Below are 72,089 nucleotides of genomic sequence, written 5' to 3'. Positions count from 1 at the left end.
AGGGGATGTGTGAATGGTAGTGGGGGTGGTGAGTGCACGTGAGCGGTGTGTGGTGATGGGTGTGCTGGTGATGGAGGTAGTGGCTGAGGATGTAGTGCATGCAGGTGTGAGTGGAGACAAGACAGGGAGGGAGGAGGAGGACACAGTGGAGGCAGTGGATGTTGGCGTGTCTGCATGGGGATGGTGCTTGTGTGAGTGCCTGTGGGATGTGTGGTGCTTATGTTTGCCATGTCCACTCTTGTGTGTGCATGCTGGTCTGATGGTGTGCTTGGGATAGGCTGAGTTACAGGGGATTGGGTCTGGGTGGAGGAAGTTGGAGGGGGGAGGCTGGACACATGGACAATGGCTGCCATCAGTGCTGAGGCCTGAGCCTGAAATGCTCTCTGTTGGGCCGCCTGCTCAGAATGAATGCCCTCCAGGTATGCATTTGTTTGCTGCAAATGCCTCTCAACACCCTGGATGGCATTCAAAATAGTAGATTGCCCAACAGTGATGGATCTCAGGAGGTCAATATCCTCGTCTCTGAGGGCAGCAGGGCTGACTGGGGCAGGGCCTGAGTTGCCTGGAGTGAAGGAGATACCCACCATCCTGGATGAGCGGGCACGGGACACATGCTGAGGGGCTGCTCGGAGGGCGGTGCTGTTAGGGGGGGTGGCAGCTGTACCTGTTGATGCGGTGGGCACAGAGGTGCCCGCCACCGCAAGGGAGCTCCCATCAGAGGAGGAGTCGCTGTCGCTGGTGTATGCTCCTGTCCCTGTCATGGAGCTCCCCTCGCCCTCTGTCCCACTGGTGCCTTCAGACTCCGTTACTTCCCCCTCCAGGGCCATGTGGGATGCAGCTCCCTCCTGCTCCGGTGCCACTGCTCCTCCACCAGATGATGCTAATGCACGCAAGAACAGAGTGACAAAACAAAAAAGGGGGGGTAGACAGAAGATACACATGGTCAGTGCATGCAACACCACTACCGTTGGCGGACACAACACACAGGGAGCAGCCCTATGCACTAAGCCATGCACTAACAGTTGCCAAAGAGGGTTGCTGTCTAGACCCATTTCATGCACAGCTGGCACCCAAGGGAGCCTGACTAGGTGTAGAGGACAAATACCACCTTTGGGGTTTGACGGGGAATGAGGCTGCAAAACAATGGATCTACCTTTGTGCATATGCCCTTGCCTAGGGGAACCCACAGCCCACCACCCCCACCCAGACACCTCGTCAAGCATGCAGAGTCAGCTGAATGAGAGTGTACTCACCCCCTTGTGGCTGCTGTGATGCCCTCAAGCACCAATCCAACTCCGGATATGCCACCCCCAGGATCCGGTATATCAGGGGGTTCATGGTGCGATGGGCACCCCTTCCACGTTGGAAGGCCATCCCCAGCTGGGCCTCCACCATCTTCTTGCTCCAGCGGTGCAGGTCCTCCCATCCTTTCCGGCAGTGGGTGCTCCGTCTATGGTAGACCCCCAGGGTCTGCACTTCCTTGGCGATGGCACGCCAAATCCCCTTCTTCTGGTGGGCGCTGACCTAGTGGAAAAGTGAAGTAAGAATGGATGTTACTATCCCGTACAGTTCTTCTCACACATTGCCTAAAAACCTCCCACCCTGGCCCAGACATACATTCACACACACTATCCTCACATGCTGGCCTGTCCCCCTCCCCTCCCTCTTCCATCCACGACACTCCATACAATCATGTGCCATCCACCATGCTCACAGTGTACTCACCTGTTTGTCTGGAGGACCGTACAGTTGTGTGTACTGGGGAGGACCCCATCCACTAGTTTCTCCAACTCCTCCGAAGTGAAGGCAAGGGTCCTTTCCCCAGACACTGTAACCATCGTCGCTTCCAGACACAGCTCACAGCAGCACTTGCAGTGTAGGTCCTCTCCTGTTGAAGGTCAGGTATTAAGTGAGTGAACAGTTAGAAAATGGCAGCCACATCCTCGGCGGTGCGTACTGTCACCGCCTGGCGTACATCGCCATTGGCTCCTGGAATCCAGAGGGCCCAATGTTAACCAATGCTGAATTGCGCTGCGGTCTTCTATCGCCTACCGCGACGGTGTACAACACCAGCGCAGTTACCTTATTTCCCCTTGTCCCGCCTTACAGGTCAGGCAGCTGCCATTTCAGGGGGCCACATGGCAGGCCAAATAACTCTGTCACACCTATTTAGGCCAGGAATACGGACAGACAAAGGCACATGGAGAAATTGTAACGTTTTTGCAAAAAAACATTGTGATACCTAAGTGTTGTATGACCCTCTGCTCACTGTTCTCCTCCATAGGACACGTCCGATGGGGCAGGTGATGAGATGGCGGCATCCTCCAGTGTACAGACCCCTGGTGAACCTGTCGACAATGGAAGAGAGACACATTATTAACACTTACAGACTTGATCGTGCAACAATCCAGGAACTGTGTGCCCAGTTGGAGCCAGACCTGATTTCAGCTATCCGGCATCCCAGTGGAATACCCCCTCTAGTGCAGGTCCTGTCTGTACTCCATTTCCTGGCCAGTGGGTCTTTTCAAACAGTTGCCATGGCACCAGGGATGTCGCAGCCAATGTTCTCTAACGTGTTGTCCAGAGTGTTGTCTGCCCTGCTGAAACACATGCACAGCTACATGGTTTTCCCTCAAGTGGAGGATTTGCCCACAGTGAAAGGTGACTTCTATGCCCTGGGACATATCCCGAACATCATTGGTGCCATTGATGGGACACATGTGGCATTTGTCCCCCCCGCAGGAATGAATAGGTGTACAGAAACCGGAAAAGCTACCATTCAATGAATGGGAAGATATTGTGTTTGGCAGACCAGTACATCTCGCATGTGAATGGCAAGTATCCTGGCTCAGTGCATGACACTTACAGTTTGAGGAATAGCAGCATCCCTTATCTGATGGGACAACTCCAGAGGCACTGTGTGTGGCTAATAGGTGAACCTAAAGTCCCCACACAGTTTAAGTAGGTGTCTGGGTATGGGAGATTCCCTAATTTTTGGTGTATGTCTAACAGTTGTCCATCGATATTTGCAGGTGACTCAGGTTACCCCAACCTGTCATGGCTACTGACCCTAGTGAGGAATCCCAGGACAAAGGCAGAGGAACGCTAAAATGAGGCACATGGGCGAACTAGGAGGATAATAGAGCGCACCTTTGGCCTCCTGAAGGGCATCTGATAGGTGGATCCCTCTACTAATCACTGAAGAAGGTGTGTCAGAACATCCTGCCCTGCTGTATCTTGCACAACCTGGCTTTGCAACACCAGGTGCCTTTTCTGCAGGAAGATGGGCCTGATGGTGGTCTTGCGGCAGCTGTGGAGCCTCTGGACAGTGAAGAAGAGGAGGCAGAAGAAGAAGATGTAGACAACCGAAAGAACATCATCATGCAATACTTCCAGTGAGACACAGGAAAGAAGATGGAACTGCTTCCCACATCTCATACTATTGTAGGACCTAGCATAAGTCTGCCTTTTTCACTCTGTGTATGGACCCTGACTTGTCACTTTGGCTTTCCATTTCACAGATCTGGGTGCCAATTTGTGCCCTCTGCTATGTTTACTCCTGGCCTACAGCTGTGTAACATTGGTATGTGAACAAGTACATTGACATTGCTATATACCCGAAATTTTGCAATTACACATTTTTGAAAACACAGACTGACTCCAGATTGTTTTGTGATTCAAGGGTGTTTATTTTTATGCAAATAAGTGGACGGGGTGTGAAATGGGCTGGGGTGATGGTGGAGGAATGTTCATGGCAGAGTCCAGTCTCTTGGTCTCACAGGTGCATTGTCCAGTGGGGCATAGGAAGTGGAGATCTGGCAATTTAAGGTGGACAGGGTGACAAAGTGGGACAGAAGGGTGACATTCAGGAAGGTCTTATTTCCTGGCTGGGGTCTTGGCAATGTTCTCTGTTTTGTTCCTGGATCTCAGGGACCATTTGCAGGGTGATTCTCCTTCTGCAGGGGGTGGGGTGCTGGTGGCCTATTGGTCCTGTGGCGGTGCCTCTTGTCCACTAGCGCTGACGGTGGTGGAGGGCTGTTCAAAGTCCAGGCTAGTGTCAGGGGCCCGTTTGTGTGCCACTGGGTCCCTTATGGTGTTGACAAGTTCTGCCAGCACCCCTGCAGCGGTGACCAGGGTGGTGTTAATGGACTTCAAGTCCTCCCTGATCCCCAGGTAGTGTTCCTCCTGCAGCCGCTGAGTCTCCTGAAACTTGCCCAGTACCGTGCCCATGGTCTCCTGGGAATGGTGGTATGCTCCCATGATGTTGGAGAGTGCCTCGTGGAGTGTCGGTTCCCTGGGCCTGTTCTCGCCCGTCGCACAGCAGTCCTCCCAGCTTCCCTGTTATCCTGTGCCTCTGTCCCCTGAACCGTGTGCCAACTGCCACTAACCCTAGGTCCCTGATTGTCTTGGGTTGGTGGATTTGGCTGGGGTCCCTGTAGTGGTGGACACACTGCTGATTGACGTGTCCTGGGGACAGAGGGATGGGTGCTGTGGCAGTGTTTCCGGAGGGGGGAGGTTCAGTGGTGGTTTGAGACTGTGTCAGGGGAACCAACTATCCCGAGGTCCCTGATGGGCTTGGCTGGTCATCTTGATCCAGACGTGCAGAGCTGCTGTCATCACTGTGGGCCTCTTCTGTGGGGGAACTGGATATGTCTGACACCTCCTGTCTGGTGACATTGAGTAGGGGTCCTGTTGGGGTGTAAATACATAGTTTTAGTATCTTTGTGTGGCATCTTGTGCATTGGGTGAGGTACCCTCTATTCCTGTGCTTGCGTCATTGTGTTAACCCTTTTGTGATAGTTGGTTTGGGGTCTGTGTGGGTTTCTGTACTGGACATGCTTTGGTGACGGTGGTCCATGTATAGGTGTTGCATGCAGGGCCTTGGTATTGGGATGTGTGGGTTGTGATAGTGGGACATATGGAGTTGATGGTGTGATGGGGGTGAGGGTAAGAGTGGGAGTATGTGATGGCATGCAGGAGGGGTGGGGGGATGAAGTAGTAAAGATTTGACTAACCAGAGTCCAGTCCTCCTGCTACTCCTGTGAGGCCCTCAGGATGCATTATTGCCAATACTTTCTCCTCCCATGTTGTTAGTTGTCGGGGAGGAGGTGGGGTCCACCGCCAGTCCTCTGTACAGCAATCTGGTGTCTGGATATCATGGAACGTACCTTCCCCCATAGGTCGTTCCACCTCTTCCCGATGTCATCCCGTGTTCTTGGATGCTGTCCCACTGCTTTGACCCTGTCTACAATTCTCCGCCATAGCTCCATCTTCCTTGCAATGGATGTCTGCTGCACCTGTGATCCGAATAGCTGTGGCTCTACCCGGATGATTTCCTTCACCATGACCCTGACCTCCTCCTCAGAAAACCTGAGATGTGTTGGTGTTTGTTGTTTGAGGTGTGTGGATGTTGTATAAGTGATGGTGCTGTGTGTCTGTGGAGGCTGGTGTTGTGTTAACTAATCTGTCTCTCTGGCCTTCTTCCAAATGTTTGGTTATAAGGGTTTGTGGGTAATATGGGTGTGTGCTTTATATTGGATTGGGTGTGTTGGTGTGGTGTGTGTATGTGTATCAGGTGTGTGTATTTAGAATTGTCCAATGTGGTTGTGTTTTGTAAGTGTGTGTGTATGTTGCGCGCGGCGGTGTGTACCGCCAATGGATTACCGCGGTTGAAAGACCACCACGTTGATTCGTGGGTCGTGATAGTGTGGGCGTATTCTTGTTGGCGTGACGGTGTAGGTTTTGGTATCGCCCGTTTATCACTGATCTTTGGCGTGGCGGACTTGTGTGGGTGTCTGTATTGTGGAGGATTACAAGCTGTGGGTCGTAATTCCTGTAGCGGATTTCCACCGCTGCAACGGTATGTTGGCGGTCTTCAGCACGGCGTAAAGCGGGATTTACTGCCAGGGTTGTAATGAGGGCCAATGTGTTTTAAATTCTATGATAAAATTAATGGTGAGGTTTTAAAATGACTCTGACCACACATTGGATCTTCTGACATTACTTTTGAGGTTGTTAATTAGGAATTACCCAAGCAAAGAAGATAAGGCTACTGAAACAGAATAATATATTTAGTGGCTAGAAATAGATATCAGTGGAAATAATATTAATACTAATGAGGCAGAGCCAACAAAGAGACATGGATTAATGATATAAATAGAAATAATAGGACCTCTTTTGAAACCAATTATGAAAACAAAAGCATGTTAAATTGGGAGGTTATGAATGTATGCACTGAAGGAATATGGCAACAGAGAGAAAATAATTTTGCACATTTTCTACCCAATCTTCACTAATAATGAGGACACTCAAACTAATTAGAAGAAATGTAGAAGAAACCAACAAAAAAGAAAAAAGAACAAGGAAAGGAGAAGAAAAATAACAAAAAAGACCCCGTACAGTCTGGATTGACTTTCTGCTGAGGTGCCCACATCTGAAGTTTTATGTGCTGAGCCCTTGCCTGCTCCTTCTGTACTAGTGATGCCCTAATTGACTTGAACAATGATACTCTCCAGGGGCTTGATCCAGATACCATTTTGGATGTCCTAGGAAATCAGCAATTGATAGCCTTGTAGAATGTGGCTAGCCTGTCTAGCATACTGGACAATGCGGACAGGAACAAATTGATTGATGCTACTCGATCATTTGTCTTCAGGGGAACTGTTTGAATGACAACGTGGTTCTTGATGGTTTTGTCTCCTTTTTAACCCCAGCAGTCCCAAGCTCCATGTGTAGGGCTCAGGGAGGCCTTGTTACATTTACCCCCCTTAAATTGCCAGCTCAAGTTATATGGTCAAGCCTGGGTTCCGCCCACTATCAATTGATTGAGATGCAATGTCTAAATAAGCAGGTGATAATAGTAAACATCTAGAATAATGTTTTTGATTTAAATAATGTGACTTTGGCTAGAACTCTTAAGACGTAGGCCTGGTTTAGAACTTGGCGGACATGTTACTCTATCAAAAATGTGATGGATATCCCATCCATGGTATTACAATCTCCATAAATTAATATGGGATCGTAAAATGGCAATCTGGATATTTGTCCCATTTATGATGGAGTAACCCCCACCACCAAACTCTAATCAGGCCCATTGACAGTTGAAGTAGAACACATTTAAAGGGTAGTTATGAGATTGTATGTGTGAGGGATTTTAATATGAGGCACTATCCACTTTCTTCCTTTTAAGTCCTGTGGGTTGGTGGCTGAAATTGGGAATCCTATTATACATTTTGCCCATAGTCTGCTTGGAGATGAATTTTACATGGTACTTCTTAAGTACAATGTATTATTTGCTGCTGATACTTCGAGCCATGATATTGTTAATTCTCCCTCTTTTATTGTAAGGGGCAGCAAGAGTCAACTTGATTTTATCTTATTTTGAAAGTGGATTAGGGACTAGGGTCTCAGATTATTCCCTACTATAATTTTCTGCCTATCTCACTTTGTAACTCTCTTTTTGCTAGTAGACAGCCTGAATTTATTGATTTGCCATTGAGCTACTTGAAGAATAAAGGGGAGACCAGGAGCTGGCTAAATTTGGACCAGGACTCCTTTTTATCTGCTCTATTGTGTGCATCACTATCTGATTTTAAAATCTGTTCGAGTGACAATATGCCTCTTCGGGGAGAGGCTCAGAGCGCTTATCGGGGTTTCACAGACTTTGTAACATGGCTTGTGAGTTGCTTACAGTTCCCTCAGCCTCCACTTTTAGAAAGCCACCCAAATGGTTTGACACCAACTTCTCCAAGGCTCGCAAAAAGTTAATAGCAACACTCAAAGTAACTCCAATGGTGCCAGATCGTAGCCATATGTTCAGGTCTCTAGAGAAGAGGGCCTTAAAGATCCCTGACACTTTCTCACCTCGACTGTCTCTAGCTCTTGCTTCTCCTTCTCAGCACTCAAATATACCCAAGCAAAAACTGAAGTTCAAATTGAGTGAGGTCATTGTAGCAATTGACAGATGTCCATTGCTGAAAGCCCCCTGACTAGATGGGATTCCTGTTGACCTCTTTAAGGCCAATTCTCCGCTGTGGGCACCACTTTTGACTAATGTGTTCAATTCTCTTTCTTCAAGTCATCCACCCAAAACCTGATCCCATGCAATCGTTATTCTGATCTCTAAAAAGGGATCTAAGGCTAACCCGCAGTGTAACAGCACAGCGATTAATTAATCAGCTCGATCGCCAAAACTATGGGAATAATTCTGCTGGAATGCTTACAATCCGGGCTAGATGAGCACAAGGTGCTTAAATTTGGTTTCCGCCTTGGCTTAGGCACAGTTGATCAGTGTCTCAACTTGTACCTCATGATTGTCAAATATCCAATGGGCAAGAAAGGCAAGCTGTACCTAGCCTTTATGGATCTAAGCACAGCCTTTGATTCTGTAAGCAGACCAAAACTGTGGGACATTACGTCAGACCTAAGGGTGGTGGAGGGTATTGTTAGTTTTCTGAGTTATGTCCCCCCCCTTCCAACAGGAATGGATATACCAAATGGGGCAAGGTTGCATTTTAGCCACACAATTGTTTTCCATCTACATAGCTGATGTTCTACTATATCTCCAAATAAAAAAAAAAATCCCATGCTAAATTGGGAAACACACATATTCAAAACATATTTTATGCTGAGGACACACTACATTTAGATGTGCCTTCAATAGGATTGCAAAGATCATTAGAGGCTTTCTCAAAATATTATGAGAAACATCACTTGAAAATACATTTAACAAAATCTAAAATCATGGGGGCGTGGCCTGGCCTTCGGCAAGATGGCCATCACTGAGTGAGGCTCTGCCAGGGCTTTGGGCCTAACTTCAATATTTTTCCTGCTGGAGCGGCCGCTTTTATTTAAATCTAGCCGGGGAGCCCTTCGGGGACCCACGCGCCGCCTCTGATTTGGGCGGCGGTCCCTGTGCAGGCTGTCTGCGGTGGGCTCGGGCCGGCTCGGGGGAGTCTGGTACTGTTGCCCGGGTGCCGCCCCAGGTGCTGGCAGTCACGCTGCCTTCCGGCCTCGCGGCTCTGGCGTGCAGTCCCTGTGGAGTGGTGCTGCATCCGCGGCGCTTTTGAGAGTTTGAGGGGGGCGCTTGATGCCTCCCCTCCCAAGGCCTGATCGGCAGTCGGGTCAGACCGCGGCCTCGGCGCGGTGAGTGCACTGGTGCGCCGTGGCTTTGGCCCGGGGGCAATGCGGGGTCTGCAGGAGCGGCACCCCACTGGGCTGACACGTGGGCGGCGGGGGCGCCGCAGCACGGTCCAGGGCCTATGAGTTTCAGGCTGCCCCGGGGCCGGTTGCACTTCTGGAGACTTGTCGGGCCTCTGCCTCCCTGAGTGGTTGGAACGGGAAGAGGCGGCACGCGAGGTGGGTGCTTTGGGATGGTCTGCGGCTCCGGGGCTTGCAGCTCTGTGGGCTAGGCGCCAATTTTCCTGGCCTGGGTGCCATCGCCGGTCGGATCAGGCCGGTGGCACACAGCGGGCTGCTGGGACTGCGTCCCCCCCCCCGGCAGTTGGATTCGTCAGCTTGTGGCTGGTTCCTTGGTGTACTGTTTGATGGTGCAAGGTGTGGTCTGCATTAGTTAGACCCCTGACTTGCGGACGACGGGCTGCCCACCGGTATTTCCCATCCATTGATTTTGGGTATGCACTGGCTGGAGGTGCTGGAGGGGGATTTGATTTTCCTGGCGGGCGTGCCTGGTGCGCCGGTGCTGCCAGCCAGTGACCTGTCCTGACTTTGAAGTAACTGCGTTGCCCGGTTCTCGGGGGCATTGTTACGGCTCCTTGGTTGAGGATCTTTCAGGCTGTCCCCTTGGAGAACTGTCCGGGACTGGATGGTCTATTGAGCCCCTGGTGCCTGTTGAGTATGGGTAAAGCTGAGCAAAGACATTTGAAGCTCACCTTTGATGGTGGGATAAAACGAGGTGGCTCCTCTGTTTCTCAGTCTGGAGATGGACCTGCAGCGGAGGGGGGCCCAGACACCTCGGTAAGGGCAATGTTTCTAAACCTTAAGAACAGTCTTGCAGGCATTGATGCAAAGTTAGACTGTGTGACTGAGCAGTTGGACCATATTAGGGCCAGGGTAGACGGTAACGACACCAGATTTGCACCTGGAGTCGCGGACATCTGATCTGGAGGACCAACGCAATGGCGAGAGGGAGAAATTACTGCAAACGGAGCGAGTATTGGACATTATTCGCAATAAAAATGAAGATTTGGAGGTGCAATCCCGTTGCAACAATATCCGTATAATTGGTCTGCCGGAGTCCACAGATATGGGCTGAATGGAAGATTTTGTGGAGGGCATGTTCTCTGATATTTTCCCTGGAGAACTTTCTCGATTGATGGTGGTGGAGAGAGCTCATAGATTCGTGGGGCCTCGGCCCCCACCTGGCACTCCTCTGCGTCCCATAATTGCTTGCCTGCTGAATTACTGCGATAGAGATACGGTCCTCAGGATGGCCAGGGAGCGGCGGCCAGTGGTCTACAAAAATAACAAACTTAGCTTCTTTCCGGATTACACCCCTGGTGTGCAGGCGGCGCGTCGTGCCTTTTTGCCAATGAAACGCATGCTGAGCCAGACAGGCGCTAGCTTCTCCCTCATTTACCCCGCCAAATTAAGGGCACAGCACAGGGGTAAGCTGTTCTTCTCTACAGATCCAAAGCTATCGGCAAAATTTACTAAGACAGTGCCGAAGCAGTCGGAAGTTTTGGGCCCAGAGGGTTCTGGATCTGAGCACGCTGCCTTGAGTGATAATAACTGATTGGGCCTGGTGCTACTGACTTGAGTTGCCCACTGTGACTGCCAGGGGGTCTGTGTGATGTGCCCTACGTTTTCAGCCACTCAGCTGCACCATCTTCATATAAGGCCCTTCGCCCTCCTTCCCTAGTCCTGATCTGGATGGTGGGATGGGTGGCTTGGCTCTTGCCCTCTGGATGAGTCCTTATAGCATTCCATCTGTTATAACTGGGTTTCCTGTCGTTCGGGGGGAGGGACTTCTGTTTAGACCCAGTTGAGGGTCTGCATGGGTGGGGGCCGGGATTGTTAATGTTCTGTTTTCCTCTTGCTTCTCTACTTTCCATCTCTCCTTTTCCTTGCTTGTTCTCTGCTGGCGGGCATGTTTGGTCACTGTGGTCATGTTATCTGCTTGACGGGATGATGTGATGGAGTTGAGACTCTTTACGACAGTTTGTGGCCTGAATGATGGGTGTAAGGTGCGCCTCATGTCCGCTTATGATAAGTGGCATGAAATTGACATAAGCGTGCTGCAGGAGACTCATTTAGTGGCTTCTGTGCAGGGTAGGCTGAAGGCTGGCTGGATTCGTGAATCTTATTGTTTGGTATTCTAGAGCTACGCTCGAGGTTTGGTGATACTGCTGCGTAAGGGGTTACAGTGGTGCACTCAGAGGGTTGTAGTTGATCCTAATGGCAGATATGTCTTGTTAAGCGGCATGGTGATGAATAGAGCCTGTTTGCTGGTGTCTGTCTATGGCCCCAACACGGATGACCCTGAGTTTTTTCATGAGGTATGGCACTTAGTGGAGTCGTTGGGCAATGGTGCTGTGATTTGGGGTGGAGATTTCAATGTGGTTTTGGACCCGGTGGCAGACTGTGAAAGCTTGGCCAGAGTACAGCATGTTGCGGCAGCAAGGACTCTGATGTCAGTGATGGATGAAGGTGCCTTGGTGGATCTGTGGAGGGTGAAGTATGGAGCCACAATAGAGGGCACATGTGTCAATTATGCTCATAGCAGTTGGTCTCACCAAGGGACGTGGAGCTTTGGACGCAGTCAGTGGATCATATGGCTCGCACCTTATCTGACCACTCGCCGGTGAAGCTGGTGCTGGTGGTGCCATGTGGGTTGGAGCGCCCGTTTATGTGGCGGTTGCCGAATGGGGTGCTGCGGGACGGGGCATTCCGTGAGGAGGTGCGCGAGGCTATAGTTGACTTCTTTGCTGAAAATAGTGGATCTGTGAGCTCCGCTGGCACTTTATGGGAGGCTTTCAAGGTGGTAATCCGCGGAGTATGCCTTTCGAAGCAGCATGATGTGCTGCGGACATTACGCCGGGAACTGGCTGATTTGGGGTGAAGGATTGCGGATTTGGAGCAGCGCTTGGTGGCAGACTGGTCGGGTGCTACGCTTGCGGCTCTGCAGAGTGCTGTGTCCTTGTATGAGGAGGCCTCTCTGTGGGAGATTTGTTTTTTGGGGACATCTGCTAGGGCGAGGCGGTACGGGGAGGGGGAGCAGGCTGGCCGCACATTGGCAAATATGCTACGCAGGCCATGGGCTAGTAACTATGTTGCTGAAATTGATGATGCGGAGGGCGAACGCGTGGCTTGGACGAAGGGAGTCATGCAGGTTTTTTCTGATTTCTATGCAAATCCGTACGCGGAGCCTTCCGGATTCGACGCTGCTGCGGCTCATGCCTATTTTACGGAAATTGCTTTGCTCTGGTTCGACGATGCATACCGTTCTTATTTTGATGTCCCCTTTTCGGTAGAGGAGGTAACTTCTGTGATTCGCAGTCTGCCTGGAGATAGGTCCCCAGGCCTGGATGGTTTGACTCCCCCATTTTATAAGGAGTATGCTAGGATACTTGCTCCTCATCTTTTGGAGGTATATGCGGAGGCAATGGAAACAGGGATGCTCCCCGCCTCCCTCCGTGAGGCCTTAATTGTTACTATACTCAAACCTGGTAAGGATCCATATTGCTGCAACTCGTACCACCCATTGTCTATGATTAACATTGATAACAAAATCTTGGCCAAAATGATCGCAGCACGGTTACAGCCGCTACTCCCGAAATTGGTGCTCCCGGATCAGTCGGGGTTCGTGACTGGCCGATCTGCATCTCATAATTTGTGCACATTTTTCGCAGTCCCCAGCTCCATTGGAGCTGAGGAAGACACAGTGGCAGTGTTTCTGGATGCCACAAAGTCCTTCGACTAGTTAGCTTGGGAATACATGTTTGCTTTGCTTGCCAGGGTGGGGCTGAGCGCGCGTTTTGTGAATTTGATACGTTTACTGTATTCTGCCCCCACAGCCAGGCTGTACTTAAACGGGAAAATTTCAGACTCTTTCCCAGTTGCTAGGGTAACTCATCAGGGATGCCCTCTATCCCCGTTATTATTTGCTGTTATTATTTGCTGTGGCCATGGAGCCCCTTGCGGCATGGCTGAGACAACACCATAATGATAAAGGTCTGCCATTTCGTCAGGGCCGATCTTAATTTCCATGTATGCGGATGACATAGCGCTGTATGTCCGTGAGCTGCAGAGGAATCTAGATATTTTGCTGGACAGCATTGTGCGCTTTGGTACCTTCTCTGGAATCGCGATCAATTGGTCTAAGTCTGTGGTGTTGCCTCTGTCTGCGGGTGCAGTGGACTTCCCTTCTCAGTACCCAATTGGATGGACGTGTGGCCCCGTACGATATCTGGGCGTTTGGCTGAATGGTGATGTGGAGACTCACTGGATGGCCAATTATGGCAAGGCTATATCGTGGCTGGAGGATAAAGTTGAGGCTTGGCACCCACTGCCGCTCTCGCTCATTGGGTGTCTCGTCATTGCTAAAATGATGGTCTTGCCAAAATGTTTGTACTTGTTTGTTGATCTTCCTCTTCCGGTGAACTTTCTGCGGTGTCTTTGCTCTGCTTTAATTTGTCTGGCCTGGGCCAGCGGGCAGCCCAGAATTGCCTGGGAGAAGCTGACGTTACAGTGTGAGCTGGGGGGCCTCGCCGCCCCTGACATGGAACTATACAGTATTACTATTGTGCTCAGACTCACTTTGCGTATTACTGGCTATGCCCGATTCAATACTTACCTCATCTTGCTCCTGAGAGTGACGCAGTGTGGCCGGATGGCTTGTCCTGTGTCCTCGGTAACCCCGCCCGGTCTAGGGCACGCGGAGTTGACACAGTGGCGTGCACATCGCACGCTTGGATGGCCCTATTGAAACAATCTAGATTGAGTGCACCGTTTGCCCCCTCAATGCCGGTTCTTTCCGTCGCAGACGCCAAGATGTTTCGAGATGTGAGGCTGCGTGAATTTCTTCATACTGTGAATTTAACTGAATTGGGTGACTGGTTTGATGATGGGTGTCTGATATCTCCCTGGAATGCGCTCCGTGATGAGGGTGCTACAGCTTGCAGCAGCTGTACGTTCTGCATCTCTGTGCCATGCTGCATGCTCGCTTTTCTGGCCCCCCGGGAACTCCTCTTGTGTGTCAGGCTTTGGAGGTGCTGTGTTGCACTCAGTCGCCGCGTAAGCTCATCACTAAATTGTACAATTGTATGCAGGATCAGCACAGTGGCGCAGGGTGCTCTTCCAGGGCTCGCTGGGAGGCAGATGTTAGAGAGCCTATTTTTGAGGAGGTGTGGAGGAGATGCTCATGCAAGTTTTGTCGCCCAATTACAGGCTGCGTCTGAATGACTAAGTTTCTACACCATTTATACTATACTCCACACGGCCTGTGCTCCATGTGCCTGCGAGCTGATGCGTGCTGTGAACGATGTTGTGCCCGTGATGTTGGCTTTCTCCATCTTGTGTGGGAGTGTGCCGATGTCCATGCCTTTTGGATGGAGGTAATACATAAGATTGGGAAGATTACTGGCTTGCGACTACCCGTTTCCCCTAGAATGGCACTGCTTGGATGTGTTGATGAGGTGCAGCCGACATATAGGAAACTGGTGGGCCTACTTCTGCTGGCTAAGCGCAGGGTTGCAATGTGCTGGGGTCGGAGTCGGGCCCCACGCGGATCTGACTGGCTGCGTGACGCATCCTTTTGCCAAGAACAATTGATGATTTTTTGGGAGTTAGCTCCTGAAGGGTCTCGGCCTAGGGATATCTGGGCTCTGCTGCTCTCCTTTCTGGAGTCCCTATAGTGCGTCCCATTTGAATTGTATGGATCTCCCTCTCTCTCTTTGACTTTGTTGGCTCTGTACTAGCTTCTAGTCCCTAAGATCTTATGTTTCTGGACGCCGGTCCGTGGATTTATGTTTTGAACTGTGGATACTGCAGTGGATCGTGCTCTTCTAATGGGTGGGGGATATCCCCAAGCTATGCACTGGCTGCGTTCTTTGCTGATGCTGTTGGTTTCTGGATCAAGCCTGTGTACTAAGATGGGACTAATTTATGTCATCTATGTACTTATGTTCTGCGGGACTTTCTTTGCTGACATCTGTTGTATGTTCATTGTTATATTACAAAATGAATAAATAAATAAAAATAAAAAAAATCTACGATCATGACATTTGAGAGAAACAGAACCAAGTGTTCATTTACATGGAGATTTGAAAAGTAAACAGTAGAAAACATGAATTTTAACCTCTTAGCTGCTGGGCCTTTTCCCCCCACAGTGCTGAGCCCTTTTTTGGCTATTTGGGGTAGTTTGCACTTAGGCCTTCATAACTTTTTGTCCACATAAGCTATCCACGCCAAATTTGCGTCCTTTTTTTCCAACATCCTTGGGATTCTAATGGTACCCAGAGTTTGTGGTTTCCCGTAGAGGAGACCAACAAAATAGCCAAAATACAGTGAAAAGTTAGTTTTTTCCAAACAAATGGGAAAAAAGGGCTGCCGAAGAAGGCTTGTGGTTTTTTCCCTGAAAATGCCATCAACAAAGGGTTTCTGGTGCTGAAATCGCTATCTTCCCACCTTTCAGGAACGGGCAGACTTGAATCAGAAAAACACATTTTTCAACACAAATTTGGCATTTTACGGGGACATACCCCATTTTTACTATTTTTGGTGCTTTCAGCCTCCTTCCAGTTAGTGACAGGAATGGGTGTGAAACCAATGCTGGATCCCGGACAGCTAAACATTTCTGAAAACTAGACAAAATTCTGAATTTAGCAAGGGGTCATTTGTGTTATATCCTACAAGGTTTTCCTACAGAAAATAACAGCTGAAATAAAAAAAATATTGAAATTGAGCTGAAAACAACAGCCATTTTTCTTTATGTTTTACTCTGTAACTTTTTCCTGCGATGTCAGATTTCTGAAAGCAATATACCGTTTTGTCTGCTGGACTCTTCTGGTTGCGGGGATATAAAGGGCTTGTAGGTTCATCAAGAACCCTAGGTACCCAGAGCTAATAAATGAGCTGCACCCTGCAGTTGGTTTTCATTCTATACTGGGTATACAGCAATTCATTTGCTGAAATATGAAGAGTGGAAAATAGATATCAAGAAAACCTTTGCATTTCCAAAATGGGCTCAAGATAAGGTTTTGAGGAGCAGTGGTTATTTGCACATCTCTGAATTCCGGGGTGCCCATACTAGCATGTGAATTGCAGGGCATTTCTCAAATAGATGTCTTTTTTACACACTCTCTTATATTTGGAATTAAAAAATGTAGAGAAAGATAAGGGGCAATAACACTTGTTTTGCTATTCTATGTTCCCCCAAGTCTCCCGATAAAAATTATACCTCACTTGTGTGGGTAGGCCTAGCGCCCGCGACAGGAAATGCCCCAAAACACAATGTGGACGCATCCAATTTTTTTGACAGAAAACAGAGCTGTGGGCAAAGTGCCTAGTTGTGGATTTTGGCCTCTAGCTCAGCCGGCACCTAGGGAAATCTACCAACCCTGTGCATTTATGAAAACTAGAGACCTAGGGGAATCTAAGATGGGGTGACTTGTGGGGCTCTGACCAGGTTCTGTTACCCAGAATCCTTTGCAAACCTCAAAATGTGGCTAAAAAAACACGTTTTCCTCTCATTTCAGTGACAGAAAGTTCTGGAATCTGAGAGGAGCCAAAAATTTCCTTCCACCCAGCGTTCCCCCAAGTCTCCCGATAAAAATGATACCTCACTTGTGTGGGTAGGCCTAGCGCCCGCGACAGGAAATGCCCCAAAACACAATGTGGACACATCACATTTTTGGACAGAATACAGAGCTGTTTTTTGCAAAGTGCCTACCTGTAGATTTTGGCCTCTAGCTCAGCCGGCACATAGGGAAACCTACCAAACCTGTGCATTTTTGAAAACTAGAGACCTAGGGGAATCCAAGATGGGGTGACTTGTGGGGCTCTGACCAGGTTCTGTTACCCAGAATCCTTTGCAAACCTCAAAACGTGGCTAAAAAAACACGTTTTCCTCACATTTCAGTGACAGAAAGTTCTGGAATCTGAGAGGAGCCACAAATTTCCTTCCACCCAGCGTTCCCCCAAGTCTTCCGATAAAAATGATACCTCACTCGTGTGGGTAGGACTAGCGCCCGTGACAGGAAATGCCCCAAAACACAACGTGGACACATCCCATTTTTTCATAGAAAACAGTGCCTACCTGTGGATTTTGGCCTCTAGCTCAGCCGGCACCTGGGGAAACCTAGCAAACCAGCGCATATTTGAAAACTAGAAACCCAGGGGAATCAAAGATGAGGTGACTTGTGGGGCTCTGACCAGGTTCTGTTACCCAGAATCCTTTGCAAAGCTCAAAATCTGGCTAAAATAACACATTTTCCTCACATTTCGGTGACAGAAAGTTCTGGAATCTGAGAGGAGCCACAAATTTCCTTCCACCCAGCGTTCCCCCAAGTCTCCCGATAAAAGTGATACCTCACTTGTGTGGGTAGGCCTGGTGCCCGCGACAGGAATAGATCACACAACGGTCAATGTTGGTCCTTACATGAGGCAGCTGTTGACCCTGGGGTGATCCATTCCTGACGCAGGCACTAGGTGTAGGCACTCAAGTGGGGTAGTGTTTTTATCAGGACAGGTGAGGAGTCACTGGGTGGTAGGAATTTTGTGGATCCCAGCATATTCCTGTAGTTTGTGTGACAGAAATGCGAGAAAAATAGAGTTTTTATTCAACATTTCAGCTTTGCAGGGTATTCTGGATAAGAAAACTTTGGGGAATCCACACAAGTCACACCTCTGTGGACTCCCCAGAATGTCTAGTTTCCAGAAATTTTTGGGTTTAGTGTGTTTCTCTATATGGCCGCCGAACCCAGAACCAAAAACACAGGTGTCTGCCTTACAAAACCAGTTTGTTTTGCCATAGATAATTTTGATGTCTCCACAATACGATGTGGGTGGTGGAATTTGGGGCTGAACTAAATTGGGGAGCTCCCAAGAGAGCACTCTCTCTCTCACTCTGCTTGCCGCCGCATTCACCTGCTCTCTGGGTTGGGCTAACCCACTATTACCCAGTTGCACAAATAGCTTGCAAAGGGACAAGAGGACTGTCCTCATAACCTCCCTCAAAATGTACTGGAAGAGGAGTTATCGAATGGGACTCCTCCGACTGAAAAATCACTCCCAGAGCCTGCGCCATTGTCCTATCCCTCAGATTCTGTCTCAGTATCTGATGTCTCAGTCTCTGATCCTATGTCAGAGCTGTCCTCTATAACCCGAGTGCCGGCAGCAGTCATCCATCAAGATGCCATCTCTGCTATTGGCTAAACTGTTGCTCTAAAACACTAGCCTACGTAGACAGTCACAAAATCGATGGTGTGTGTGAGATACGTGGAACAGTAGAGGCCACCTTACCTGTGCTTCTTCCCTTAATCAGCACGTTCTTTCAAGACACTCAAAAAACACCTTGTCACATACCATTCGTCACAGTCTTTAGCACCTCCTGCACCCAGTCCAACAATCATTATTGGTGCTCCCACTCCCTCCTCCTCGGATTCCCTCATTACCACCCAGCAAAAGTGCCCTTCATCTCTCCATAGCCGCCCTCCACCCCGCACATACATTTCATTGGTATTATAGCGCAGGTAATGGCTGACTTTACTAATGTACTCAGCTATTTACATAAAATACAGATTTGATATTTGCAGTAGGCATATAAACCTTCTGCGCTTCTTTATGGCACTAAAACTGCCACTAGACAAGTCTGACCCTTTTGTAGCAGAAACATAGTCACAATACTTACTTGACTTTTTTATTGCTGCCTAAAAGCTACAGTTGAAAAGCGTCAGTTGAAGTATGTGCATTGCTTTGAAGACGCAAGCTGCAACTGCAAGACAACTGGCGGCAAACCTATATATAGATAAACATACATATATATATATATCACTTTTATATGTGGGTCTGGTTTTCCTGGGGGGCGATCGCAGCCCCCAGGGAAACCACACACATATTGACAAAAGTGATATATATATGACAGCCAACCACCTGAAACTCAACTCAAGCAAAACCGAAATAATCCTCTTTGGCCCACACAAAAACACCTTGGACCCCTCATGGTGGCCCACCACGCTAGGCCCTGCACCCACCCCCGCCAACCACACACGCAACCTCAGCATCATCCTAGACTCCTCCCTCTCGATGACCCAACAAATCAACGCTCTCACTTCCTCATGCTTCAACACACTCCGTATACTGAAAACAACATTCAAATGGATCCCCACAGAGACCAGAAAAACTGTCACTCACGCACTCATCAGCAGCAGACTTGATTACGGAAACGCCCTCTACGCCGGCACCACTTTAAAACTCAAGCGCAAACTACAGCGCATCCAGAACTCAGCAGCACGACTCATCCTCGACCTCCCCGACACGAACACATCTCTCCACACCTCAAATCCCTCCACTGGCTCCCCATTGACAAAAGGATCACCTTCAAGATCCTCATCCTCGCACACAAATCACTCCACAACACAGGCCCTGCCTACCTCAACGAGAGTCACCTTCCACACCCCCACACGAAACCTCCGCTCAGCTGACCTCTCTCTCGCCTCTGTCCCCCGCATCAAACACACCACCACCGGGGGCAGATCCTTCTCCTACCTTGCACCCAAAACCTGGAACGCCCTCCCAACCCACCTTCGCAAGACCCAAAACCTACTTCTTTTCAGGAAGGGCCTCAAAACCTGGCTTTTCGAACAGTGATCCTCCCAGCCCCTTGCCTTGCATCCCTCCATCCCCCCCCCCAGCGCCTTGAGACCCTCACGGGTGAGTAGCGCGCTTTATAAATCTCTTTGATTGATTGATTGATATATATATAGATCTATCTCTATATATATATCTATCTACATAGATATATCTATAGATATATCCATGTACATAGATAAATCTACATAGATATATCTATCTATATATATAGATCTATTTTTTTTAGTTGTTGTATGGTTTCCTTGGGGGCCAAAATGGACCCCAGGGAAACCCTACAACATCTAAAAAAATATTGCCCCCACGGGCGACCCCCTGTCCATTTATTTTTATTTTTATTTAAAAAAAAAAAAAAAATCCCCGGAGGCCCCCCCCAAGGAGCACCTACCTTTTTAAAAAATATGCCCCCGGGGGAGGGCCGGCCTGTGTTCCGAATGGGCCGACCCCCCAAGTGAAATCCCTGGCGTCTAGTGGTGTTTCTTGGCCCCCGATCGCAGCACAGCTGCAATCGGGGGCCAGGAAACACTTTCAGGAAGGCCTCGTAAGAAAGGGGAGACTCTCCCCTTTCTTACGAGGCCTTCCCGAACGTGGGGAAGGGCGTTTTCCCCATTGGAGCAGGAAGCAGCCGCAAGGCTGCTTCCTGCTCCGATGGGGAAATCAACTTTGTAACGTCAGCGCGCCTCGCGGCGCGCTGACGTCACAAAGGGGTGGGTGGGGGTCAGGGGGGGAGACACGGAAGCTTCCGTGTCTCCCGCGGTTATAAACGTTTTTTAAATAAATCCTCTGGTGCGACGCATGCTGAAAAGAACATACAAAGTTAACATTGGTAGGGTTTGTTACATGAGAGTAAAATCTCTGGAAAAAAAGATGAAACTAGATTCCAACATGTAGAAATAACAATTTGGATGGGCCTACTACAAGGCCCACAAACAAGTCTGAACACTAGAAAAGGGTCTAGTGAATACACTTTTCAAAATACACAAAATGGTTTTAAATTATCGGCATAGTCTTAAATTGGCACTCATTTGTTCTGTTAGCTATTCAATGTGTAGCCATACAGAGTTAACCCATGATTTAAGTTGAAATGAACAGATATCCAAGATATACTCAACATTGAACACACTTGAAAACACTGTGGAATGAATGGAAAAGAAAAAAGCATGAGATCAATCTTTGAAATCTATCAGTATGTAAATTTCCTACAGATGCGATCTGTTACAGTGTAAGAATAATATTAAAGATGGCTATATGACAAGCACTGAAGGAAAAGCTATACGTAGAATATATGTTCTAAAATTGCATTCAAAAGAAACAAGAAGATAGATGTTAAAAATGACAATCACCCAAATAATGCAGCCAAGAAAATTGACTTTTAAGTGCAGTGAAGCAACACATTTATATCATCCCTGCTTTGTATGCAAGACCAATTATCCTTACAACAGCTTCTCTTTTTTGCAGTATTTTCCACTTTGAAAGAAGAAGAGAGTTAGGGCCATATGTACGAACACATTTTCCCATAGACACAGAAAGGGCAAAACTGCTTGCTACATCTGCCCCCTGATGTCAGTTAAGAAGAAGCTGAACATTAGTCATTTATCTCTCATGTTAGAGTTCATAATGAAATATGATAATATTACATTATTGGCCAAACGTTGAGTATTGTTTACCAATATGTTTATGAAATGAAAAGAAATGTGAGGAAATGTTAGAAATTAGGTAAGACATGTTTAGTCACTATGTGGTATATTTGATCATAGTTCTAAATTTAAATTCATTGATAATTGGTGATTGTTAAGATTACATTTGTTATTTATGGATGGTTTATATTTGATGTTAAATGTTTATAAGAATGGAAAATAAGAATGTATGTAAATATTTTATGATTTGTTTGCTGCTTTTGGTATAAGTCAAACGTGTAATAAATAAACATGAAGTTTGTTCAGCACATTCTTTCATTGTCCTGTGCTCAACTTCCTGGAATTTGGGAATTCGGACTGATGGGTGCAACAGGAATAATAAAATTCCTAATGGAATTTTCCCCTAAGCACTTTTATACACTCCTGTGTGAATCGCTTAAAAGGATTGGAGACAGGGCAATATTCCTAGTAGGACATGTATAAGAAGCAGTCTTGCAGTCTTGCAGTCTTGGAGTCTTGAGATAACATTGTCAGGAATCCCCAAGGTGCCTCCTGCGTCATCTGTCAGCATCCCCAAGGATTAGGATTAAATCATAACTCTGTTCTTTTCAAGGTACACGGCGTGTTTCATGTGTCGTTACTCCGTCCCTATTCCTCTGATACCCACGATGGCCCACCACCTCCCCCGGTAAAGGTACACGGGCAATGGGAATTTGAAGTGGCCAAAATTCTTGACTCCAGGCGCGTCTGTGGCGTTCTACACTATTTATTGGCTTGGAAAGGCTATGGGTCTGAGGACAATTCCTGGGAGCCCGCGTCCACAGTTCATTTTCCACGTCTTACTAAAAAATTCCATCTCCTGCACCCTTCCAACCCCCGCCCTTTAAGAGGGTCCTTGGTGGGGAGGACTGTCAGGAATCCCCAAGGTGCCTCCTGCATTATCTGTCAGCATCCCCAGGGATTAGGGTTAAATCATATCTCTGTTCTTGGTTAAACCTTTATGTTTCTAAGTAAACATATTGTACTGTGTCACACAATTGGTTTTATCAATACTTGTTTTACCAATGCTTGTTTGCTATTGTGAGCAGGCGTAGACACGTGCTTCTAATTGGGCGTGGTGCCTCATCTCAACTGCTTTCCTGATTGGCTACAAATAGCAGAGTGAAGCATGCTTCCCTGCTTGGCTTTGTTTTGCTTCCTGATCTCAGCATCTGACTTGGCAGTCCAGCCCCTGCTGTCATCCTCGTGTTCAGGAATTTTGAGGCAATTCTTTTCTTCGTTCCTGTCCAGCTGACACCAGGCATTCCTCCAGCACACCGGAAAAGACTGCAGCTAAGTGACTAGTATTCTCCAGGGAGTTTGTTCTATGAGCGCCGCGCTTTTCTAGAATAGCTGGTGTATTTCAGACCGCGTATTTTGGCGGAGTGTTTATCTTGAAGAGACAAATGCATTTCATACATTATTATTGTAGTTACTTGCCTAAATGTGCTTCAGGAAATCTGCTTGAGCTCAGGTGTTACAAAAAAGTGACAGTGCAATTTTAAAAGAGCATTTACGTGACTTTTCTCTCTCTAATAGCATAACTCTTGGATTTAAATTGTGTCTTTCATGCCTGTGTTTCAGGTTTGAGGAATTTGTTTTTTGAAGGGTTTTTCACACACAGAGTGAAAACAAACCAAACTGTGCCACCCTAACTGTTTGAACCCAGAGTGGACATTTGTATTTCTTGGATTGTTTTTGTTCCTTTTAGTTTAACCCTATGCATGCAGGAAAGTTATATGTGATATAATTAATGCCATGTTTGTCTTTCTTGTGCATGATAAGTGCAACCACAGTTCTAATTGTAGTGTGCAACAGTGAATCTCTGTGAAGTAAGCCCTAGTGTCGCAGTACTTATTGTTATGGTACTCAGTTTGGGTTTTTGGTATTGCAGTGTTAGTAATTGTGCCAACAGTTATTATCGTCCAAGAAAAGTGCTGGAGCATCCCGTTGTTCTTCTACCACTCCTATGCCCTTATCAGAAAGAGAGATTCAGTTTCAAGGAAGATGAGTGCACTAACTCTACTATCACTCAGTCAACAATGACCTGCCCCCCGAAGATACAGGGTGCCTCACTGGACCGGAAAGAAGTGGCAGTGTTTTGTCTCTTTCTCTTCCACTCCCCCTTTCCTTTTGGTACACCTGCCGGGATTTCTGTGTCCACCAGAAAGTGCCTAGAGGTGTTCCAGGAGGTCGGGGGCATACCATCGCCTCTGCAGACATCCTGCTTTTCAGGTGAGTGGCCCGTCTTGACAAACATGTCCATCTATGATTTATGCATATGAGTGCAGGAAAGTACCACCTTCCTTGGCATGTTACCCCCATTTTTACCTGTATGTCAATATGTTTTTGCCTGTCTCACTGGGATCCTGCTGGTCAGGACCACAGTGCCCATAGTTAATAGCCTAATGTGTGTGTCTGTGTAGTACTGAACTGTGTCACTGAGGCTCTACTAATCAGAACCTCAGTGCTTACGCTCTCTCTGCTTTTAACTTTGTCACTGTAGGCTAGTGACTTCATTTACCAATTTCAATTGGCACACTAGACCCCCCTTATAAGTCCCTAGTATGTGGTACCTGGGTACCCAGGGCATTGGGGTTCCAGTAGATACATATGTGCTGCAGCATTTCTTTTGCCACCCATATGGAGCTCAGACAAACCCTTGCACAGGCCTCCCATTGCAGCCTGCGTCAAATAACGCACATGTTATTTCACCGCCATTTTCACTGCACTTAAGTAATTTACAAGTCACCTATATGTCTAACCTTCACTTGCTGAAGGTTAGGTGCAAACTTACTAAGTGTGAGGGAACCCTTGCACTAGCAAAGGTGCCCTCACATAGTTCAGGGCCATTTCCCCGGGCTTTGTGAGTACGGGGACACCATTACGCACATGCAATACATATAGGTCAATACCTATATGTAGCTTCACAATGGAAACTCCGAATATGGCCATGTAACATGTCTAAGATGATGGAATTGTCCCCCCATTCCAAATCTGGTATTGGGGAGCCAATTCCGTGCATCCTGGAGGCTCCACCATGGAATCCCATTATTGCCAAACTGGCCCTCTGATGCTTTCACTGCAGCTACAGCTGCTGCCACCTCACAGACAGGGTTCTGCCCTCCTGGGGTCTGGGCAGCCCAGTCCCAGGAAGGCAGAACAAAGCATTTTCTCTGGGAGCCAGGTGTTACACCCTCTCCCTTTAGAAATAGGTGTTACAGGCTGGTGAGGGGTAGCCTCCCCCAGCCTCTGGAAATGCTTTGAAGGGCACAGATTGTGCCCTCCTTGCATAAACCAATCTACAACGGTTCAGGGACCCCTTCTCCCCTGCTCTGGCATGAAACTGGACAAAGGAAAGGGGAGTCACCACTCCCCTGTCCATCACCACCCTAGGGGTGGTGCCCAGAGCTCCTCCAGTGTGTCCAAACATCAGCCATATTGCTTTGCAAGGTGTGGGGGCACTCTGGAGGCCTCTGAATTGCCAGTCTCAGCAGGTGACGTCAGAGACCCCTCCTGATAGGTCCTTAGCTGATAAGGTAGCCAATCCCCCTCTCAGGGCTATTTAGGGTCTCTCCTGTGGGTTCTGTTTAGATTCTGCTTGCAAGTTTCCTACAGGAATCCTCTGCAACAACTTCAGCTTCCTCTCACCTTGGATCAACCGCAGCCTGCTCCAAGAAACGCTGTAACTGCAACAAAGTATCCACAAGAGATACTTTTCTTCAGCAACCTCAGCTCCAAGTCTGCAACAGTTTCCATGGTGTGCATGCTATGAGGACTCCCTGCCTTCATCCTGCACCATAAGGACTGAAGAAATCTCCCGTGGGGTGATGGAGGCACTCCCTTGCTCAAGCAGGCACCTTCCAAGACGATGACCGGTACCCTTGGACTCCTCTCACAGCGACTAGCGTGCTCCTAAGGATACAGAGGGTGGACATCACCGTCAGAGACTGTCCTGAAGTCTTGCTGATGCAATATTGAGGAGGTAAGACCTTACATTCCCAGAGAGCAACAGTACCCCTGTGTACTGTGTCTTCTTCACCTCCTGAGGCCTCTGTGCACTATTTGCAAAATTCCTTCATGCACAGCCTGGCCCATGTCCCCAGCACTCCATCCTGTGATGTTCAACTCGCTGAGTTGTTCTCTGGTGGAGTGGAACCTTCCTTTGTTGTGCTGTCTCAACTGCGTTTTGCACCTCCTTTGTCCCCGTGTCTTGGGACCTCTAGGGGTGCTGGCTGGCATCCTGAGGGCTCTCTAAAGTGGAGAGAATCCCCTCTTTCTCCTCATAAAGAGTTGAGGCCCACAGGTCCCTCCTGGGTACATCCAGTGCCATTTTGATACAAAATGCACTTTTGTTGTAGCCAAGGCTTGTTGTTGACTTCCAACAAGAAATCATGTCTGCAACAATCTTCACGTCGTGGGACATCCTTTGTATCATGCAGGAACCCTCTGGCATCTTCCTAGGGTGCATTTCATCAGTTTTCGACTAACCATGGACTCTTCCTTTGCAATCTCTTCTGGGTTGGCAGGGGCTCCTGTCCTTCCTGGAACTTCTTTCGACTTCTAGACTTGGTCCCCTTCCTTTGCACATCTTCAGGTCCATGAATCCAGCAGTTGTTCTATGCAGACTTGGTTGGCTGCTGCAAAATCCCAATTACGAGGTGTAGTGTGTCCTAAGGAAACTTGCAATACTTTACTCATGCTTTTCTGGGCTCTGGGGTGGGGTAATTTATTTACCTTTACTGTATTCTTACTCTCCCATGGATTCTACACAAACTACACTTGTGTAGGGGGGAATTTGTGATTCGCATTCCACTTTCTTAGTATATGGTTTGTGTTGCCCCTCGACCTATTTTCTCCCATCGCATTCTATGGCATTTCCTATTGTTTGCATTGTTCTATGACTATTTACTTGTCTAATTTTGGTGTCTAGTGTATATATTGTGTATAATACTTACCTCCAGAAGGAGTATTGTCTCTAAGATATTTTTGGTACTGTGTCACCCAAATAAATACTTTTTTTTTTGGTAACACTGAGTATTTTCTTTACTTGTGTATAAGTATTGTGTAACTATAAGAGGTATTGTAGGAGCTTTGCATGTCTCCTCTTTGAGCCTAAGCTGCTCTGCTATATCTACCCCTATCAGCCTAAGCTGCTAGAACAGTGGTTCCCAACCTTTTGACTTCAGTGAACCCCCATTTTATCATTACTGGAACCCGGGGACCCCCACTGAATCATTATTGGAATCCAAGGAGCCTCCACTGAGCAATTATTGGATGCTGGGGACCTAATGTTTTAATAAAATTTAATTTTCTGAGCAGTCGTGGACTCCCTGAGGAGGCTTTGCGGATTCTCAGGGGTCTCCGGACCACAGGTTGGGAACCACTGTGCTAGAACACTACTACATTTCACTAATAAGGGATAACTGGACCTGTTATAAGGTGTAAGTACCCAAGGTACCAACTACAAACCAGGCCAGCCTCCTACAATGTGGTACTACTAAAGATCAATGATCAGCAGCTCCTGTATAGTGACTTTCATACAAAATACTGTTTAGATTTGCCACTCCAGGAATTCCACAAGCAATGTCATTAGCAGTAGATGCAGATGATGTCACTACAGTTGGAGATGATAGGGCACAGTCTGTGAGGGAAGATGAGTAGCTGTATTTAGAGATCAATTTCCGCCCTTGAAAGGTTTTTAAAACATACTTATGAATTGGATACAGGTGCTACTAAATGTGACATCAATGTATTAACTCTAAAAGTAACAGTCGAAGTTAGCAAGGGAGAAAGGACCATTTGGTTGTTTCTAAGACAATGTGAGGACAATTGATGAGCAATTGTTGAATCCAAAGGGTGATACATTCTATCCCCTACACGCACATATCTGCAAGTGGAGATGATGGTGGTAAGATTTACTATTTTCCTGATGTATGTCTCTCACTCTCAAGCAATAAAAGGCAATTAAAGATCATCTTGAAGTCTCAACATTGGACTGAAATGTGGCATGATAGAGCACCAGGAGTTGAAATTAATTCTACCATTCCCTCCATCACCTTGTTATTTGTTGCATTAGAAACCCTAAGTCTGATCAGCATGTCCCAAAGTGCATCCAGAGCTCTGTGTTCCATAGGACTTAAGCTACACCTCATTGATGAGGTCTAAATGGACCAACACCAATCTGGGGCTGCTTGTGTTCCTGCAGGGAGGGTACTTGGCCTGCAAGTTCAGGCTGGACTGTTCCTATTGGAGGAGGGCTATTTTGCATATGACAGACCTTTGTTTAGAGTGGCAGAGTGAGTGAAAAATGATTAACTAGACTGTGGCCTGAGTGATGGCCAGCAGATACAACCATTCCTTCCATTGCCTTGTGTTTTGTTTCAATGCCCAAAGTAAGCAGGAAATCTACTCCAAAAGTGTAATTTACTCCTGGTTTTTGTGAATATCTAAAAAGTAGTAACCTAACCAGAAGAGTACATTACTCAGAGTATATAGCCCTCAGACCCTTCCATTTGATGGAGACATGTATGTTACATTTTGGAAAAAATTCACACTCAGATTGTGTGAATAGAATGAAAAGTAGTAAATTTACACAAATGTGTAAATTATTCAGAAATGCAGGTTATCTTTGTGAATCAGGCCCTATATCGTTACTATCACATAAACACACAGACATCTACCTATAGTTACACACACCATGGTACAGCAACCAACCTACCTTTATCTAACCATACACAATACTAAAGTAACCATACTACAGCAGCACACTGTGACAACAACTGTCAAACTTCTGCTTAGTCAACATTTATCAATTGTTTGTGACTGTAATAATTTGGTCAGACAATTAGACATTTCTTTACAAACCAACAATCACAATATGATATGCACAAAAGCATCACATTTTAAGCTTATTTGAGTGATAACAGAGATAACAGAGTCACAATCACATACCCACACAGTCACAACTACACACCAATCAAAGTATAATGAAATTAAAATCATCATACAGCCAGCATTTCACAATACCCAACACCATCATCTGAAAAAACATTATCATGATATCATAGAATAATTCACAGACTTATAAACACATGCTTTATTAAGTAGCAACAGGTGTGGTAGTTAAGATTTACTTAGGGCCTAATTACGAGTTTGATGGGCCACGGCCCACCAAACTCATGGTGCCGGTAGGACCGCTTCAATCCTGGTGGTCTGACCACCAGATTATGATCCTGGTTGTTGGACCGCCATGAGACCACCACCTCTGCAGGGATCAGGGATCCCAACTGGTTGGCAGCAGTTGAAGTCTTGGTCAGCCATGGCTGTGCAGAGTTCGTCACTGCTGTGCTGATCACGACTTTACTTTCTGACAGCTGAAGTCCCATCCATGAAAAGACTGTCAAAAAGCATATTTCACAAGTCACTGTAATATTTGGGGATCATCATCATGTTCACAGCCCAAAACCATTCTGCACAACTTTGTTTTTGTTTACAGTTTAATAAATATTTTATTCATAAAACGCATATAAATTCTGAGCATGCTAATTCCCATGAGCACCCATCGGTAACACCTTCTTGCAGAGAACATGTTCATCATTGTCTCTCTTTTATAGCTAAAATCTGTTCTATTTACAATGAAATTGATGTTTTTCTCAAACTCTAAATTCTTAATGTCGTATGTTTCTCATATTTTCTTGTAGGACTAGCAAAGCTTATTGCAAAATTTCCAAACAGTATTTAAACTAATCCGGTTTATAAGAAGTCAATTAATAATAATAATATCTTTATTTCGGCTGAGAGCCATAAGAGCAATTTAGAGAAAAGTTATGAATACATATAATCATTAATTTAAAAGGGTTAAAACTTGAACAAGACTAGTTTAAACAAACATCTTAGCAAAGTCACAAACCAATCAGATGTAGATTCTATCTAGATCGAAATGCCCAGGCACATTGAAGATACCTTGCTACTACAAACACTACCTTATCGTTTGTGTCACTTGTCAGTATACAGAGAGATTCTCTATGGTTCCTTATAACAAAAAGTCTACATAAGGGAATAATCCACATTCTCCTAGGAATTAAATATCTTGGGCAAAAAAAGACAAAATGGGCCTCGGTCTTAGGCTGCGTCGGACAAAAATGACAGAAACCTGGAGTACAGTCAGCCTTGTTCAATCCCGTGATAAAGGACTTCAATGGCAGGATCCCCAATCTAACTTTGATAAAAAAGGCTTTTAATGTAAGACGGTTGCACATTGTCCATATATGTTTCAAATTTTGGAGAGCATTTATGGTTTAGAAATTGGACTGTCCTGCTACCTTGTCCCTAACTAGACCATATTTGCATCAGAACCATCTCCCAATAACGTCACTTTATACATGATATTACCTCCTATGTTAAACAGTGAGGAGCACTCCACACCTCTTCCATTCTAATAGCATGGCACATATCTCTAATATATTTAAACCAAGTGATTGATTCTGTGCCATCATATGCTATTAACTCTGTTAAAGCTGTTTGGTAACAAACCAAATGCTCAGAAGACCAGAGGTGCACCCAATATCTGAGAGGTCTCAAGGCGATTTCTTTATGAATCTGATTGAGCGCTAGATCGAATCTAAGAGGAGTAAGTGGGGTGCTTGTTGGTAAGTGCAACAAGGAACGTGTGAACTTGTTTTCCACCACAGTCAATTTCTTAGAATTACAATGGCCCCAGAGCTCAGCGCCAATAAGTTGCAGCAGCCACTGCCGCAGCCTTATAAACGGTGATAGCTGGTGAGATTTCCCCTCCCATAGAGTTTTTAATTTTCCTTCCGATCACCACTGACCGTTGTTGGAAGGCAGTGACACTCTCCCCAATTTGTGCCCTCCACTGGAGGCCGTCTGACAGTCTAATCCCCAGGTAATCAATTTGGCTAACCTGTTCTCTTGATTGGCCATCAATTGTCATTTTTCCCCTAAATATCTTATATGGATTTAGAGCCATAAACTTTGTTTTATCTGTATTAATTTCAAGGCCCCTCTTCTCACAGAACGCAGCAAAATCGTCTAGTTCGTTTTGGAGACCCAGTGTAGTCCTTGAAATCAGTAGAGTGTCGTCTGCAAACATAAGGATAGGAACAGGAGCTCCTGCTAACATGGTGGCACCATGGTTATACTGTGTCAGCTGATCTACTGCTCCATTAATATAGAGGCTAAATAGGGTGGAGTCCAAAACACAACCCTGTCTGACCCCTCTTGCAATTGGGATGGTGAATGTTAAATCACCATCTTGTGTCCATGGAACCCGTGCGTCGGTTCCTCCGTGGAGATGTTTTATCAACCTCAGCATTTCGCTGTCGAGTCATATGATTCCAAAGCCCTCCATAACAGGTCACGTGGGACCAAATAGAACGCAGTCTTTAGATCAATAAAAGCGACATACAGACGGTCCCTTTTTAACGTTAGATATTTCCAACAAAAAAGTTTAAATCTAAAGACCTGGTCTATTGTGCCAACCCCTTTCCTAAATCCAGCCTGAAGATCTGAAAGAATCAAATGGTCATTGATCCAAGAATGCAATCTAACCAGGATCTGCTTGCAGAACACCTTCTGACTTACATTGATTAAACTTATTTCCCCCTTCTTGTAGATGGGAACTATTGTTGCTCCTCGCCATGTAGGAGGAAGGTCACCTCCCCTCAAAATAGTTTTACTGAGGGTATTTAAATACAACGTTCAAGTTCCAGGTCGTGATAAATATAAATCGCCTGGAATACCATCTGGACCAGGGGCCTTCCCTTTATGCAGCGATTGGAGGGCCAAAGAGGTTTCGTTCAGGGAAAAAGAGTCCAAGCCAAAACTTAACAAGTTTACATTTTTGGGGTTTGAGGAGATACAGGTCTCTGTAGATGTTAATTGAAATATATTACTACTATTGCTGGGGTCTAACCTGTAAAGATTCTCAAAGTGTGACACCCAGCTTGCTGGCTGGATTGCTAGGGCGCTCTCATCTTTCTGAGGATCTTTCTTTTCTGCCACCATTTTCCAAAACAATTTTTTGTCACCTTCTTGAAGAGCATCAACCAGGGAATTCCATTTTTTATTTTCGCAATCACTTTTTGCTTTTTTAGAGTTTTTTTAATATAAATTCCTCACTGCTCTTATCTCAGAATGGTTCCCTGTTTGCAATACTCTCAACAGCTACAGTTTAACCTGATGACAAGAGCTAGTAAACCACCTCAAAGGTTTGCCCATGGGTTCCCCTCTTTGTCTCACTACCAGAAAAAGTAGCCTTAACCGATTCATCAAGCAACAATGTAAATGGATAAAATCCACAAATGAAAAGTCAATATACTTCAAGGGGGTAGGCTCGTCTTAACTGTGGCTTAAATTTCAGCCTGGACCTTTATATTGTTTGCCACTGCTGCCCATCTGACATTCTTATTGTCATTGGTCGCCTTAACTTATAATGCCCATCACCCATTTCGACAGATTGCTTCTTGTAAATGGGGAGGCTTTTAAGACTGCACTGAGGGCTTGGTGATCACTGTCAGTCCTATTGATGACTAAATGACCAAATCAGTAGGGGCCAGATGTAGCAAACATTTTGCATGGTGCAAACAGCGAAAATCGCAGTTTGCGCCATGCAAAATGCCGTTTGCAATGCTCATTCACAATTTGCGAGTCGGTAGCGACTCGCAAATTGTGAATGCAACTCGCAAATAGGAAGGGGTGTTCCATTCCTATTTGCGACTCGCTTCGGTATGCTAAATTGCTTTGTGACCGCGAATGCGGTCGCAAAGCAATTCGCAGTTACCACCAGTGTCACACTGGTGGAAACCCATTTGCAAAACGGAAGGGGTCCCCATGGGACCCCCTCCCCTTTGTGAATGATGCCAAATAGGTTTTTCAGAGCAGGGAGTGGTCCAATGGACCACTGCCTACTCTGAAAAACCGAAACCAAATGCTTTCGTCATTTTTTTTATTTTGCAAACTCATTTTCCTTTAAGCAAAATAAAATAAAAAACTGCTTTATTTAAAAATCAGTCACGCACATGGAGGTCTGCTGACTTCATCAGGCCACTATCCCTGTGAGTGTAGGGACTCGCTTTGGGGTCGCAAAATGCGACCTACCTCATTAATATTAATGAGGTGGGTCATTGCGACCCCATAGCGATTCGCAGTCGGTGTCTGAGACACCATACTGCATCCGATTTTGCGAATCGGAAATTGCGAGTCGCACCGACTCGCAATTTTCGATTCGCAAAATCGGACTTTGCTACATCTGGCCCTAAGTGAATGAAAAAGAGTATCGTCAACAAGATGTAATCAAGGAGACTTGCATAAATTCCCTTTTTATACGTGGGCTTAGCCGGAGTATCTGACTTGGTGTTCCCATTTATTTGCCTTAGCCCCACGTTGATTATTAAGTTCTCTAGTGAGGCCACCACACCCATGCCCCCAGTTTGCTTCATCACTTGCTGAACTGGGCCTGATCTGTCCCAAGAGTCTATGTACTGCCTTCCTGCTCGAGAAAGGGCATCCTTGACACTTAATTGCATGTTACAATCCCCTGCTACAATTAGGCTCCTTCCCCCAGGCAGCTGGTTTAGATAGTCCGAAAGAAGATTCAACATGGCAGTCTGTGAGTTTTGTGTCCCAGATCTAATGTAAATATTCACAATCACTACACGAGTATACCCCCTTGGATTTCTAATACTCAACTCTACTGCCAATATGTCGCTACTGAGGGTGGGTAGCTCTTTTACCTTTGGAAACAGATCTTGCTTCAGCCAGATTACCAGCCCCCCGAAGCTCTCCTAGATGAAGAAGGGAGAGCAACCTTCTGGAAGGTCAGGTAACCTTCCCTGTGAATGGCTAAAGGTGCCAATGTTTCCTGTAGTAATATGACTTAGTGCTGGGCGATAAAGTTACCCCATTCTGGATTATCTGTGTAAGATCTCAGACCTGCCACATTCCAAGATAGAAATTTAATATGGAATTCGTCAAACTCTCCCAGGTCCAACATTTGGAGCATACCCCTGGAGGAAGTAGTGGTTACTTCTCTGTCCCTTCGTGCCTGATAGGCACTAAGGGAATTCCAATGTGTTATTTCCTCCACTCCCACATTGCTCGGTATAGGCCTGGTTAATTCACAGCTCTCCGTAGATTTGTTGGACAGGAAGACCTTGGGGGTCATTACAACCCTGGCGGACGGTGTTAAAGCGTCGGTAAGACCGCCAACAGGCTGGCGGCCTTTTTTTCAGTATTATGACCATGGCGGTTACCGCCATGGTCATCCACCGCTTCTCCGTTCCGCCCGCTGGGCTGGAGACCTGGGTCTCCAGCCCGGCGGCCGTCACAATACCGCCGCCGGTATTTTGACCCGGCTTACCGCCGTGGATTTCCAGCGGTAGGAACCGCCATGAAATCCATGGCGGTAAGCACTATCAGTGCCAGGGAATTCCTTCCCTGGCACTGATAGGGGTCTCCCCCACCCCCACCCCGACTCCCTCCCCTACACCCCCCACCACCCCTGCCACCCACCAAAGGTGGCAGGGTCCCCTCCCCACCCCGACCCCCAACATCACATAACTCACACACATATGACACGCACGCAGGCACCACCAACACACACACGCACACACACCGACATACATGCCTACATCCACACACACAGTCAGACACGCACACCCATGTACAGACATACACACACACATCCATACAGACAAACATACAGACATACACGCACTCATTCCCTAAACACGCAACACCCCCACAAGCATACAAGCACTCACACACCCCCTCTACATACACAGACGCACACCCCCATGCACCCATGCACCCACACAACACACAACACCCCCCACCCCCTCCCCTAACAGACGATCGACTTACCTGTTCCGTCGATCCTCCGGGAGGGGACGGGAGCCATGGGGGCTGCTCCGCCGACACCACACCGCCAACAGAACACCGCCGCGCCGAATCACAGGACGTGATTAGCTGGGCAGTGTTCTGTTGGCGTGGCGGTGGAGGTGGAGCAACCTCCACTTCCCCGCCGCCCACCAGTATGGCTGTTGGCGTCTCTCCATCCTAAAAAGGACGGAGAGCAGCTAACAGTCATAATACGCCGAGCGGCAAATCGCCACTACTGGTGATCTTCCACACAGCGGTCCCTCGGCAGTCTAGTTAAAAGACTGCCGAGGTTGTAATGACCCCCCTTGTCTCTTCCTTTCGGGGGCTGGGCCATTAGTCAATCGATGTTTGAAAGTTTGTCCCTTTGGTCCAGGTCTAGGCGATGTGTTTTGGGAAGATGGAATACTTTGATTTCCCTTACAGCAACAATTTCCAGTTGAAAGGGGGATTGTCCGTTTAAGGCTAATTTACGACTCAGTACAGGGTCTTGGCCTTTGTTCAAGAGATAGTAGTCCTTCTACTAGGGTCTGGTTGGTTAGTGTTAGGTCTATAGAGTCTGACCCAAGGCCTTCGCCTAAGTATCTCTTGGCATAAATTATGTCTTCCCGTATGATTGATCTACATTTCTTTGTTTCCCTAATCCAGTGGATCACTTAATTTTTAAGTGAATCCCCGGATTCTCTGTGTCCTTGGGTTAGCTTTGGGATTTTCGTCAGATATAGATCTGGCTGGCAAATACGATTGCAGACCTGAGGAGATTCCTGTGGGGTGTCTCTGTTCCTACATAGGGTGAAACTTGTCTAACCCCTCCCATTGTGGTATTACCATTCGATCTTATACTCGCTGCATCAGGGGTTACACATGCCTTTATATGGGGGATCCCACTGTTACTTAATAGCACCTTGCTTGTTGTCTCTTCCTTGCACCCCCCAGAAGAGTCAAGTTCATTTAATCAATTTTGTGGGACAGATCGTTTAGGTTCAGGCACAGGGGATGCTTTCCTTATATCCCCAAGTATAACAGTCATGCCAGCCAATTTCTCATGTATCATGTTACTCATAGTTGTCATATACTCTCTTAGGGTCACAATCTTGCCCTTCAAATAGTTTAACTGGAACCCAACAAGATCTTCGCCTAGGCTGCCTGGCTGGTTAGGTGTTTCCTCTATATACTTGGCTTTATTGTCATTAATACTGTCCATTGGGGACACAAGTGGTGTAAAGCGATTAGAACACTCTATAGTAGGTGCTATAGGGACTTGCAGAATTGGCACCCTCAATTGTAAGTGTTCAATAGGAGATGCAAAAATCATGGGGGTGACAAGTTTTGGATGGTTCTTCCTTGGGGACTTGACCTGGGGCTCTCTTCTTGTAGAAGAAAAGAAAGACTTTGGCGGTCATTCTGACCCTGGTGGTTGAAAACCGCCTGCGCAGAGTGCCGCGGAAGCACCGCCAACAGGCTGGCGGTGCTTCATGGGCAATTCTGACCGCGGCGGTAAAGCCGCGGTCAGAAAAGGGCAACCGGCGGTTTCCCGCCGGTTTACCCCTGCCCCAAAGAATCCTCCATGGCGGCGCTGCTCGCAGCACCACCATGGGGATTCCGACCCCCTTCCCGCCATCCTGGTCCTGGCGGTAAAAACCGCCAGGAACAGGATGGCGGGAACGGGTGTCGAGGGGCCCCTGGTGGCCCCTGCACTGCCCATGCCACAGGCATGCCACAGGCATGGGCAGTGCAGGGGCCCCCTAAAAGGGCCCCATAATGATTTTCAGTGTCTGCCTAGCAGACACTGAAAATCGCGACGGGTGCCACTGCACCCGTCGCACACCAGCAACTCCGCCGGCTCCATTCGGAGCTGGCTTCATCGTTGCTGGGGCTTTCCCGCTGGGCGGGCGGCCTTTTGACGGTCAGAATGTCAGAATGACCGCCGCGGTCTTTTGACCGCGGTGCGGTCTTCTGGCGGTCTCCGCCCGGCGGGCGGCGCCCGCCGCCCGCCGGGGTCGGAATGACCCCCTTTATGTCCTTTGTTGTAGCGTCCACTCCCCTCTTCCCTGTTGTTTTTGACTTGGAGGCTAGTAGGCTTTCCACTTCCTCAATTAATTCATCTATTTGGTCCTTAGTACAGTTCTCAGCCGAATGCCTAGGTACTTTCCTAATCCCTCCCTGACAATTATGGTTGCCGCTGGCTTTCCTTTTCCCCATCCTGCTTACATGGGTTGTTCAAACTTCAAATGTCCTCTTTTAAGGACTAGGAGAAAAGTAAGGCAAAGGGCTAGGGTTTAAATAATAACAATGTCAACGACTCACCAAAGAAATTCCTGGTGAATGGCCAAGAGAGGGGGCCCTTCCCTTCCTCTTTCTGTTGCTGACGGACGTGGATGGGCTCGCCCTTGGCCGGGGCTGTGTCTGGGCACAGCCCGCACGTGTCCCATGGTGCGGGAAAGCTGCAGCGCTATATAGCGTGCCTGGTGGTGCTCCGGAACTGCCCCCTACGTCCTCGGGGCAGCGTGAACTCTGTGGGTGTCACGTGGTGCGGGAAAGCTGCAGCGCTATATAGCGTGCGTCTGGTGGTGCTCCGGCACCGCCCCCTACGTCCTCGGGGCAGTGTGAACTCTGTGAGTGTCCCGCGGCACAGGAAAGCTGCAGCTCTAAATTGCGTGCGTCTGGTGGTGCTCCGGCGCCGCACCCTACGTCCTCGGGGCAGCGCAAACTCTGTGGGCATCCCACAACGCGGGAAATCTGCAGCACTATATGGCGCATGTCTGGTGGTGCTCCGGCGCCGCCCTCTTCGTCCTCGGGCAGCGCAAACTCAGAGAGAACTCAGAGAGAACTCAGTAAGAAGTCAATTATTTATAACATAAGGAAGGTTTAGTTAACATTCTGGGGGTTATTACAACTTTGGAGGAGGTGTTAATCCGTCCCAAAAGTGACGGTAAAGTGACGGATATACCACCAGCCTTATTACGAGTTCCATAGGATATAACGGACTCGTAATACGGCTGGTGGTATATCCGTCACTTTACCGTCACTTTTGGGACAGATTAACACCACCTCCAAAGTTGTAATAACCCCCTCTATGCCTTAGAGTTTTTGAATATTTTATGCCAAACCTTAACCCACAGATCAACATTCTATGCCACATGAAAGTCAGTCTATACGAGCAGTTCCGTATTAAATTGACTTTCGTTGTAAGTCTTTGTAGGCATACCTCAGCTAAATGGCTATGTTTATTTCAAGTACAACAACAAAGTCATTGATTAGAAGAAGTGGTAGAGTAATCATCAGCAGTTTATAAATTAACAACAGAAAAAAGTATTCTTAAGAATTAAATAACTGATAAAGAACCTATGTGGTAAATTAATGTTGATTTGTGGATAAGAAACAGGCATCATAGGATTACCATAGTAAATTTCATCAGTTTTGGAGGCACATTTATCATGCCAAAAGTTACAGTAAAAAGTATCCCTTATCAATATTCAGATATTTATTAAGACAAGTAATTGATGAATTAAAGAGGTTATTTATGTTCCACATAGAAAATAAATATTTTCTTAAGTTATCATGAGGTCAACCTAAAGTAGTAGTTCAATATTATACTGAATTCTAGGATATTAGACTAATTCATTTTTTGTAAGTTTTAGTATCACCCTCAGGGACATAATTAACCCAAAATTGATGAAACACTCTGCCAACCTTCGTCTGACACACATAGTTAAGGGTGCGCCATAACATAAAATGGGAAAGTGTTGTGTATCTGCACCATGAACCCTGGTAGCTTGAAAGAAAACATGGAGTGAAATACTAAAACATTGGGAACAAGCATCATCTCCACTGAGTCCAGTCTATCGCATCAAGATAAATATATTGAAGACCATAAAGTAATTAACCCCTTCGCTGCCAGGCCTTTTCCCCCTCCTGTGCCGAGCCTTTTTTTGGCTATTTGGGACAGTTTGCGCTTAAGCCCTCATAACTTTTTTTCACATAAGCTACCCACGCCAAACTTTTGTCCTTTTTTTCCAACATCCTAGGGATTCTAGAGGTACCCAGACTTTGTGGGTTCCCCGGAAGGAGGCCAAAAAATTAGCCAAAATACAGTGAAAATTTAGTTTTTTTAAAAAAAAGGGGAAAAAGGGGCTGCAGAAGGCGGCTTGTGTTTTTTTCCCTGAAAACGGCATCAACAAAGGGTTTGCAGAGCTAAAATCACCAGGTTCCCAGCTTTCAGGAACAGGCAGACTTGAATCAGAAAACCCAATTTTTCAACACAATTTTGACATTTTACTGGGACATATCCCATTTTTACGATTTTTTGTGCTTTCAGGCTCCTTCCAGTCAGTGACAGAAATGGGCGTGAAACCAATGCTGGATCCCCGAAACCGAAAAATTTCTGAAAAGTAGACAAAATTCTGAATTCAGCAAGGGGTAATTTGTGTAGATCCTACAAGGCTTTCCTACAGAAAATAACAACTGAATTTTTTTTATTGAAATTGAGGTGAAAAAAACTGCAATTTTTCTCTACGTTTTACTCTGTAACTTTTTCCTGCAATGTCAGATTTTTGAAAGCAATATACCGTTACGTCTGCTGGACTCTTCTGGTTGCGGGGATATTTAGGGCTTGTAGGTTCATCAAGAACTCTAGGTAACCAGAGCCAATAAATGAGCTGCACCCCGCAGTGGGTCTTCATTATATACCGGGTATACAACAATTCATTTGCTGAAATATAAAGAGTGAAAAATAGCTATCAAGAAAACCTTTCTATTTCCAAAATGGGCACAAGATAAGGTGTTGAGGAGCAGTGGTTATTTGCACATCTCTGAATTTCAGGGTGACCATACTAGCATGTGAATTACAGGGCATTTCTCAAATAGATGTCTTTTTTACACACTTCTTATATTTGGAAGGAAAAAATGAACAGAAAGACAAGGGACAATAACACTTGTTTTGCTAATCTATGTTCCCCCAAGTCTCCTGATAAAAATGATACCTCACTTGTGTGGGTAAACCTAGTGCCCGCGACAGGAAACGCCCCAAAACGCAACGTGGACACATCACAATTTTTTAGAGAAAACAGAGGTGTTTTTTGCAAAGTGCCTACCTGTAGATTTTGGCCTCTAGCTCAGCCGGCACCTGGGAAAACCTAGCCAACCAGCGCATTTTTGAAAACTAGAAACCCAGGGGAATCCAAGATGGGGTGACTTGTGGGGCTCTAACCAGGTTCTGTTACCCAGAATCCTTTGCAAACATCAAAATTTGGCCCAAAAAACACTTTTTCCTCTCATTTTGGTGACATAAAGTTCTGGAATCTGAGAGGAGCCACAAATGTCCTTCCACCCAGCATTTCCCCAAGTCTCTCGATAAAAATGGTACCTCACTTGTGTGGGTAGGCCTAGCGCCCACGAAAGGAAATGGCCCAAAACAACACGTGGACACATCACATTTTTTCACAGAAAACAGAGGTGTTTTTTGCAAAGTGCCTACCTGTGGATTTAGGCCTCTAGCTCAGCCGGCCCCAGGGGGGGGCAGAAATGGCCTAAAATAAATTTGCCCCCACCCCCCTGGGAGCGACCCTTGCCAACGGGGTCGCTCCCCCTACGTGACATTGGCGCCAAAAAAAAAATTCACAGTGCCTAGTGGTTTCTGCCCCCTTGGTGGCAGATTGACCTAAAATCGGCCAATCTGCCTCCAAGGGGGGCAGAAATGGTCTAAATACAATTTGCCCCCAAGGGGAGCGACCCTTGCCTAATGGGTCGCTACCCATCTCTAAAAAAACAAACAAACAAAAAAAAACACACAAAAAAAATTTGCCCTGGTGCCTAGAGGTTTCTGCCCCCCCTGGGGGCAGATCGGCCTAATAACAATAAAAATAAATTTGCCCCCCAAACCCCCCAACACCCCCCCCGGGAGCGACCCTTGCCTACGGGGTCGCTCCCCCTGTGTGACATTGGCGCCCAAAAAAAAATCCCCGGTGCCTAGTGGTTTCTGCCCCCCTTGGGGGCAGATTGGCATAGCAAAAATCAGCCGATCTGCCCCCAAAGGGGGCAGAAATGGCCTAAATACAATTTTCCCCTCCAGGGGAGTGACCCTTGTCCAAGGGGTCGCTCCCCATCTGTAAAACAAAAAAAACTAAAAATCCCTGGTGCCTAGTGGTTTCTGCCCCCCTTGGGGGCAGATCGGCCTAATCAAAATAGGCTGATCTACCCCCCCGGGGCGCAGAAATGGCCTAAAATAATCCCCCCCCCCCCAGGGGAGCGACCCTTGCCTAAGGGGTAGCTCCCCTTGGGTGAAATTCACGTAAAAAAAAAAAACTCCCTGGTGGGCAGAAATGGCCTAAATATAATTTCCCCCATAGGGGAGCGACCCTTGCCTAAGGGGTCGCTCCCCACACCTAAAACAAAAAAGTAAACAAAAAAAATTATCCCTGGTGCCTAGAGGTTTCTGCCCCCCCCTAATAATAGGCCGCTCTGCCCCCAGGGGGGGACAGAAAAGTCCTTCCCAAAAAACTCCCCCCCTGGGAGCGACCCTTGCCCAAGGGGTCGCTCCCTTATGTCCATTTAAAAAAAAAACATCCCTGGTGTCTAGTGGGCGATTGCAAGCAATCCGGCTTTTGAAACGCTTGGAGAGACTTCAAAGGGAAGGAAATACATTTCCTTCCCTTTGAAGCCTCTCGGGGCCTCCCCCACGTGATCAACTAGACGTCACAGGGGTGGGGGGGGTTGTGGTGGAAGGGGAAAGGCTTCCCCTTCCATCCCTGACTTGGGGGGCTGGGGGGAACCCCACAGAGGGAGCGCTAGCGCTCCCTCTGGGCTCTGTGACCAGGACGTAATGGTTACGTCCTGGGCACAGCAGCACTGTGCCTCAATACGTAACCATTACGTCCTGGGCACAGAACCAGTTAAGCTATGTAACAATCCTCTTATAGAAGGTAATTTGTAATTAAGGCTTCCAGTTTCACATTTTTACTGATTACTAAAGATAAATACAGACAGAAAATAATGTGTTTCCTATCTGTATTTATTTTTAAAAGCAGAAAAATACAGAAAATTGGGACGCTTTTTAGTGATTGTTTATGTATTCCAGACTAGTAGATCTCCATATTGACAGCATGGGGAAATAAAAAGCATGATGAAATTTGCTTAAATAACTGCATATTTCAATTCATGCTAGTGCTATAATGTCAATATTTTCATGTTGGTTGGATGATTTATTATATTTGGCTGCTTAATGTGCTAACAGGTGGCATGTATTAAAGTATGAGTGCACATTCATTTGTTAAATAACTGTAGTAATACACAAATACCAACTACATTTATTCAAAGAACACTAAAGAAATATGGACAGAGACCAATAATATGGCCAAAAATCTGGATATATACCGATGGAAATGTTGAAAAAATAAATACCATAAAACCAGGATTCCTGTTTATAATTAATGTTGTCTTTAATGTATCTGGAAAACCAAAATCCTAAGTATTTTATTTTATGGGGATTCAGTTATATATCTGTATCATCAAATAAGAATACTATGCAACACTGTTGTAGCTGTAATATTTCAGATTTATTAAGGTTAAGTTTATAAGCAGAGACAATGAATCACACATAGATTTAATATAGAAATGGATTCAAAGATTTTTTGGATTAGACTACTATGTCAGGATTCCATCAGCATAGGATGACATTTGTCTACAAGTATTCTTAAAATTAAAGCCCTTAGTTTCTTGGTTGTATCTGATCAATTCCAAAAAGGGTCCCAAAAAGATTCAAGGCATAAACAAGTAAGATAATTATTGGATAACCCTTTCTTGCACTGAAAAAGGAATTTCAATAAGGAGAAGAAGAGCAATTTGAAAACTAACCTTAGGGTTGGAGTCAATAATAATGATGACCATTACTAACTTTGGGTCAAATCCAAAGCAAGCAAGCATTACAAAATGTAAAAATGAATCTGATGAAAAACATTTTTGCATGAAGTAAAAAGGCAGTTACTAGAGACGTACTTAGGGTGTTTTCAAAATAGTCTGGTATAATCAGAAGATAATCGTCCATTAACAAACCCAGTTCGTCAAGTACCATTAAATGTGGAACATGATCGTCTAGTCAATTGCCATACATTTTAGAAAATATCTTATAATTACTGTTGAATAATGATTTAGGCCTAGGCTAGAATGGGCATTATAATGTGTATTATCTTGCTTATGTATTAAAGTAATGAGTGCTTCCAAGAAAGAACCCTTAGTCACAGAATCTGCCAAGAATGAGTTACATAATTCTGTTCATTTAAAGGTAATCATACTAGGAACTTGGTAATTGGAAGGAAACATTTATAAAACATCCAGCAGGACCACAGTTCTACCTGTTTTCAATGAACAAATAGCCACTGTCAAGTTTATTTCCAAAGAACTAAAATACAAATTGCCAGTGGGACAATTGTTGACATCTATTGTGATAGATTAACTACTTCATTGTATAGCATTTGGCAACACTTCAAAATTAATGTGGTACATACCTATCAGCTACAAAGACAAAGTAACAGTTTGCATTATTACTGGTGATTCATTTAAAGTCATTAACAGTTACCCAACATATGCCTAGCCTTATTTTGCCCGTCATAAAGCTTGTTGTTACACTTAGAATGATATTCCAATTGTCAATGATGACGGGTTTATTGATCTTGGCTTTTATAGGATCTGAGCACAGTTTGGATCATTTATAGAAATATTAGGAATATTTAACTTTAATATGCTTATGAAGGTTTACATGCAAACTATTGGATACATTCTCTTTGTAGATTGACACAGGAGTACACAGAATCAGAAGCTGCCTTAAAAGTGCCCCAATGGTTGGAGACTGGTGTATAAGATTATAGGTGACTGGTGTACAAGAATGTTTGGTTAGTTAAGAAAGAAGATTGTTTCTTTATATAAAAACATTAAAATATATGTAGTTATTAAAACCCACACACCACTAGATTTTTCATTGCTAATTCAATATATATCATGATAAAATGACACAATCCAAAATAAAAATATGTTTCATCTCACCACTTTGCTAATTATCAGTAACTTGTTTACTGAAACAATGTGATGGCTTCTAAGAAAGGAGTCAATTTTAGAAAGGAAAACAGAATATTCACAGGGTACATTATTGGCTGTTCTACAAGCATCAGAAAGATATTTTGTCAAAAATCTCAACATTACCTGTTTATGAAGGGATCAACAATTTGGTTAAACTGTAAAGCAACAATATGATCTTTGCTTAGGTAATAGGCGTAATTTAAATATTCTTTGTGGTTCAGCAGAGTTATATACACTAGCTAACCATACTTTCATAATTTATAAACATATAACACATTAAATAATATTGTTAGGGATATGACACTCTGACCATAATGTTGCAGTTGTTATCCTAACTGTAGTAAAAGTGTCAGCAATGATCTGGTCCACAATTTATGTTTTTCACACAGGATCCTCCTCCACAAATGTTATACTGTACTATTGCCCTGATTTTTCTTTCTTTTTTTTTACCGCATTACTGTCATTTTTTGACACCAATGCAGTGCAAACTTACGAAATACAATTGTATTTTGTAAGTTTGTGCTGCTTTTGCATCAAAAATGACTGTAATGCGACACAAAAAATATAAATCAGAGCCTTTGTATGCAGGCCTTTGAATGTTCCCACCTTCTTTCACATTTGGGTTACGTGGCAGCATTTGAATGACAGTGCCCTTGATGACCACCCAGCTTTCCTAAGTCAAAGACATGCCCTGACCCTAACAGAGTATTCATTTTTGGATACATATCTGCCAGTGACACTATGTTGGGGCTGATTTAGAGTTTTGTGGACAGTAGTCTATCATAATGGGGGCTGTAATGTCCTTCGCCACTGTGAGTGACAAACTACCATCTGCCAAACTCAAAATAAGACTTATCGTAGTGTCGCTGTCAGATATGTACCGAAAAGGTACTAGTCTGTTAGGCAATGTTCAGGGTATGTAGGCCCTCCCTTCACCACGGGGGAAGCTAGGTGGCCACATGAGATACATGGATGGTGTCACAAAGCATGTCATTGTTTTTAAATGGGCAAGGTATACAAAATATTTGTTTATGAACAATGCACTATCTAACACAATGCCAGTCCTGGCCGTGTTTTTTGAATCATAAAGCCAATCCGTGCAGACCACTGCATTTAGAACGTCCCCAGTCCAACATAGCAAACATACAGCTTGTAGTCATATATTTTTGTGTACATGGTAATCCATAACATTTGCAAAAGATTATACTCTCTATAAATAACAAAGGTCAGAGTTAAGAGTTTGGGGAATGGGATACTTTTGCCAATATTAACAGTTGGCAAATGGGATACTTTATTACAAAGATGACAAATACCCTGTCTACTGTATTACAAGTTAATTGCATCCTATGGCACATGTAATATGGTGGACCAGATGTCTGTCATATTTGTGACGGAGTATCTCATCTGTCAAACTCTAGTTTATGCTGAAAACCTGCCTATATCTACCCATGTCTAAGTAGAGAATCTTTAAAATACAAAGATACGTTCGGAAACATATAGAGGGTCATTGACATTTCTCATAAATCATAGGCCCTCATTATGACCTTGGTGGTAAATAACTAATACCGCTGTGCTGACTGCCGCCAGAATACCGCCATGGAGGCAGACATTCGTCTGGCACATTATGACACAGACATACAAAATCGACAGAAAACAACCACAATCACAAATCTGCCAGCCCCATTGAACATGATAAACTGTTGGTATTACCACCCATGCCGTTATGTCACCAACACTACACCCTCCAAATAATCACCCAGCAATCACCACTGTGGACATTAAAAGACAGTAAACCATTGACGGTGAACTCTGCCGCAGCGGATAAGGCCACCCAAAGACAAAAGAAGACAACATTGGCTAGAACAAAAACCCCACACCTGACACAATTACACACACCTACCAACAGCACTATAAAACACACACCCACCTCACCCACAAACCTTTGCTCACACAAAAAGACTGCAATAGCTAGCCACGCAAATCACAGAGACAACTTCGCACATACACTACAATCACCCGTTCAACTGTCACGCACCACACACCCCACCACATAACTCAACACCCCTGAACAACACACACCACACAACACCCATGTCCCCACAAAGGCACCCCCGTTTCACTGATGAGGAGTTGGGGTCATGGTTGAGGAAATAGTCAGGGTAGAGCCACAGCTCTTTGGAGCACAGATATCCATTGCCAGAAAGATGGAGCTATGGTGGAGAATCGTGGACCGGGTAAACACCGTGGGACAGCATCCACAAACAAGGGATGACATCAGGAAGAGGTGGATCGACCTACAGGGGAAGGTACATTCCATAGCAGTAAGGCACCAGCTCACCATCCAGAGGACTGGCAGTGCCCCCCCCACCTTTCTCCCCCACAGCTGGCAGCATGGGAGGAGCAAGTCTTGGCAATTCTGCATCTGAGGGACTCACTGGAGTTGCCGGAGGACTATACACTGGTGAGTCAATTTTACTACCTATCCCCCCATACCTGCATGCCACAACCACCCCTCACCCTGAAACCCATCACTCCACTCCATCCCACAAGTGCACCACTACAATTAACTAGCCTAAATGCCAAGCCCTGCATGCTGTACCCACTGCATGAACATCCCTTCCAGCCCTGCAAGTACACCCACCACCAATGCATGCACAGCATGGAGAACTAACTATCCCACTAGACATCACCATACCCAAACAAAGGTGGCAGTGCAACAGCAACAATATAGGGGAAGCTTGGGATACAGAATATGTCACAGACATGTAGCATAATACATGTTAGAAATGGGGTCTTTGGTTGGCAGTCAGGTTACCCCCTGTCCAAGCAAGGACCCTCACTCTAGTCAGGGTAAGTCACACACAATCCAAATTATCCTGTGCCCACCCTCTGGTAGCTTGGCACTGAGCAGTGAGGCTTAACTTAGAAGACAACGTGTAAAGTATTTGTGCAATAAATCATGCAATAACACAATATAGCACCACAAAAATACACCACACAGTGTTTAGAAAAATATATAATATTTATCTGGGTATTTGCAGGTCAAAACGATAAAAGATGCAATAAGAAATTGTAGAGATATCACTGAAAAGTGATATGAAGTGTCTTAAGTCTTTAAAAAGCAAACAAAGGCCCTCATTCTGACCCTGGCGGTTCTCTACCGCCAGGGCCAACGGGGGCGGGAGCACCGCCGACAGGCCGGCGGTGCTCCCTTGGTCATTCTGACCGCGGCGCTTTGGCCGCGGTCAGAACGGGAAAACCGGCGGTCTCCCGCCGGTTTTCCACTGCCCCTTAGAATCCTCCAAGGCGGCGCAGCTCGCTGCGCCGCCGAGGGGATTCTGACCCCCCCTACCGCCATCCTGTTCATGGCGGGAAAGCCGCCATGAACAGGATGGCGGTAGGGGGGGTCGCGGGGCCCCTGGGGGCCCCTGCCGTGCCCATGCCCATGGCATGGGCACGGCAGGGGCCCCCTAACAGGGCCCAACTAGGCTTTTCAGTGTCTGCGATGCAGACACTGAAAAGCGCGACGGGTGCTGCTGCACCCGTCGCACGCCTTCCACTCCGCCGGCTCGATTCCGAGCCGGCTTCCTTGTGGAAGGCGCTTTCCCCCTGGGCCGGCGGGCGATCTGAATAAGATCGCCCGCCGGCCCAGCGGGAAAGTCAGAATACCCCTCGCGGTCTATTGACCGCGGGGCGGTATTCAGGCGGCTTCCGACGGGCGGGCGGCAACCGCCGCCCGCCTAGGTCGGAATGACCACCAAAGTCTCTTTCAAGCACTAAGTACCTGGTTTGGAGTGAAAAATCTCTGCAAAGGGCCGCAGAGGAGGAGATGCATGGAAAAATGGTGTGTGCGTCAGTTTCACCCCTTCACACACGGACTTGCGTTGTTATTTTTCACGCGGGGAAGACGTTCGCCGATTTCCGGCGTGCGGACAGGTCTCCTCTGTGGGTTGCAGGGTTGTCAGACGCCCCGGGGTCTGTGCTTGGAATCCTGGGCTTGTTGTCCGGCTGCGCGTCGTTCCGGTGGGCTGTGCGTGGAATTTTCTTCCTCACAGCAGGTGCTGCGTTGATTTCCTCTCTGGAAGTCGGGCGGCGTTGTCCAGGTGGGCCATGCGTCGAAGGGAGAGAGCATATTCACTTTAGCACTGGTTAGCAGTGGTAAAGGTCACAGAGTCTAAAAGCCAGCAAAAACAGTGTCCAAAAAGTGGAGGGAGGAAGGCAAAAGTTAGGGGTGACCCCCCTAAGGCTGTCAGGTCTAACAATACACCACTTACATCCCCACAGGTGGCCCAGCCAATCTCAGCGGCGAGGAGGTGCAACGGCTAACAAGTCCCCCAGCCCCCCACCAGAAGTTGCCCCTAGTGATGACAGCAACTCTGGAGTTCTGGATCTGGATGAACTCCCTGGCCCATTAGGGACCACTGGTCAGTCGGATACCCCAGCCCACAACCAGTCCACCACAGAGCCACCCCCCCTCAGTATCCAACACCACAGCAGCCACCCAACATCCTCAGACCTCTGCCCCCGGACACATCAAACAGCAGTGTGCCCACCTGTACAGGGACCCCATGCCACACCTCACAGGCAAGACAATGAGGGTCCTGGGGTCAGTAGCAGTGGGCACACCATTCAGGGGACACAGACACAGGGGGCCAGGGACAGTCGGAGGACTGCTGTGTGCCAGAAGGAGGACAGGCCCAGGGAACCGACTTTCCAGGAGGCACTTACTAATGTCCTGGGGGCTTACCAAAAATCCAAGGACATGCAGGGTAAGGTGACAGACATCATGCAGGAGAACAAGTGGCCTCAGGAGGAACACCACCAGGAGATCAAGAAAGGATTGCAGGCCCTGAACACCATGGTCTCTATAGCAGAGGTGCTGGGTGATGTGGCCAACATCATGAGGGTGTACACATCACACCAGCAGGCCCCTTCCACTACCCAGTCAACTGACAAGCACTCCACATCTGCTGCAGCTAGTGGACAGGAGGCCCTGCCACAGGGCCCACAGGGCACCAGCACCCCTCCTCCTTCAGAAGGTGAACCACCCCGCAAACTTTCCCTGCGACCCAGACAGGCCCTGAGAGTACCTGCACAAGAGGGGGGATTGCTGTGGTGCCATGGATAGCGGGTAGCAGATCAGGCTACAATTGTTTACACAGCTCTATGATTGTGGCCCTGTCCAGACGATAGGTGAGTATGATGTGCTGGTCCTCCAGTATGGTCAAGTCCACACGGTGTCTGTACACGGGTCTTGCCTCCTCCTATTCCGCCCCATGGTTGGTACTTAAGGAACCCAAATGTAGAAAAGGAGTGTCAAAAGTAACCATGAACACACTACAGCAGTGTACACAGAGCGCGTTTGTATGTTGGACAATGGAACTGTGTAGGTGAGTACATTTGAATATAATGACGTAGTAAATAATCGGTACATGTGTACCAGCATTAGAAAATGGCACCCGCCTGTCCTGTATTGAAGGACAGGTGGAAGTGACCTCACACCGCTGGCGTTGGCGTCATGGCGGAAGGTGGTCCGCATCGCTGTGCAATTCCTCATTAGCTAACATGGCGCTCTATGAGTTTGGGAACCAATGATGATCAACGCTGGTGGTGATGGTGTTCACTGCCGCAGACGTGACCGCCATTTCCTTCCTAGCACTTCACATGATTCCTGACTTTCCACAGTACAACATATCTACTACGTGTGCTGCTGTGACCTGTGTCTGGAATCTGCCATGGTTCGTGCTTTAGGGGAAAGAGCCCCAGCCTTCACATCAGAGGAGATGGAGTGCCTCATGGACCGGGTCCTACTCCATTATAGCCAGTTAAATGGACCTCCAGACCAACAGGTGAGTACACTATGGGTACGTTGCATGCGACATGACTGCGTGGAGATGTGTGTGTGTGCTGGCAGTGTGTCAGGTGGGGGGTATGGCTGGAGGCAGCGTCAATGCAGGGGTGCGGGTAATGTGTGTACCTGATAAGGGGAAATGCTTTTTGTGGGCCATATGTGTGATAGGCTGTATTTTCAGGTTCATGGTGTCCCACCTTCTGTGTGTCCTCTGCAGGTCAATGCCCATCAGAAGAAGGGATTGTGGTGTGCCATCGCCAAGGACATGTGGACCCCGGGGGTCTATAGCAGGTGGAGCTCCCACTGCAGGAAAGGGTGGGAGGACCTGAGAAGCTGGGACCCGAAGTCCGCTGAGGCCCAGTTGGGGATGGCCTCCCAACGAGGGAGGGGTGCCCGTTGGAACCTGATGCATCTGATGGGCCGCATACTGGAGGTGGCCTACCCAGAACTGGATGGACACTTGAGGGCATCACAGCAGCCACAAGGGGGTGAGTACTGTGTGTATATCAACCATCTCTGTTGCCTGGCATGGGATTTGGGTACAGGGTACTAGTCAGTGGATGCCCCAATATGCCAGATCAGATATTGCTGCGTGGTTTAGCTCAGGGTAATAGGATGTAAAGCATGTATTAGATAGCTAGGTAGGTGGCTTCCCATGTCAGGCAGGGCTTAGCTGGTCCCAGTTGGTAAGTAGCTGGCAGTGTTTGGCTCCCACCTGCCTTGGTACTTAGCCAATGGTATGCCAGCGTGGTCCATACTTCTCATTCTCTATCGCAGTGTGTGACAGTGATGTGTCTGCCATCTGTGCTGTTGGTCCTGAGATTGACCCTGTGCTCCCTTTCTCTCCCTCCCTCTTTCTCTTTTTGTCGTCCTGTCCATGTGTGCATTAGTATCATCTGTCAAAGGAGCAGGGGAACCGGAGACTGAGGGAGCTGCAGCCCACAGGACCCAGGAGGCAGAGTCCACCGACCCCAAGGGGACCAGTGGGAGGGAGGGCGAGGGGAGCGCCACGGTGGGGACAGGAGGTGACACCACTGAATCTGATTTGTCCTCCGATGGGAGCGCCCTGGTAGTGGTGAACCCCTCTGGGACCACCCCAGCTACAGGTTCTACTGCCACCCCATAGCAGCACTGCCCTCCCAGTAGCCCCCAAATGAGTTGTCCATGTCTTCTCACCCAGGAGGGTGCGCATCTCAGGTCCTGCCCCAGTCAGCCCAGCTGCCCTCAGTGAGGAGGCTATTGACCTCCTGAGATCCATCTCTGTAGGGCAGTCAACTATTGTGAATGCCATCCAGGGGCTGGCATCCCACATGCAGCAATGCAATGTCTTCCCGGAGGGCATTCATGATGGGTTGGTGGCCCTACAGAGATTGTTTCAGTCTCTGGCCTCTTCACTGATGGCAGCCAGGGTCTCTGTTTCATCCGTCCCCCCTCCAAGTACTACTACCCAGTCCTAGTTTCCTTACCTTCAACCCATCCCATGCACACATCCAGACAAGCATTCCTCAAAACAACCCACAAGGCTCACATAGACAAACACAAGCAGCACGCTTCAGTCCACAAGCACTCACACACCCAACAGACAGAGGCACACACAACATCATCACTGCCTCCATTGTCTCCCCCTCGTCCTCCTCCTTCACAATCACATACTCACTCACACCTGCATGCACTGCATCAACAGTCCCAGATCCTGCCACCTGCACAGCCTTGCCCAGTCACCACAACAGCAGACCCGCAGACATGCACCTCACACATCACATGCGCAGTCACCACCACCACGTCACGCAGCACACCCAATTCACTTACAGACACCACCACAACATACAAACACACATCCTGTTTATCCTCTCCACCCTATCTGCCCCCTCCAGTAACACACACACGCTCACACTCAGACCCCCAACAGCCATCCACCTCACACATGCACACTGTCCATGCACCTGACCCAAGTCCAGTGCACCTCCTCCTCCTACAACCACTCCCTCAACCTCCACTCCCATCCCTCCTCCTACATCCTGCCCTATTGTCCCTAAGAAGCTATACCTTGCCTGCCTTGACCTCTTCCCTCCCCTCCTGCCCATAAGAGGAAGGTCACACCACCCCAGGTGGGTACCTCAAGTACCCAGTCTGACACAGCTCCACCCCCAAAGTCACCAGCTGCCACTAAGGGCCACATAAGCAAGAAGCCACACACCAGCAACATGGACACTCCTCTATCTCCCAAACAGAGGGCTAATGTGCCGCCCCCTCCCAAACAGACTGGCAAGACCATGGGACCACCTCCAAAACCCAAGCTCAAGGATGCCCCAAAAAAGTCCCTTCCCAAGGGGGCCACTTAAAAATCAAAGGCAAAGGAGGCCCCCAGAAATCAAAGGCCAAGGAGGCCCCCCAGACATTCAAGGTAAAGGAGGCCGCTCAGACATCCAATACCAAGGAGGCCCACAGTAATCTGAGGCCAAGGAGGCCCCCCAGACTTCCAAGGTCAAGGAGACCCCCCCAGAAATCAAAAGCCAAGGAGACCCCAAGACATCCACAGTCAAGGAGGCCCTTCAGAGATCAAAGTTCAAGGAGGCCCCCCAGAAGTCCCTGGAGCAGGAGGTCCCACAGAAATCCCTGGAGCAGAGGTCCCCCTGAAATCCCTGGACAAGTAGGCCCCCCAGAAATCCCTGGACCAGAAAGGCCCCCCAGAAATCCCTGGACAAAGAGGCCCACAATATTGTGGCCATGGAGCAGCATCTGAAACCAGCGGCCAAGGAATAGCATCCGGAACCAGAAGCCAAGGGGCACTGGTCAGCCAGCCCCCTCCTCATAATCTGGGTAGGAAGCCCCCTCCTCACCCTGTGGGCAGAAAGCCCTCTCCTGAACCAGTGGGCAGCCAGCCTCCTTATCAACCTGTGGGAAGAAAGCCCCCTCCTCATCCTATGGAAAGGAAGCCCCCTACAGAACCATTAGGCAGCCAGCCCCCTCATCAACCTGTGGGCAGGAAGCCCCCTCCAGAACCAGTGGGCTAGGAGCCCCCTCGCAGTGAGTTGCAACCCCCACCCACCCCATGACCCCCACCCCCTGAGGTGCCTGCCCATTTCCAACATGATGTCCCTGGACAGTGGAGTCCCGATGTTGTCAGGAGTCAAGTTTGGTGCTTGGACTTTGCCCTGTGGGCATTAGTGACTTTGGACTGGTCTTTGGGCCTACATTAACTGATTTCTGCTGTTGTGCATGTTTTTGCATTTTACATATTCATACAAAAGGACTACAGTGGTTGGAACTGTGTATGTGTCCTGCTTTTATTTACTATGGGGTTCTGTTGCTGTTTATTCCTGTGCATATGTTTCTGTCTGTGTGGTGTGTGTATGTGTGTGTTGTGCTTGTGTGTGTGTGTCACTCTCCCCCCTCCCACCTTTGTGTGCTAGGTGGCTGTACTCACCGTCGTCGACTTCATCGGCATTGGTGCTCTAGGACGGCCATGGCATGGTACAGCATTGGGAATACTTGCAGTTCAGGTTCCATGGCGGCCGTAGACTCCTGTGTGTCCCTGAAGGTGAGTGGCTCCTTTTATATGATGTGTTTCTGCCTGGCTTTTGGTTTCATTGCTATCGCTCTGGTGTAGGAGGCTGGCATGGTTTGTAGTGGGTACCACAGGTACTTACACTTTATACCAGACCGAGTTATCCCTTATTAGTGAAATGTAGCTAGTGTCTAGAAGCCAAGCTATCTAGACGTAGCTGTAAGCAGAGCAGCCAAGGCTGAACTAGGAGGCATGTAAAGCTCTTGCAATTCCACTGTAGTCACACCGTACTCACATATGTGAAAGACAATACTCAGTGTTAACAAAAAATAACACAATGCCAAATATATCTTAGAGGCTATACTCCCTTAGGAGGTAAGTATTATACACAAAATATACACTAGTTACTAAAATCAGGTAAGTAAACAGTCAGAAAATAGTGCAAACAGTGAAAATCACCATGGGTTACAATGAGCCTAGGGGGAACACAAACCATATACTAAAATAGTGGAATGTGAATGTTGGTTTCCCACTTAGGCAAGTGCAGTGTGTAGAGGGGCGCTGGGAGTGTAAGAACACACCAAAGGTACGTAAACTCCCCCACCCCAGAGCCCAGCAAAGCAGGAGTAAAAAACAGCAAGTTTCCTAAAAACACACACAAAGTTGTGATAAAGAATAATACAAAAAACAAGCAAGACTGCAAGACACCAATGACGGATTTCTGGACCTGAAGACCTGCGGAGAGAGGAGACCAAGTCCAAGAACTGCTGAAGAGTCCAGGGAGAAACCGGAGGAAGGTGCAAAAGTGAAACCTCCATGGGAGATTCCTTCAGTTCTTCTGGTACAAGAGGAAGACAGGCAGTCCTCGGAGCATGAACAACCTGGAAACTGTTGCAGTTGCTGGCCGAAGCTGAAGTTACAGAGTTGCATTAGTCACCTTCGATATTTTGTTGCAAGTTGTAGAGTTCATTGAGCAATTCTGCAGTTGATCCGACAGTAGAAGGTGAAGTAAAGGATGCAGAGGAGACCTGCTGGAGTCTCGCAAACTGAATCCTCTGAGGAAACACCCAGAGGGGAGACCCTAAATAGCTCTCACTGGGGGATTGGATACCTAACCAGGTAGCGACCTATCAGGAAGGGTCTCTGACATCACCTACTGGCACTGGCCACTCAGATGCTCCCATAGTATCCCACCACCTTGGAATCCAAGATGGCAAAACGCAGGGACACTCTGGAGGAGCTCTGTGCACCACCACTTGGAAGGTGATGGACAGGGGAGTGGTCGCTCCCCTTTCCTTTGTCCAGTTTCACGCCAGAGCAGGTACTGGGAGCCCCCAAACCGGTGTAGACTGGATTATGCAAGGAGGGCACAATCTGCGTCCTTCAAAGCATTTCCAGAGGCTCTGGGAGGATACCACTCCCATGCCTATAACAGCTATTTCCAAAGGGAGAGGGTCTAACACCCCTCTCTTAAAGGAAATGTATTGTTCTGCCTTCCTGGGATTCAGCTGCTCAAGCCCCAGGAGGGCAGAAGCCTGTCTGAGAAGTGGCAGCAGCTGCGGCTGCAGTGAAAACCTTAGAAGGCTGGTATGGCAGAAAGTCCATGGTGGAGCCCCCAGGGTGCATGGAATTGCCCCCGCCTGGGGTACAATTCCCAGTTGTTAGACACCTCATATGACCATATCCGAAGTTACCATTGTGAAGATACATATATGAATTGACCTATATGTAGTGCACACTTATAATGGCGTCCCAGCAACTCAGGAAGTCCAGGAAAATGGGTCTGTATGACGTGGGGCACCTCTGCTAGTGCAGGGGTGCCCTCACACACAGGTACTTTGCACCTAGTCTTCAGGGTCTGAAGGTTAGACATATAGGTAACTTATAAGTGACCTGGTGCTTATACTATTTCACTCAGGCTGCAATGGCAGTACTAATTAAGTATTTGTATGGTCTCCTTATGGGTGGCAAAAGAAATGCTGCTGCCCATAAGGATTCCCTGGAACCCCAATGCCTTGGGTACCTAGGTACTATGTACTAGGGACTTATAAGGGGGGGGGTCCAGGATGCCAATTCAGAGTGAAATACTGAGCTACCAGTATGTAGGTGTACATTTAAAAACAGAGAGAGCGTGAGGACTGGACTTCTGATTAGCAGGACTCCAGTGAAAATGTAGAAAACAGTGAAACACACTGAAAAGCTGTCACAAACTATCAGCACTGGGGTCCTGACTAGCAGGATCCCAGTGACACAGTCAAAACACACTGACAATCAGGCAGAATTTGGGGTAACATGCCAAGGAAGATGGTACTTTCCTATACCCGGAAATCATGGTGGTGTGCTACGTCATTATATGGTGGGTGGATCCTTGTTGCCACCTGCCTGTAGGTGGCTACTGCCGTGTTCATACCCTGCTGGCGGTTGGTGTGGTACATTTGCTGTCTATGGGAGGGATCACCGCCATGGTCATAATTTGGAAGTCATTGCCGCCCACCTGTTGGCGGTGATACCACCACGTTAACCCTGGCGGTCAGAAGACCGCCAGGGTCATAATGATCACCATAGTCTGTTATAAAGGCAAAGCATATCTTAAAAGTGCATTATACCCAAACTCTAAATGATGAGCATAAAATGTGATCTATATATTTGGGCATAGCATACACCATTGAAAATATGATGCATAGACCATCTGCTGTATTACAAGTGGCATACTAATTGATGAACTTGTAATATGGACATGTAATATGGCAGATTGGATAGCTTCCTTGTTATTGATGAGTGTTGCATTGAAAAAAATGAAACTAGGCCGTTCTTCAATTATTTCATTAGGCTTACACTCCTTGAAAACATGTATAGCCATGCAAAACAATATTCTGTGATATGGGCCATATTTCTTAGCAAGTGCTTAAGGACATGCTAATTTAAGACAACCAGCCTCTGGGAAAGTGCCTTACCACACTATTGCAGAAAGCACGCCTAGGCCTACACACAAGCACATCTTCTATTTGAGGGTGAGTTCATACTGTAATAGTGAATACTTACAATTAGAATGAAAAATATGGGCTAGGACTATACAAAATGCAGGGGATATTCCTGTCACAGCACAAAAAATTAAACAAACATACATTTAGATATTGTGGGACAGATACTGAGTTTGAAAGCTTGAATACTCCTTAACAACTGTGAGAGATCTCCTGTCCCCGCTACACAAACTCTTGATAGGCTATGGCCCTTGTGCTATGGCAATCAGCTTATTAATGTTAACATTGCAGGAACTAAATCCAGATGTTGCAGATTGTAAATTCTGATATATGATCTGTAGACTGTGTTTGCACAGTTCAGTATTCAGCTTACACCAGAGCAAGTGAGAGAGATGCTGGTCACACATAAGGGGTTAACAGCCGGGCCACTGTAAGTCAGAAGGTGGATGCACCAATACTGAAGGACCAAGTGACACTGAGGGTGAGGGGCTGGCCAAGAGCCTACACCACCATCAGACTTAGGCCCATATTTATGAAAAATGGCGCACAACTGTGCTAACCCAGGTGTGCGTCATTTTTTTTAACACTGGCTAACGCCATTCCTTAAAGCCATCTGTGTTCCATATTTATGAAATGATGCACGATGGTGCTAAGGAATGGCTGGCGTCACAAAAAAAGACGCTAGCCAGTGGGTTATGGCGTTTGGGGAAATGGTGCTAGTGGGTCAGAAATGACATTAGGCTGTTAGCTGCAAAATTTCAGCCGCTAATCAGCCTAGAGTAATTTTTGATGCACAAGCAGCCATAAAATGACTCCTGTCTAAGAATAGACAGGAGTCATTACCACCACCCCAATGCCCACCACAGGGGACCAGTATCCCCTGGGCAAGCCCTACATACCCAGTACCAGCCAGGGGGCCCATGAAAGGGGGCCACAATGGCACATCACACACATACACATACAGTTACCTGCAACTTACCTGGGATGGGCTCCCTGCTCCAGTAGTGTCCCTGAGGTGTGGGTGGTGGTGTTGCTGGGGGCTATGGTGGGCATCTTTGTGCCCATTTCATGGTGTTTCGCCATGGAAATGGCCCTACCTGCACTTTAACGCCTGGTCTGACTAGGTGTAAAATAATGGCGCTAAGAGGGCTTCGCACCATCATTTTGGCCCGCCTCTCACCAGCATGTTGTTTCTGCGCCGGGAGTTAAATATGGGGCTGGGGGACTACCGTCAATATTAGGATGGGAATGCCTACCTTGCATCTCATTGACACAAGGTGGATTGGCACATCCTAAAAATTGCACTAATTCCAATATTTTGATGCTAGATGGATCTAGCATCAAAATATAAATATGAAGTTGGGTTTGCGCTGCTTTGGCCTAAAAAAATGATGCTAAGGCAACGCAAACATTTCAGTCTTCTTAATATGGGTAGGCCCTTGTGGTGGCCAAACCATCAGCGTCAACAAAATCTGCCTCTGTTGCCACCACCAACACTAACCCTAACACCAACCTCACTCCTGCCCTCCAGACATCAAGCCAGCACCCAGTTAAAAAAAAAAATTATGTCTCCTTTACCCATGTTCCTCTCCCCCGCTCCCATCTCACCAGCACTGGTGTCAGAAAAGGCACAAGAGATTAATAGGAGCTACCCTGTGGGACAGATAGCATTGGTGCGTGTAATCCGGGGTGTTATTCATCAACTGGGAAAAATGATTGGCATCCTAAGGACACATGCTCTGCCGTGTGTGTCAAACAGAGAGACTCTGTCTCTGGTAGTGGATCCTTGGAAACAAATGCTTACAGGACACCTGCCGCTTTTCCTCCTTCTGACCCCATTCTAACATGGGACCTCATTCCAACATCCACCACATTTTCAGCTGCACACCAAATTCCTTAAACTCTCTCCATTAATCTACCTGCCCCAAAACCATCCTATATCCCTGAATATTACTATACCCCTAAACATTCCTCCCAAAATGAACCAGGCTCTGTCCTGTGCAAAAAAATCCTCAAATGTTCACTCTGTTCATATAAATAGGCACCCAGATTACCATATCCTCCAGGAGAATTGAAAGTCCCCTAAGGAGGAACATACAAGGGGCCAGATCTATACTTTTTCACGCAAAACTGCGTTAGTGCAGTTTTGCGTGAAAAAGTATAGCACCGGCTAGTGACATTACAAGACACCGGCCTGGCGCCATATTTATGGAATGGAGGTAGCCGGCGCTAATGCCCTGTTAGCGTCCTTGGAAAGGACGCTAACAGGGTGGGGGACGCGTAGGGGAAACTGGGGCCTGTGCACGGAATTATGGCGCTACACTGTTTAGTTGCAGAAATATTGCCTCTAAGCAATGTAGCACCATTTTCAGGTGCACAACCCCCATGGACATGGCTCCTATCTTAGTAAAGACAGGAGCCATGCCCACCACCCCAATGGCCATGCCCAGGAGACAGATATCCCCTAGGCATGGCCATTGGGGCCAGCACCATGCAGGGGCCCTAAAGTCAGGGCCCCTGAGTGGGATAAAATAGAAAAAAAGATATACTTACCGGAAATTACCTGGGATGGGTCCCCCATCCTGTGGTATCCCTCTGGTGGGGTGGGGGTGTCTCTGGGGCCAAGGAAGGGCACCTGTGGGCACTTTTCATGGTCTCTGACTATGAAAATATGCCTACAGGTCCCCCTTATGACTGCCCATACCCAGGCATTAAATAATGGCACTAAGCAAGCTTAGTAGCATTATTTCAGGCCCCCATCCCCCGTGCTGGATTTTAGCACGGGGGATAAATATGGTGCAAAGGCCATATCGTCCTTTTCTGGACAGGAAGGCCTACCTCGCATCTTATTGATGCAAGGTAGGTTTTCACATCCAGAAAACAACGTTAACTCCACAACTTTGGTGCTAGACGTGTCTAGTATAAATATGGAGTTAGGTTTGCGCTGAATTGGCGTAAAAAAATGAAGCTAATTTAGCTCAAACTGAGTATAAATATGGGCCAAGGTTTGTTGGGAAGAAAGCACCATAACAGGAGCTGTTGAGGTTTAAGACTGTGATAAGACACTATTACCTTCCCCTTTTCTGGACTTTTATTTTTGTTTATTTTTCAAGAGCTTTTTTTATTGGAATAATATGAATATCCAGAAGAATAAGATTGTGGTCAATTGTTGCATTTGTTTATAAAAAGCTACATTTCAACATGTTGTGTTTGTTCTTTTGCTCAGAGATACTGGTTGCTGTTGAAATTGTTATATTGTCTACCACCAGCAATTGCATATTTCAGTCTGTTGCTTATTTTTACCATTTATTTAAAACCAGGACTTGTGATTTCATTTATCTCACACTCTGGAAGATTTCCGGTAAGTATATCTTTTTTTCTATTTTATCCCACTCAGGGGCCCTGACTTTATACTAAAAGAACTGGGATTTGTAACATGAGGGGCTAGTGTTTGTAGTTTGCAGAGTCATAGGCCCTCATTACAACCCTGCTGGTAAATCCCGCTTACCGCCGCGCAGAAGACCGCCAACACACTGCTGCAGCTGTGGAATTCCGCTACAGCTATTACGACCACAGCTCGGAATCCGCCATAATTCAGACACCCACACAAGTCCGCCACACCAAAGGTCAGTGATAAACTGGCAATAACAAAACCAACACCGTCATGCCAATAGGAATACGCCCACACTATCACGACCCACGAATTCACGCGGAGGTCTTTCAACCGCGGTATTCCTTTGGCGGTACACATCGCTGTGCTCAAAATACACACACATTTACAAAACACAACCACATTGGACAATTCGAAATACACACACCTGATACACATACACACACCACACACCCAATCCAATATAAAGCACACACCCACATCACCCACAAACCCTTACTTCCAGAAATTGAAAGCAGTCCAGAGAGATACACTACCTTAAACAACAGCAGCATCCACAGACACACAACATCATCACTCATGCAACATCCACACACCTCAAACAACACACAACACATCCCCCCACACATCACAACACACACCACCTCACACATCACCGACACCACATCATGGCACCTCAACGACACCCCAGGTTCACTGAGGAGGAGTTCAGGGTCATGGTAGAGGAAATCGTCCGGGTAGAGCCACAGCTATTCGGATCACAGGTGCAGCACACCTCCATTGCTAGGAAGATGGAGCTATGGCGCAGAAACGCAGTGGGACAGCATCCAAGAACTAGGGATGACATCCGGAAGATGTGGAATGACCTATGGGGGAAGGTGCGTTCCGTGGTCTCCAGACATCAGATAGCTGTACAGAGGACTGGCGGTGGACCCCCACCTCCTCCCCCACAACTAACAACATGGGAGGAGCAACTCTTGGCAATACAGCATCCTGATGGCCTCGCAGGAGTAGGAGGAGGACTGGACTCTGGTAAGGCAAATCTTTACTACCTTATCCCTCCCACCCCACCTGCATGCCCTCACATACTCCCATCCTTACCCTCACACCCATAACCCCAACAACCCACATATACCCCACCAACACAACCCACACATCCCAAAACCAAGCCCTGCATGTAACACCAATTCATGGACACCCATCACCCAAGCATGTCCACTACAGATACCCACACAGACCCCAAACCAATTATCACACAAGGACCTAGACAAGAATGCAAGCAGTGGAGTACAGGGTCACTCACTCACACGATGGCACACACAGATGCAATAATCATGCCTTTACACCCCTGCAGGACCCCTTCCCAACGTCACTGGACAGGTGATACCAGACATATCCAGTCCCCCCACAGAAGAGACCCACAGTGATGACATCAGCTCTGCACAACTGGATCAAGATGACCAGCCTCGTCCATCAGGGACCTCGGGACAGTCGGTTCCCCTGACACTGGCACAAGCCATCACAGAGCCTTCCCCCTCAGGAAACACCAGCACAGCACCCACCCAGTGGACCCATCCCTCTGTTCCAAGGACACGTCAATCAGCAGTGTGTCCACCACTACAGGGAATCCAGGCAAACCCACCAACCCAAGACAATCAGGGACCTGGGGGCAGTGGGCACACGGTTCAGGGGACAGAGGAACTGGAAAACAGGAAAACTGGGAGGACTGCTGTACGACGGGGGAGGACAGGCCCAGGGAACCCACTCTTCACGAGGCCCTCTCCAACATCATGGGAATGTTCCATCATTCCCAGGAGACAATGGCAACGGTAATGGCCAAGTTTCAGGTACCCAGCGGCTGCAGGAGGAACACTATCTGGGGATCAGGGAGGAACTGAAGTCCATTAACACCACCCTGGTCACCATTGCAGGGGTGCTGCAAGACCTTGTCAACACCAGGAGGGACACTGTGGAACAACAAGGGGCCCCTGACACTAGCCTGGATGATGAATAGCCCTCCACCTCCGCCGGCGCTAGTGGACAAGAGGAACCGCCACAGGACCACGACACCAGCACCCCACCCCCTGCAGATGGAGAGCCACCCTGCAAACGGTCCCTGAGATCCAGGCATAAGACGGAGAACATTGCAGAGACCCCGCCAGGAAATGAGACCCCCTGAATGTCACCCTTCTGTCCCACATTGTCACCCTGTCCTTCCATCAACTGCACTTGCTCCACTTCCTATGCCCCTTTGGACAATGCACCTGTGAAACAAATAGACTGGACTCTACCATGGACATTCCTCCACCATCACCCCTGCCCATTTTACAACCCCTTCAATTATTTGCACAGAAATAAACACACTTCAATCACAAAACAATCTGGAGTCAGCCTGTGCTTTCACAAAGGTGTTATTGCAATAACTATGGAATATAGCAATGTCAATTTAATTGTTCTCGATGAAACACAGCTGTAGGGCTGGAGGAAATATGGCAGAGGGCACAAAGTGGGACCCACATCTGTTAAATGGAAAGGCAAAGTGACAAGTCAGGGTCCATACACTGAGTGAAAATGACAGACTTATGCTAGCTCCAACAATAGTATGAGATGTGTGAGGCAGTGACATCTTCTTACCTGTGTCTCACTGGAAGTATTGCTGGATAATGTTGTTTCTGTTTTTCAATATCCTCTTCTTCTGCCTCCTCTTCTTCACTGTCCACAGGCTCCACAGCTGCCACAAGACCACCAGCTGGACCATCCTCCTGCAGAAAAGGCACCTGCTGTCACAAAACCAGGTTGTGCACCATACAGCAGGCCACAATGATCTGGCATACCTTCTTTGGTGAGTAGCAGAGAGAACCACCTGCCATGTGGAGGCACCGGAGCCGGGCCTTCAGGAGGCCGAAGGTCCGTTCAATCACCCTCCTAGTTCGCCCATGTGCCTCATTGTAGCATTCCTCTTCCCTTGTCCTGGGATTTCTCACTGGAGTCAGTAGCCATGACAGGTTGGGGTAACCAGAGTCACCTGCAAATGTCGAGGCACAACTGTTAGACACAAACTAACCCGGATGTCACACTGTATAAGGTCCTTGTCCTCACCTATTAGCCACACACGGTGCCTCTGGAGTTGCCCCATTACATAAGAGATGCTGCTATTTCTCAGAATGTTAGCGTCATGCACTGAGCCAGGAAATTTGACATTCTCATGGGAGATGTACTGTTTGGCCAAACACACCATCTGCACATTCATCGAATGGTAGCTCTTCCGGTTTCTTTACACCTGTTCACTCCTGCGGGGGGTACCAAGGCCACATGTGCCCCATCAATGACACCTATGATGTTGGGGATATGTCCCAGGGCATAGAAGTCACCTTTCACTGTGGGCAAATCCTCCACCTGAGGGAACACGATGTAGCTGCGCATGTGTTTCAGCAGGGCAGACAACACTGTGGACAACACATTAGAGAATATTGGCTGGGACATCCCTGATGCAATGGCCACTGTTGTTTGAAAGGAACCACTTGCCAGGAAATGGAGTACTGACAGGACCTGCACCAGAGGGGTTATCCCTGTGGGATGGCGGATTGCTGACATCAGGTCTGAATTCAACTGGGCACACAGTTCATGGATTGTTGCACGGTCAAGTCTGTAGGTGACTATTACGTGTCTCTCTTCCATTGTCAACAGGTCCACCAATGGTCTCTACACCGGAGGATGCCGCCATCTCATCACCTGCCCCAGCGGACGTGCCCTATGGATGAGAACAGCGAGCAGAGAGTCAGCCAACACTGAGGTATGACAAAATGTCATTTGCACACATTTATTAATCTGCAATGTGCCTGTTACTGTGTGTATGCAAGGCCTCCATTGGTGTGACGCAGTTAAAATTAATCGCACCATGAACCCCCTGATGTTCCGGATCCTGGCGGTGGCGTATCCCGAGTTGGATGGGCGCTTGAGGGCATCACAGCAGCCACAAGGGGGTGAGTACACTATCATTCTGCTGACTTTGCACGCATTACAAGGTGTCTGGGCGGGGGAGGTGGGCAGTGGGTTTCCCTAGGCCAGGGCGAGCTTTGTAGGCAAGGTCCCTTGTGAGGCAGGCTCTGTGGCACCCGAACCCCACTAGTGGTTAGTGCCATCTACACATAGTCAGGCTCCTGTGACTTCCAGGTGTGCAGCAATCGGGCTTAAGCCTTGTATCCCATGGGCATGTGATAAATCTAGGAACTATAAGTACATGGCGTAGTGCAGAGGGCTGCTGTGTCTGTTGTGTCCGCCAATGGTAGTGGTATTGCATGCACTGAACATGTCTTTCTTCTGTCTCCCCCCCCCTTTTTGTGGTCTCCCTGTCCTTGTGTGCAATAGCATCATCAGGAGGAGGAGCAGTGGCACCGGAGCAGGAGGGAGCTGCATCCCACTTGGCCCTGGAGGGCGAAACAACGGAGTCTGAAGCCACCAGTGGGACAGAGGGTGAGGGGACCTCCATGGCGGAGACAGGAGCAGACAGCAGTGACAGCGACTCCTCCTCTGATGGGAGCTCCCTTGGGGTGGTGGTGCCTTTCTGTGCCCACCGCATCAACAGGTACATCCGCCACCCCCCCTAACAGCACCGCCCTCCCAGCAGCCCCTCAGTGTGTTTCAGTTGCCCGCTCACCCAGGAGGGTGGGCATCTCCTTTACCCCAGGCACCTCAGGCCCTGCCCCAGTCAGCCCTGCTGCCCTCAGTGAGGAGGCTATTCACCTCCTGAGATCCCTCACTGTTGGGCAGTCTACCATTCTGAATGCCATCCAGGGTGTTGAGAGGCATTTGCAAAAAACAAATGCATACCTGGAGGGCATTCATTCTGGGCAGGCAGCCCAACAGAGAGCATTTCAGGCTCTGGCCTCAGCACTGATGGCAGCCATTGTCCCTGTGTCCAGCCTCCCCCCTCCAATTTCCTCCACCCAGACCCAATCCCCTGTACCTCAGCCTATCCTAAGCACACCATCAGACCAGCATGCACACACCTCAACACACACGGGTGGCTCAGGAAAAAATAAGCACCATACATCCATAGGCACTCACACAAGCATCATACCCATGCACACATACCAACTTCCACTGCCTCCACTGTGTCCCCCTCCTCCACGTCTCCCTCCTCCCTCCCTGTCTCATCTCCACTCGCACCCGCATGCACTACATCCTCAGCCACTACCTCCATCACCAGCATGCCCATCACCATACACCGCTCACGTGCACTCACCACCCCCACTACCATTCACACATCCCCAGTGTCCTCTCCTAGTGTGTCTGTGAGCCCTCCTCCCAAAGTACACAAACACAGGCACACACCCACCTAACAGCCATCCACCTCACAACAGCCTCCAGCCCATGCACCTTCACCCAAATTCAGCAGAAGTACACCTCCTACAACCACTACCTCTACCTCCACTCTCAAACCCCCTCCATCTACCCGTACCAGTATGTCTAAAAAACTTTTCCTGGCTAATATTGTCCTCTTCCCTACACCTCCCCCCCCCGTCCTTCCCCTACAGCCAGGCTTTCCAGGTCCCAGTCCAGCACCTCAGCCACCAAATCCCCAGGCACAGTGGTGCTAGCATCTGCAGGGTCCATCAGGGCTGCCAGTGTGCCATGGAGCGAGGGCAAGGACATTCCGCCACCTGCCAAGGTGAAAAAGGTGCCCACATCATGGAGGGAGAAGCCGAAAACACCTGCCACCAAGGGGTCAGGGAAAACAAAAGGGGATAGTGGCAAGACAGCTGCGCCACCATCAAAGGTGGGGAAGGGCCAGAAACTGAAGGGCAGGTCAGGAGAGGGCATGGTGGCACCGACTGAGGGACCAGTGTCGCACCTTCTGTCCACGTCGACGCCAACCTGTATGGCAGAGAAGACCGCCACCTGCACAGCCACAAAGCCCGCCGCCAGCACCGCTGCCACAGAGCCCTCCACCAGCACCGTTGCCACAGAGCCCGCCGCCAGCACAGCTACCACAGACCCCGCAGCCAGCACCGCTGCCACAGACCCTGCCGCAATCACCGCCGCCACAGAGCCCGCCTCCAGCACCGCTGCCACAGACCCCGCAGCCAGCACCGCCGCCACAGACCCCGCAGCCAGCACCGCCGCCACAGAGCCCTCCGCAAGCACCACTGCCCCAGAGCCCGCCGCAAGCACCGCCGTGACTGACACTGCCGCAAGCACCACCAGTGGCCCCGCGACATCCTGAGCCAGTGGCACCACCACAGACATGGCTGCCATCCCCAGTGGTCAGTCGTCCGAGGCTGGTCGTGAGTTCCAGGAGCCTGGCCAGCTTCCATGAAGCATCACTGTCATCACAGTTGTCACCTCCATGGCGTATCAACCTACCTGTACCTCGGCAATCTCGGGGCACACCCACCCAGGCGAGTGTATTGTTGCGGCCACAATGCATGTGTAGCACTCTGGGCACAAATCTCCCTCCAGAACCAGTGGAGTATCACATCCACTACCTCAGTCCTTGGCAGGATGAAGCACTCTGGGCACAAAGCCCCCTCCAGAACCAGTGGAGAAAGGCATCCACTACCTCAGTCCTTGGCAGGATGAAGCACTCTGGGCACAAAGCCCCCTCCAGAACCAGTGGAGACTGTTATCCACTTGAGAGACTGTGGCTTTGCACTCCCCAGGATGCAGCAGTGGGCAGACCACCCACTGGAGAGACTTGAGAGACTGTGGCTTTGCACTTCCCAGGATGCAGCAGTGGGCAAATCATCCACTGGAGAGACTTGAGAGACTGTGGCTTTGCACTCCCCAGGATGCAGCAGTGGGCAAACCACCCATTGGAGAGACTTGAGAGACTGTGGCTTTGCACTCGCCAGGATATATCAATGGGTATGGAGCCCCCTCGTGGAGCAGTGGCGTCGTGCATTCATCAGGCTGAGGTGCCCCCTCCCCCTGAGGTGCCTGTATATTTTCTATGTGATGCCCCTCCAGTGTTCTCTCCGTTTGGAGTCAGGTATCTAGTGTGGGCCTCGCCCATGCATTTTGTGCCCAGTGGTCCACGGACAATGATTGGTGCACTATCCGGACTTGTGTAGTTGGTGTACATAATTGTATATACTGGGTTTTGAGTTTTGACTGATGGATTTTCTTTTATTACAATTGTTACAATCATTTCCTTTTGTCCTTGCGTTATTCAAGGGGGAGTGGGGGGGTGTATGTGTAATGTTGCAGTATGTGTTTGTGTGTATGGTGTTGTGGGTGGGGGTGGGGGTGTTGCGTGTGTGTGTCTCTCTTTTCCCTCCCCCCTCCCCTGTGTTGTAGGTGCAGTACTCACAGTAGTCATCGCTGCCGTCTTTGGAGCTCCTGATAGAGGAGCAGGAAGACCATCGCCGGCAGGATCTGCAGTTCGGGCTCCATGACGTCCTGGTTCCTCGTGGGGTATGGAGAGGTGAGTGTTTTCCCTTCTGTGTACTCTTTCCGCTGTGTTTTTATTCGTGTTGGTTCCACCCCGGAAAAGGTGGCGGATATCCGTGTTGTGATAGGGTGGCCGGTACATTGTGTTCCGCTGTCTATTGGTGGTGTCCGCCGCGCTGTTTGTTTGTATCGCCGTGGCGGTTGGAGTGTTAAAGTGGCTGTCTATGTTAGCAGTTTCCGCCACGCTCGTAATCCCATTTTGTTTTCCGCTGGCCTGTTTGCAGTATTACCGCTGCTTTAACACCGCCAGGTTTGTAATGAGGGCCATAGTGTCTGTGTGTGTGACTACACTTTGGGCCTCATTACGAGTTTGGTGGTCTGGCGGTAAGGCCACCGCGGTGGCAGCCTCTAAAAGACTGCCTTGTCAGTGGTAATCCGACTGCCGTATGATGACTCACACTGTGAAGAGCTCCAAATAACAGTCAAATATCCAAAACCGCCAAGACGCTGGAGGACGGAAAAGACATGGTCCCACCACTAGCACTGCCAGCTCGACAAATTACCCCCCACCAGATTATGGGCCACAAATCACCACAGCGGTTCTTCCATGGCTGAAAACCATTGGCGGTCCAACTAACTGTGGTCAGAACCCACATCAGGCAGAACACCACTTCACATTGGATAGTTTTAATATCCCACAACTGACACACACGCATATACCACACATGCCTACTTACTGCACTATATAACACACCTCTACACAATCCACAATCCTTTGAAAACAGAAATCCACACACATACTCAGAGAAGCCAAAAAGATAGATATAGCATTTTTACACATACACATGTCACTCAGCACACACCCCATTTTAGCACGTACATGATATACACACTAGCACACACAATCCGTGACAACCGTCACCCCCTCACAACGCAGCACCCACACCACACAAATTACCAAACACTGCACCTTTACACTCGCAACTTCCTCACACACCATCTACACAACCACAACCATGTCCCCACAAAAACACCTACGTTTCACTTATGATGAGTTGAGGGTCAAGGTGGATGAAATTGTCAGGGGAGAGCCACAACTGTTTAGAGCACAGGTCCAACAAACATCAATTGCCCAGAAAATGGAGTTGTGGCAAAGAATAGTCGACAGGGTCAATTCTGTAGGTAGTCATCCACGTACAAGAGAGGACATCAAGAAGAGGTGGAATGACCTACCGGGGAAGGTGCATTCCATTAAATCCAGGCACTAGATAGCCGTGCAGAAGACTGGTGGTGAGCCCCCACCTCCTCCCTCACAATTCACATCATGGGAGGAGAAGGCCTTGTACATACTTCATCCGGAGTGCCAGACTGGACTACCTGGGGGACTGGGGTCTGGTAAGTACTCACAACAGGCATGTCACGCAATTGACTAGTCCTGCATGTTGCCTCACCACCCAAATCCTCCCTAATTAACTAAATAGATCAATACATCTCTCACCTAATCACCTAATGCCCCTCTCTTGCATGCCACCACCACACACAGCCCAAATGCCCTCACAGTCCTTGGAAATGGCACTTTAACCACAGGCTGATCAGATCATTACAACTCCCAGAATGCACTAACCCATCACTGTGAAAACCTGGATTGTGCACTTCACATCACATGTCATGCGTGTATGACTAATGTACTCGCTACACGAACTAGATTGTTCCACTGATGACCAGAACATGGCAATGACAGCAATGCAATGGCATACACACACCACCAACCCAAGCAAAACACTGTTACAGGCCAGCGACCATTGCCAATGCCCACAGTTCAAAGAACCCAAACCAGAAAAAGACAGACCTGGGTTGGAAAGTAAGATAGCAGACTCCATGCACATGCACAACATCTAGTTACAGGACAATTTCCCCTGCATACTCACACACTGTGTACCCACTAGGACACCATGGTGCATTGTTCAGCTCCAATGTGAGACATCTAGCAAGCCTGACCATTCACTAGGTGACAGAGATGAACATTCATGTCAATCATCAGACAATATCAGATTCCACCAGCACAAACACATGTATCCAATTAGTATGAGAGCACACAACATGGAGTAAGGAAAACAAGTCATTGAATCGTATGTACTACTAATGTATGCTGTGCAGCATCTGTCATTGTCATTGCAGGGAATCATGTAAAGCTGCTGTCTGCATCTCACAAAGAGTTACCTAAACACACATTCTAACCTGAACTCTGTGTCTCTCACCCTCCACAGGTAACCATGCCATTGGCACCATGGAGAGGATCCCTAAGACTGCCAGTCACCCTCAGGATTAAGGCCCCAGTGAGAATAACATGCCTGAATGTCTGGACACTGACGTACAACCTGACCCATCTGATACACCTGGTCAGTCAATGACTTCCAGCCTCACCCTGCCCACATCAACCCCTCCGACCCCTGGTGCATCCACATCACAGGCAACCATTCACCCTCAAATCTGTGTTCCAAGGACTGTTCTATCAATAGTGTGCCACACAGTACAGGTACCTGAGTCGAACCTTGATGTCCCTGACAATGATGGACCTGCAACCACTGGCAGTGGGCACACCATGCAGGGGCACAAGCACGTGGGGGGTAGGGTGTGAGGCAGGGCTTCAGTTCTGCAAATAGAGCATGACAGAGGTTACCATCAGTATGTCAGCCGTGGTGTCATACAATGCACATATACAGGTAATAGAAGTCAGGCTCATGGTATACTACCTACGAAGCAGGGGCACCCAGATTGTACCTATATATCACCAGGTACAGGCTCTTCACATTACAATACCATAGCTACATATTCACATATCCATTGGAACACACAAAGAATATCACAGAGGAACCTGTAGGATTGTCACTTACCTATGTCAGTATACAGTTATCTCTACCTTGGACACCAAATTCAGAACTCAAGTGCAGGTAGGTCCCATGCCATCACAAAGTACTCCACCCATTATGAACCCAGAGGCCACGTTCCAATCATCACACATGGGCCACAAACATCGCCAGACACATAATATACAATGTTACATCTCCCCAACTCTACTGGTAATAGGAAAGGACCAAGCAGTTACAACCCCACCTGTATGAAGGATGTACTAACAAGGTACAATCCCAAAGAAACTACATCCATATAACCAGGCATCTGTCATGTACGCCTGTCATGTCTGACAGCAATTGTCATCGCCTGCACTGAATATATCAAGCCCAGGTTTCAGAGAAGTCCATAACGGAAGTGTATGTAAGTATCTGAAGTAGCAATACATGAAATAGCAGAAGATACTGTACTCTACACAATATAACCTATCAGTCTGCAAACTCAACTCACACATAGGCATTGGAGCTCATGACTCCCCCACTGATGAAGCAAGTAAGGAGGTGCAATGGCAGGTCTACTTCAAGCTGTGCACATTCATCACATCAAAAGGTCCACTTCACATACCTGTATGTCAGTTGAAGTACTGATTGATGAGATTTCCCTAGAGTCACCTGCTCCTTCATCCTCAGGCTCTTCATCACTTGGCACTTCAGCATTTCCAGCGACTGGTCCAGCTGCCTATTCCTCATCTGGTATTAATGGTAAATGACATGTCAGGGCTAGATTATGGAGCAGGCAACAATTATTTGGCACACCTCGTGGGGCAAGTAGAGGAGGGTTCCATCAGATTGGTCCAGGCACCTGAATCTTACCTTCAGGATCCCAAATGTTTGCTCTATTACACACCTTGGGGGTGATTCTAACCCTGGCGGTCGGTGATAAAGCGGCGGCCAACCCGCCAACAGGCTGGCGGTCAAAAAAATGGAATTCTGACCCTGGCGGGAACCGCCAACACAGGCCGCCACATTAACACTCCGACCGCCACGGCGGTACAAACAAACAGCGCGGCGGTCATCGCCAACAGGCAGGAGGCAGACAATGTACCGCCCACCCTATCACAACTCACCAATCCGCCACCTTTTCCGGGGCGGGAGCACCGCTGATAAAAACACGGCGGAAACAGACTACGAACGGGAAAACGCTCACCTCTATGCACTCCACGAGGAAGGAGGACAGCATGGAACCCGAATTAAACATCCCACCTGCTCTCGTCTACCTGCTCATCTACCACGAGTACGAACGGCGGCGCAGACGACAACGGTGAGTACTGCACCTACGACACAGGGGAGGGGGGAGGAGGAAAGGTTACGGCACACACATATGCGACCCCCACCCCCCCCAAACTATGTACACACCAATGCAGAGCAACAAGTCACAGTGACACCACCCAAACCCCCGTGAAAAATGCAAAGACATAATTAAATTGTGAATCAAAATTTATGTAAAAAATAGCCTCTGATAAATCATGGGCAAATAGCAATAAAAAAATTCACAAATCAATTCAATATTTAGTGCAATCGATAAACCAAGGCAATTAGTCCTGCACATTTAACGAAATTCCAAGTGTCCGTGGGCCAAAGTGTATCAACACAAGGGCAAAGCCCACACAGGAGACCTGAGTCCTTTGGAGAGAACACTGCAGGGGCATCTGATGACAAAACTACAGGCACCTCAGGGGGAAGGGAAGGGGGGGGCACCACAGCCACATGAGTCCACGACACCAGATCCACGAAGGGGCCACCATGCCCACTGTGCCATCCTGGGGAGTGCAAAGCCACAGTCTCTCAAGTCTCTACAGTGGGTGGGTTGACCACTGTGCCATCCTGGGGAGTGCAAAGCCACAGTCTCTCAAGTCTCTACAGTGGGTGGGTTGACCACTGTGCCATCCTGGGGAGTGCAAAGCCACAGACTCTCAAGTCTCTACAGTGGGTGGGTTGACCACTGTGCCATCCTGGGGAGTGCAAAGCCACAGTCTCTCAAGTCTCTACAGTGGGTGGGTTGCCCACTGTGCCATCCTGGGGAGTGCAAAGCCACAGACTCTCAAGTCTCTACAGTGGGTGGGTTGCCCACTGTGCCATCCTGGGGAGTGCAAAGCCACAGTCTCTCAAGTCTCTACAGTGGGTGGGTTGACCACTGTGCCATCCTGGGGAGTGCAAAGCCACAGTCTCTCAAGTCTCCACAGTGGGTGGGTTGACCACTGTGCCATCCTGGGGAGTGCAAAGCCACAGACTCTCAAGTCTCTACAGTGGGTGGGTTGCCCACTGTGCCATCCTGGGGAGTGCAAAGCCACAGACTCTCAAGTCTATACAGTGGGTGGGTTGACCACTGTGCCATCCTGGGGAGTGCAAAGCCACAGTCTCTCAAGTCTCTACAGTGGGTGGCTTGCCCACTGTGCCATCCTGGGGAGTGCAAAGTCACAGTCTCTCAAGTCTCTACAGTGGGTGGCTTGCCCACTGTGCCATCCTGGGGAGTGCAAAGCCACAGTCCATCAGGTGGATAACAGTCTCCACTGGTCAAGGAGGATGCATGGTGGGCACAGTGAACCATGAACAGTAGCTCGACACAGATCCGGCACTGTCATTGT

Source organism: Pleurodeles waltl, chromosome 8, assembly GCF_031143425.1.
Source record: "Pleurodeles waltl isolate 20211129_DDA chromosome 8, aPleWal1.hap1.20221129, whole genome shotgun sequence".
Lineage (NCBI taxonomy): Eukaryota > Metazoa > Chordata > Amphibia > Caudata > Salamandridae > Pleurodeles > Pleurodeles waltl.
The sequence above is the reverse complement of the archived record's forward strand: the minus strand, read 5'-3'. Positions refer to the sequence as shown.